This window comes from Uloborus diversus, chromosome 3 (genome assembly GCF_026930045.1).
Source record: "Uloborus diversus isolate 005 chromosome 3, Udiv.v.3.1, whole genome shotgun sequence".
NCBI lineage: Eukaryota > Metazoa > Arthropoda > Arachnida > Araneae > Uloboridae > Uloborus > Uloborus diversus.
In genome coordinates this window covers 212,467,410-212,539,498 of record NC_072733.1, presented here as the reverse complement: position 1 = coordinate 212,539,498, position 72,089 = coordinate 212,467,410, and the positions used below count along the sequence as shown (strand labels likewise).

General features: G+C 34.3%; 1 protein-coding gene across 1 annotated transcript; it reads left to right on the top strand.

Moving 5' to 3' along the window:
• The first annotated feature begins 26,953 nt into the window (after nucleotides 1-26,953).
• LOC129219161 (homeobox protein CHOX-7-like) lies at nucleotides 26,954-62,355 on the top strand. The gene is made up of 2 exons (XM_054853481.1): nucleotides 26,954-27,044; nucleotides 61,958-62,355. The coding sequence occupies exons 1-2, from the start codon at nucleotides 26,954-26,956 to the stop codon at nucleotides 62,353-62,355; spliced, it is 489 nt and encodes a 162-aa protein (XP_054709456.1).
• The last annotated feature ends 9,734 nt before the right edge of the window (nucleotides 62,356-72,089 follow it).

Genomic DNA, 72,089 nt, shown 5'->3' with positions numbered 1-72,089 from the left:
GAAATTTTGAATACAGCGAGCCTATTCCTCGCTTCAGTTAAGACTCCACTGCTCACAGCAAATGTTGAAAAAAAAAATACATTCTATTAGTTCTTTTAGCCCTTATTACAGTTCAACAATGGCAGCATACTGAGCTCACACACAAAACGATGAAAAGCCTTGATATAAGTTCTTTTAGTTCATACCACATATTTGATTCAACACCAGTTTCCATTTTAACTGCACAACTGGTATACAGTGGTAGTAAAAAGAAATGCATCACCCGCGCCGCAAAGGAGAAGAATATCATCCCGACTGCATTCAACACACAGTCAAGCATCCCGTATCCCAGATGATTTGGGGATGTATTTCTGATCAAGGAGTTGGCGGGCTTCACTTTGTGCAAGGAACAGTAAACGCTCAGGTGTATATTGGCATTTTGGAGGAGAAATTGCTTCCTAATATCCGGGATCACTTTACTTCAGTTCCAAACGGCATTTTCCAGGATGATTCTGCTCCGTGCTACAGGACAGAACTGGTAAGTAACAATAAAAACCTTTATCCTGCCATTAGACTTAAATTGACATGGGGTTAAGTAATTTTTTTCTCTAAACTCACACGCAGGTTCAGAAATGGAAAAATGAGCATGGGGTCAGCAGTTTGCCTTGGCCCGGAAACAACCCCGATCTATGTAAACAATTACCGGATTCCTGCTGTTTAATGTTTATTTCTAAAGTTTTGCAGAATTTCACATACATTCATCGTTAATCAGTCGACCAAAACTTCTCACATAATCCCATAATTGTGAAAATGCGAGGGTGCTGCATTTTTTTTTTTTTTTTAACCAGCACTGTAGAAATGCATATATATGGTTTCACATACTGATCGTATGAGAAAATGAATACAAAAAACAAAAAAAAAAAAAAAAAGAAAGAAAGAAAAGAAAAGAAAGAAGGAAAGAAAAGACAATAAATCACTAAAAATTAATTTTTTGTATCCGAAAACTTCAAAAGTAAACATTTATTTGTTTCAAAACTCACTTTCAACAGATACTTAAAGACGTGCTCGGCCGAATTACGCAACTGTATTTATTTAAACTATTTTTTAAAAAATATATTGTTAAACCATGTTACACAATGCATCAGAATTTATCTCAAAGCGAACGTTAAAAAGTAATTTCGTACAAAAGCAAACATTTTCTTCATTTAAAATGACTGAACTTCCACTTTTACTAAAACAAAAGAAAGAAATTCCTTTATAATGAAGAAACTTGTCAAGCATTGAATAGTTTGTGAGTGCTTCTGTTTCGTGGCCAATATGTACAGTGACCGGGGTAATTCTTGATCAAAATATGCAAACATTCATTTTGTGAAAAAAAAAAACTGTTCAAGGCAGAACTTTAAGCTATGGGGAAAGTTTGAACACTTATGAGGCAAGTGACATGCAACCTTTTTTTTCCTGAAAATTGAAACAGAATTTAAAATATTTGAAAAATTCATTGATCAGGAATTATCCATGAATTGTACATTTCATGACCACTTTTCGACTAATTAATGCTCACCTAGTTTTGTGATATAATGCATTTTTAACATAATTGCGTGACAGTAATGTATAAATAATACATTCCATGAGATAAATAAACCCTCAAGTCAGCAGACAAGATAATAATAATTATTATTATTTGTTTAATTTATTATTATTATTATTCGAAAAAAAAAAAGAACTGAACACACAAATATAAAACTACCTACTTCTACTGTTCTTCTTTTGCTTCTTTTTTCTATATTTCTTTATGGTTCATAGTATTTGCAGCTAATAAATGTTTACAGCCATCTAAAAGAACTAAAATTGAGTATTCGTTACCTTTTTCTGATCATAGTTACAACAAGAAATGAACATGATCAAAATTTGTATTAATTGCCATAATTATGACGGGTAATATTTACTATTTACCGCACTATAAGTAATTTTGATTATTACATTAGATGCGGAAACACTAATCAAAAACTCACGAGAGACGAATCTTCGTAAATATATTTCTTTTTCAGAACTCATTTTTAAAATAAGTTTAATGACACTTAAAAAAATTCTTAGTTAAAAAAAACATGAGGAATATATTATAATTGAGTAAATGTAGTCATCCTGGATTAAAGTACCCTAGAATGGTTACCAATGTTTCATATTTTATTTTTAAATAAAAATTAGGTCATCTATTTGAATCCCTGTAACGATTAGGATTTACCTTGGTTCACTCTATGCAACGAATTGTTTTTGAATAGGTAGAGAGTTGGACGATTTCAGCAAATTTCTATTCTCAAACATGAAATTGTTTCACAGTTCATAACCCTAGAGGAATAAGCACACAACTGAAAAAAATATAAATCAAATAGCGTTATTCATTTATTTTTATTTTAACCATCCATTAATTTTACTTATTTATTTTTTTCACATATCAATTCATTCATTTATTTTTTCATTTATTTCTTTATTAAGGGGAAAACCAGAAAGCAATTTTAGCTATATGCTGAGAATTATTTCACATCACAAGCATCACTCTCAGAAGTGATTCAATAAAAAATTATAATCGTATTCGCATCAGTCACTGACAGACATTCTTACAGCTCATGGCCTTGAAAACAAGTCGCACATTTAGCATTTACCTTACCATCAAAATAAATGCATTTAAACGATGAATAATCATAAAATTCATAACGTTAAGTAGATCGGTTGATAACAGCTATTGTTAACAGAGCCCGACTAACAAAAAGTGAGGCTCAAGGCCCACAAAATTTTGAGGCCCCCTGAAGGCTATTATTTTAAAAATGTGTGTATTTTTTGTACAGTTGTAATTCTATGCATAATTCTTTAAGTAATTTAGGGCCCCTTAGCAAGAGGGGGCCCCAGGCCCAGGCGGCCTGTGCGGTAATCAGGCCCCTGATTGTTACATCTTCCAAGAATAACAGCAAGGCACATTCAACATCCAGTGTACATTCAAAACAAATACTTCTTAATTGATGGATATGTAGTTAGCCCCTGCTCTGTGGCGGGAAAACGTTTGAATCACTGCTCTACGCTCAACCTCCCCCCCCCCCCCATTCTCTTCTTGTAAGCTTCCATCGTCGTCACTCTCATTGCAGTTAATGCCCGTTTCATTCGCATCAGATTCTCTAACCCAAAAACTTTTACTCCTAACTCTCTTTTGGTGGAGAGGACAAGAAATCATCTCGGAATAAGTTGGCTCTAATAGCACGTCAGCTTGCCCAAATGACTCTAAACTCCCATCACTTGTGCTTTAACGACGTTTGTTTAAAAAGCTTTTTTTGCCAATCTAACACCACCATTACAATTTGGCTTTAGCATCCTTAAACGATCATATTTGCATTGGAAAATTTTACCATCTCCTTCGATGTTAAAGGACAATGTCGCTTTTTATAGTGCGATATTTTTTTATTAATTTAATGTTCGAAATTAAAGATTTATCCCGATAAAGAGGGGAGATAAATAGTTAGTTTATGTATCGAAAAAAGCAAAAAACTAAACTCAATAGCTGTCCTAAGTCGAGGACACAATACGTACTGATTTTATAAGTAGAGTACAGGGCTCATAGCTTTTTGTTGAATGCTATAGAAATGTAAAAGACATTTAAACCAGCGATTCTCAACCGGTGGTCCGCAGAAAAAGTTGACCGGTCCCCAGAGATTTTCGCTCTTCCACATTAAAAAATGTTCCTCACTCAAAAAAAGAAACACTTGAATGGTAAAAACGTCTTATCTTTTACGTGAATGTTGTGATCAATTTTCGTTTTTCTATGATTTTTCAGCAATTAGGTACTTCTGTAAAAAATATCACAAAAATTACTTCTCTCATTCTTAATATTTAAATATTTTTATAACAGTTCTTTAACACCAAGTACATTTTAACTTATATATTTATTAATTCAGTAGCTACGTTACCCGGCTTTGCACGGTCTACCTCGAAAATAAAAGAAATGTCAAGTGACGCGTGTTCAATGACCAGGCTTGAACAAAGAAAAAAAAAATCTGCAAATTTCCGACAGACCGCGGAAAAATAACCAAAAAGGAGAAATTTTAGATCGAGAAAAAAATGGCATCAGATCTTTCTTCTCAATGATTTTATTCACATTAATTGAAACTGAGCTGGAGGCAGACGATTAATTTCCGATTTGATATCGATGTTCTTTGACTTAAAACTGCTTATAACTTTTCTCCTAATGATTTTACAGCCTTGTTGTTTTTAAAATTCGTGGGCTTTCGAATGAGACTGAAATGAAAAGAGAATCTGATAATTATTTCGGGTAGAAAGAGATTTTTCTTGTCCTAAAATTAAAATTCGAACGGTTTGGTTAATTTTTGGCGTTCCTACGTTCCTTTTCGGGTCCTCAATTACGTCCCTGCCAAATTTGGTCGAGGTCCGACGTAAACTGCGGATTTGTTTGGGAAACATACTTATATATACTTATATTCTCTGTTTTATTTATAAAGATTTATTATTATTTTGTTTTGTCAAAAGGTGAAAGAAAAAAGAAAGCTCTGTCGTTCACAAAAGATTCTCTCTAACTGTTCTCGAGTCGAAGCTTTTCTTTCCTTTCTTTTCTACAAAAAATAGAAGAATCAAGAGAAGAGCTTAATCGGTCCGACAACAAAATTCACATATTTTAACGGTCTGCAAATTCAAGGAGGGTTTTTTCTCGGAAAAAAGGAGAAGGAAAAGAAGAAGAATTAAAAATTACGAATTTTTTCGAAGCTCCTGTCGGTCCGCGGGTCAAAAAAGGTTGTGAAACGCAGATTCAAACAACGTATGAAATGCACAAATAATTTCAGACATGTGCTTCGGGACTATAAGTATCGCCTTTTTAAAAGTTAAAGAAGTGGTAGTCTCTCCCCCCCCTCATAAGCTCAATTACGCTGAAAAGCGGGTTTCTTGTAACCCCGAAACACGTATCTGCAGTTAACTAGTAAATGTATGCATTTCATATGTTATTCAATTATTTTTTTAACCTTTCAGCACAAAGGCATTTATTTATTTACTTGATATCAGAGAAATGTCACTAGCACACCTCAAAAACTAATAAAAAACAAAAAGTAATAGAAAGTAAAAATGCCTAGCATCTATGTGTGTGTGTCTCAATACCGGAAAACGTGGACATTGGATTTTTAAAATAAAAATTCTCTGCAAATTCCTAAATTTGTGTTGACTGATCCTGTTGAAGAGACGGTATTTTAGTTTTCTTGCAAAAAATAGTTTGCATTTCAGCTTTTACATTCTTGTTATAATTAATGAAATCAAGTTACGTTGGGGGAATGTGGGGCACACACAAAGTGAAATTGTTAAGATGACTGAGCCTTTATATAACTATTGTCATTTATGTCACTAAATAAAACTAGAATTTTGTGGAAACTTTTAAAAAAGTTTATTTTGTTATAGCAATAACATGTCTACCCGGTTTTACCCCACTAGTGGGGCAAAACCGGATAAAATGACTTTTTTTACAAAAAAATATTAATAAAAATTTTTAAAAAAGCATTAATGGTTTTGAAACTGTGGTTGCATTAATAGATAAGTAGTGCAAAATTTTGTTGGTTTATGATAAAAACTGTGATTTCTGCAAACCTTAGGGTCCCGGTTTTACCCCACTTTCCCCTACTTGACTCATTGTAAAAATTATTAAAAATACAAATAAGCGTAATATCAACTAAATTAATACTGCACCGAATATTAGGTGGTTTCAATCAATATATTCAAAGTGTCAATAAGAACTTTATCATTTTATGACAAAAATAATTTTTGACTTACAACAAAATATCAATTTTTAAAAATTGTCTGTATTATCAAATTCATTAATCTTCGGCGATATGTTTTCCTAACTAGACTACATCGCAGCCTCAGAGCAACAGTAGGATATCTTAGTGTTATTCCTGGGATTAGATTTCTTAGTGTTGCTCTGAGGCGACGACATGTGGTACTACTTAGTTAAAATACTACGAGATAGATGGCGCTAAAAGCAGAGTAAATATTTCACCATTTCACTTTGCTCCGTTATTTCACTTTGCCTCACATTCCCCTACATGAGGAACATACTCATTGAAACTTCTTTTCTGTTCCTTGGCTTTTTATAGCAAAATATGTAACCGTGTATCATTCAAACTTCATGTGCATGAGAAGGGAAAGTATAAAAAGAATGGCATTTTTTTTCTTACACTGTATTGTTTTTAACTAGTGAACAAACGACATTTAATTACTCTGAATGTCATACCCCTGCTGCAGAAAAGTGCTGTTTATATCTTTCACAAGAAAATAATTGAACTACAGCGAAACCTCGATTTTAGATTTCTCAAGGGATTGGGTTTAAAAAATGTAAAATACATGGAAAGAAAATTCAAATAGAAAAGACTAAAGGTTGTGTAAAGATAACTCTTTCAAATGGTATAATGTCTATATTTTATAAAAAGAACATTATTGTACATGATATTAACCACCTTAAGATCATTTTAATATATTTCGTTGCGAATCCTGGTGTTTAGGTTAAAAATAGTCCGTAATAGTGGATTGTATTTTAGTCATTGAGTTCAAATTGAATGCAGCGTCCTCCAGGACTGAAATACTTTGACCAGACAGAAAGGAATACAGTGAAACCTGTGTAAGTTGACCACTTGCGGTGCAGTCCTTTGGTGGTCAACTTAGACAGGTGGTCAACTTATGGAGGGGGTAATGATTTTTTTTTTTTCTCATTTCTTGCCCCATGTATTCATTTTTTGATTGATTGACCCTTACTCTTTCTGTTTAACTCACTTTCATTGTTTAGTATTACTTTGAAACAATAATTTAGAATGTTATTCAAATATTTTTAGAGATTATTTTCCCAGAATGGCGTAAAATGTGTCATGTAAATTTAAAATTTCAGTAAAATGATCAAAAAAAAAATCTTATTGTTTATGAAAAGTTCATTTGATATTAATAGTTCCTAAAAATTCATAGCTTCTCAAAAATTGCAAATTTTTCTCATGTACATTTATAACCCCAAGATGATCTACTTTTCAACAAAATAACTCCTTATTGAATTTGGCGCACTTATTAGACACTAGTTTTAGAAATTCCAATGTGTCAGCTAATTTTCTTTGGATTTCTCCCATTTCAATTAATTTTAATATTTCATACTTTTTATCAATCTCAAGTTCAACTAACTTTCTTTTTGAAGCCATTTTATGTAAAACTATAACACAAAGAGCAACAAGCTGGACTCTCATAGTTCAAAAAAGCAGTTGAGAGTGAAAATGTCGTATCTCTTAATCCCTTGCACCAGAAATACTGCAATGCAAGTAACTTTACTCTTTAGCACAATTCCATTGTTGTCACAAAATTTTATAACTAGAAAAAAATACTTTGTACTTTTCTATTGACACATGTTTTCATAAAGAAAAACAAGTTTGGGGAATAAAAGGGTTCTTAATAGTTTTCCCGTGTGGTTAAACTCAATAGGAGGTTTAGTTATGCTACTGTTTCATTTAGTTAGTAAAACGCTGGTCTGGTATCAAAAATGTTCTTGGAAAGCTATAAAAAATAAAATAAAATAAAATAATTTGCTAAAAAATTTAAAAAATAAACCAAGTGGTCAACTTACAAAGGGTTTTTTACAATGCTCCAAACCAAAATTGTTGTTCATTAGTGGTCAAGATAGACAGGTGGTCAAGAAAGAGAGGTGGTCAAGTTACAGAGGTTTTCCTTCATTATATAACATAGGACTAATTCCGTTCCTGACAAAAGCGGTCAGCATAGACAGGTGGTCAACTTACAAAGGTGGTCAACTTTACAGGTTTTACTGTATGTAGAATGCTATCATAATTAAGTATCAGGCAAAGTGGAATAACACAAAAGGAAAAATAAAAGGCACAAAAGGAAAAATATTGTGCATTTTAGAATATTATTTTCTTTTTTTTTTACTTTTCAGGGAAACCGTAAACTGCGAGATATTCCATTAATCAGTGACATCCGTGTTATATTAATATGATCACATTCGGAAACTTGGACCTGATGAAAAAAACGCAACATGCGGGGAAAACGTTGATTCGAGGGACGTAAAATCGGGGCTTCACTGTATTTGTAAAGAAAGTTCTGATTTAAAGGTAGTTTAGAAAAGTGTACTTACAGGAGTGACCTTCCCTCTCAAAAGCAAGGGCACACCCCCATCCCCAATACCAAGAAACCTACCACATTGGGACCGCACGAAAGAAAAATACCTTTTAAGGGGGTCCAGGACACATTTTGAATTTTTTTTATTATACACTTTAGAGTTTTGAAATTTTTTGCACTGATTCACCATTTATTTAATAAGCAAAATCATGACATAAATATGAAAAAAAAATTTTTTTATTTAAATTTAATTAGTTTTTTTTTTAAAAATGGGGTTGCATTAAATTGCTAAAACTCGAAATATTCTTGATCTATTTTCAATTTTTTTTAAATAAATTACGCACAAATATCTAAGCTTTAATTTTTATTCGGCGATTTTAAAAATAATGATTCAATAAAAAATAAAAAGTATTTGAAGAAAAATTTCGAAAAATTCAAAGATACTTTTTTTTAAAAAAATCATAATTTTTGCAGTAAACGTTTTTTTTTCAAATTCGCCGAATAAAATTTAAAGTAAACTGTTTGAAAAAGACATGCTCCAAGTTTCATTACTTTATCTTTATCGGTTCCTGACTTATAAGAGTTTGAATGCAAGAAATCGGGAAAAATTGCATCATGGAGAAAAACGCGTTTAAAGTTTTAAAGTTAAGTACACATTAGCTATGTGCATGAAACAAAAATAATTATATCTTTCGTTCTATTTAAGATAGAAACAAGATTCAAACGTCCTCTTAAGCAGAAAAACACGGAGTAATTTTTCACATGATAAAAAAATTGCAAAATTTGACGATTTTTGTGTCCCGGACCCCCTTAAAACTAGTTAATTACCTTGACGTAACCTTTGACGATGTAACTTTACACCAGTTATATCAGTTAAGTTACTCCAGAGTAGGCAGCTATGCTGGCACCGATTTTATGGGGGGGGGGGAGTATAATTAAACAATTTTTTTACAGTGTAGGTCCAGCAGCAAATAAACTTTTTGCCACAGCTATGACTCGAAAATCAACAGCAGTGGCTTCAGAATCATAGATTGAGAATTTTTTTTAAATGTAGGGGAATGTGGGGTAAAGGGAAACAGTTAAGATAACTTAACTTCTATTTTTTGTTTCTGTATTGTGTTTCGTCTTCCTTTCTTAAATGTAACAATTGATTCATTAAAAAAAATTGCTAACACGAAATATTTCTAACATTTTCTGAGCTTGAAGTTTTATGAAGCAAATTTTATTCTAATTTTTTTAACGTTAAGGGAATGGGGAAGGTTTAGGGATCTTCTCAAAAAGTTTTTGACATTGAGCTCTGAACTGACAAAAACGTAATTGCAGGCTGTCTTTGGTTACGTAAGGAGGTTTAGTTTGGGGATCTTCTTTGAGAGTTTTTCAAACCTCTTTGAGAGTTTTTCAAACCTCTTTGAGAGTTTTTCAGGCATCAGAGTATGTGAACTGGAAGGGAAATGTATGGATTACTATCCTTTTCTCTAACTAGTCCTAAATTTTTCTTCTTGATAATAGGTGTATTTTCATTGGGGGGAAAGTGGCACTAGAAACAATCCAGCGTTCGTGCACGAAAGTGTCAGATTTAGCGTTGGGGCAGCGATGGTGTATACTGACATCTCCACTGATGGACGTACCGATCGACATACACTGACTTGTCACCGATATAGGGATATGGAGATTGGGGGGCTGAGATCCTCAGACCTATTGTAGTCCCTTACATTGCAGCAATTGATGATGACTTTATGTTGATGGACGACAATAATTGCAGGTCACATCGTGATAACTTGATGCATGACTTCCTTTTGAAGGATGGAATCATACGAATGAAATGATCAGCGTGTTCTACGGACATGAACCCTGTAGAGCATGTTTGGGACATTCTTAGCTGACGAGTTCCTGAACCGCCCCATTATCCCCAAAATCTCTCCAAGAACTCGAAAAAGGTCTTCTGGAGAAGTTGAACAGAATAACCCGGCCCTTCATTAATAGCCTCATAGATTCGATGCCTCAAAGGTGTTCAAACGGGGCTGGCCGTACGGGGAGACTATTCCCCATCAATAAACAGTTTTCTATTGAGGATTTTTTTTTTACTTTGTTTTTTCTCCCCCTATGCACTCATAAATTTTTTTCTTTCTTGTGCCGAAATGCTCAATAAAACACGCATTTTTGTTTTTTCTGCCAAACAAATGTCATTTTTTCTCATACAGCCTACTACGTCTGCTAGTAATGTATCCATCTTCCAAACAATTATCTACGTGCAAGATCTACCGAGAAGCCACAATACCCTTTAATCGTTTTGAGCAGTGTATTAAAGTTTAAAAAATCAAATTTAAAAGATTTTAAAAAGGAAAACAAAACGTAATTTTTAAGTGTTTTCTCGTAAGTTTTCGAAACAAATACTTTTAATTTCAATCAAGGTTTTTAGACCAAAAATAAATAAATAAATAAATAAATAAATAAAAAATAAAAACGAAAAAGAGACAGAAACAAAAGTGGAAGAAATTTTTGAGATGGAAACACTCTGAATGAATAGTGAAATTAATAAATGAAGAATTAATAAATGAAATAAAAAACAATAATAATGATCAGTGTAAAACACCCGAGAAAAATTAAAGGTAGGTAAAATCTCTGTTTGCTCTCCGCTAAGGTTTAGAATCCGTTGATTTAATCTTTAGCAGCATCTGTTGTTTTTCATTCTTCTGTGAGTCAGTTCGCCAAAAGAGTAGGATAATCCTGCCTCCGAATCATGATGCTTCTATTAACAGCTGAAAAGTATTCTTAGGAAGAAACCGGAGCATAGCTTTTAACACTTCAGGGTCAAAACAGCGACCAATCAGATTAGTCTAAAAACCCTTCATTATCCAAATCAGAGCATCAGAGAAACGTCTCTCTCGAAAAGAAAGGTTTCTCCTCCGATTGAACAGAAAACGAAACTTATCGCTCTTCATCCTCCCACTTTTGGCGTACTTGGTAAAATGAAACAGAAAAGCAACCGCTATTAAAAAGCTTCATGATATATTTTTTTTAATTTTTGGGGAGAATGGTATTAAATATAATAAATTTTGCAATATTTTTTCGGAGCAATGCGTCATTTTTAAATTAATCATTAAAATACAAACCTTTTTCTTTGTTAACTCATTATAGCGGAGTATAGCTCTCTGAGGCTCTTGCTCTAAAATAACCAATATAATTAAAGTTGTTCAACACACAACTCACGCATCTATGAGTATGAGATGAAATTTTTATTTGAAAATGAATTAGCTCTGCTGAACCTACTCTCGCTGAGATGGATATCTCTATGTGGAAGGTAATCAATCCTTTTTGTTTGTGATTAGAATCAGGAATTCGTTTTTTTTTTCTTTTAATAAAACTAAAAGAATATTCAAAAGTAGAAAAAAATTAATAAAATTGACTAAAAATATAATGCGTCTATCGCTAAGCAAAACTTTTTAAAAATTCAAATTTTTTTAGCCTCTACTATCCTCAACTATAATTTGAAATAGTATTTGACAAAATAAATGAGTTAAAACTTTTCAATTTTCTAATGAAACAAAACATTTTCTTTACCGAGAAATATAAATCATCTTCGATGTTATTAAATGCTCTTCGTCTTCGAGAAGCTGCTGTGATAGTGCGGTGCGGAGTAAACGTTGGTACTATAAATAATGTACCCGTATTAGGGGTTTTTAACGTAAAATGAAAAGTAAGCCATGCAATGTTAAGTCTTCTTTCTTTATTAGATAGAAAATCATCTATTATTGCTCTTGGTTTCACTTAATTTTAAAATATGATACTGAGAAATGCAAAAGTGCACTAATACTATACAATTGTGTCTTTCTTCTTATTTTTATAGTTATTATTATTAACGATTCAAAGAATATTTTTTGTTGAAAATCTCTTATTTCTCAACCACTGCTAAACAATGCTTTAAAAGAAATGTAAAAATTAAAATAACTAACATGATTCATATATATATATATATATATATATATATATATATATATATATATATATATATATATATATATATATATATATATATATATATATGCATAAATGAATGTTTGTATGTCATCCATGAACTCAAAAACTACCCGGCGGATTTGGCTGAAACTTTCACCATTTGTTATTTTTGGTACTGGGAATGTTTATAGACCAGTTCGAAAAAAATCCGATCGATAGTTCCTTTTTTATTCCAATTTAAGTCACAATCCATTGGATAAATACGAATAAAATTATGGGCTGCAGAAATTAATTCGCGTGAAAGATCTCATTGATAAGAAGTTAGCTGTTGCCATTTTTCTTGAGTTTGAACAAATAAATTCTTTCTTTATTGTTTTATGGCTTTTCATGCAACGGGGGGATTTAAAACTTTTTCTATTTGATATTTTTAGCGATTGATTGATCTTGCAAACTGCGTGAGTACAAAATTTGAGTATAGTCACGGCTTCACTTGATACCTGGACCGGTTATTATGAAAATTGCTATATATATGTATTTTTCCACGGAGAAGGTGCATAATATGCTCATTGAAGCCACTCGCCACCAGGTGGCACTGAAGAGTAGCAACTTCTGCCCCGTTCAACCGATTGTCATGAAAATCAGTATAATGATGTATTTTTTTGTTGGCGTAGCAACGCGCGTCGGGTACAGTTAGTATATATGTATATATATGTATATATATATATATATATATATATATATGTGTGTGTATATATATATATATATATATATACATACATACATACATAGATATAGTATATATATATACACATATATATATATACATACACACACACACATATATATATATATATATATATATATAGAGAGAGAGAGAGAGAGAGAGACAGAGAGAGAGATGCATACTTCCAGTTGCAAAAATGTTCAAAATCAGACGAGCAGTTGAGATATTGAAAGTTTGAAGCAAAAAATAAAAATGAGTCAAAAAATACAAAATTTAACTTTTTATACGGGCCCTAGGTCCCCTAAACTAATGTTTAGAGAAAAAATCTCCATTAAAAACTATTACTGACACAAAAAACTTGACAATTTGTGCTATCAAAACTCAAGGAGAAATTCCAGTTCAAAGTTTTAAGAGACCATACAGAAGATGAAATTGGAACTTATCTTCCTTAGAATGACAGGTTGTAGAAGTTAAAAAAATAAGTATCTATATTTTTCATTGGTATTCAAAAATTCATGCAAATGATATGCTGAGATGCGCAAAAACACACTGCAAAACCTCGAACAATTTGAAAAATCACACTCAATGCACACACACATATATATATATATATATATATATATATATATATAGTATATATATATATATATATACTATATATATATAGCTATATATATATATATAAGAGGCGATCTTCATACGAACGGCTGGGGAGTGCAAGGAGTGATATTAAAAAGCCAGAAAAATAATATCTTTTTTTGCCGTCCAAATAATTGAACTCCAGGGTATTTCATAGCTCACTGGAAAATATTTGAGGGGCTATAGAAACCTTCTTAACAAGCGAGAATCATATGGAAGCACAATGCTGATACACACAAAGCGAGAAAAAAACAGGAGAGTGCAAACTTGGGTTAAAAATTTATTACACAAGGATCATTTGAAGCATCATTTTAGTTTCTAATTAAAGGTTTAAAACAGTTGCTGACATTTGTGACCTGCAGTTGCATCGCATAGTGTTACAATAACAAAGCGCTAACTGCCGCTACTATGAGTCAATCTGTCATGTTTCCATTTATCGCTGCGTTCTCATTGCGGCTCGTGTAATACAGCTGCAGACCGCAAGAGTGAGTTTTGATCAAAAACTAAAATATTTTATGAAATCGTCTTTATCATAATTTTGGGATCCGTTTCGCATTTATCAATTTCTGGTTTTGAGTGCGTGATACGTTATTCAACGATTCTCGTTTTTTTTTTACATATTTTCCATCACCTCTTCATTCCTTTCTCACCAGTTCTCAAATACCGTGTGTAGATAAATATTGAAAATCTGTATCGCTGTCTTTTTTGCCAAAATATTAACTAAGAAATAAAGTGCTTTGTTTTGCGATGTTAAAGACTTGTCTACTTTATTTGGCCATTCATATGATCCATGCAATAATGTTGTTTATGATAAGTAAGCGTAGCAGATACAGTTGGCTCTCTGTTTAACGACTTTCAAGGGACCACAAAAATCCGTCTTTAAGTAGAAAGCGTCCTTAAATAGAATGCTTTTAACACTATAGTGGACCATCTGGGACCATGAAAAGTCGTCTTTAAATAGAGAAAGTCACAAGACCACAAAAATCCGTCTTTAAGTAGAAAGCGTCCTTAAATAGAATGCTTTTAACACTATAGTGGACCATCTGGGACCATGAAAAGTCGTCTTTAAATAGAGAAAGTCGTTAAATTAGAGCGTCGGTTAAACAGAGAGTCTACTGTATTTGCGTTCCTATCTTGCTTTTAATCTTTTCGAGTGAAACCGTTTAAGTAACGGCTTTGAAATTCTGATCACTAACTTTTTGTGTGACGGAAGTGACGAGGTTGTTTTTGTGTAGACGAAAAGTCGTACATGCGCTCATCTCGCTTTATTTTGTTCTCGTTGTCCGTGGTTGCGTGTACGCGTGGTGATCCCCGGAGGATGCTCTGTTGTTTATCAACAGAGCATCCACGTGCATAGCCAACGCATTTCAAGTATTGTTTAGTGTTTTGTTGTTGATAATCTACTTTCTTCATTGAAATATACAATTTTCTTGTAAAATATGCAGGAATTGTAATTTCGGAACTCGATCACGGGTCTTACGGGTTCGAAGCTCAGCGTTTTGCGATTGAGCCACTGTGGTTGTCAGTCAGTGTGATGTGCGGCAATGTTAGTATGTGTACGAAAACCACGTTGAAGAAAATTGGTGACTAAACTACAGACGAATATTTTGGTTATGTTCGATTGTTTCAGTTAATAAAAGGAGATCTTTTTCGTTTGCGTTTAAAACAAGCTAGGTATGAAAATTGGTTTCTGTAACGAAAAATATTTCCCGAGAAGTTATTTATTTTATATGATAAATTAGATACCTTACTAGATTTGCTGAAAAAGTGCGTTTTATTCAACTTTTCATCAGTTATTTTTTCGGTATGAAAACCAGCGACTACAGTAAAATACTATAGTCGCTGGTATAATATAAGCACTTGAAACCAAGTCAGGATAAAAAGCGCTCTTGAAACCAAAATGGAGGATAGGTCGGCCTGTCATCTGGAATAATTCTATAACGAAATCACTGGTTCAGCGAGTTTATCAAATTGACCATTCAACACAACCCTTCCTCCAAGTTAGTGCTTCCCTGTAATACAAAGTTGTCACTTCTATCGTGTCTTTATCGACACACTGAAGTTCTTTTTAATGTTTTTTGTACTGAAAACTATGTTTATGATTTTTATTTACTTTTAGGTTAAAACAAATCGATCAGTAACATTCAATTTTGAAAGTATAATATTGAGACGACACCTTACCGTTTCCCACCTCTTCAGAGAACATATAAATTATAAGCGGTATATCATAGTTATTCATGCTACTGAAATTCATGTAAGTTGAAAAATGCGGTTGCCTAATTAGTCATCAGTTTTTTATACAAATATTATTAGCGCTTGTGTTATTAAAAATTTCTCTTTTTTAGCAAACTATACCTGTATTTCCTTTAATTTTTTTTTTCACATTTATTATCAAAATTTACAATTCTGAAATTTTTCGTGCATTAAAACTGAAAACTTGAATGGGATATTGAATGAGGATATTGAAAGCGAAAAGAATTTTAGACAAACTTTGGTGATGTTACCGGGAGGAGAGGATCGAAGGCACACCTCCGGAAATATTTCTAAATTATAGTCTTATAAAAAGGCATTACAGACTATCTTTGGTCTAGAGAATGTTAGGGGCTGAAGAGGTTCGGGGGACCACCTCCGGGAATCCTCAAAACTGAACTCTTAAAAACACATTTGTGGAAATGTTCGGAAGACAGGAAATTTTTTCGAAATAGAATCTCAAAAACGCAACTAAAACATTTCTTTAAAAAAATCGTGATCAATAAATGATTTAACGAATATCGACCAATATGTGAGTCTATATTTATAACACTCCTATTTGCGAAAATTGCAAACACCATGAAGGAAAGCATCATAGTTGAATGAAATTTAATACACAGTTGAGTGGTAATGGTACAAATAAATGATTACATTTTTCAAATCAAAACAAACAATAAAAAGAGATAGAAATTAGGTATTTTGTGTGGCCACCACACGCCGCAATAAGAGCTGCTACACGACTTGGCATGGAGTGAAACAAAGTTTGAATATCTGCCTGCGGGAAGAGTATTCCATATTGTTCGTATGCGCCACCAAAGTTCGTCTGTCGAAGCAACAGGACGAGGATCACGAGCAAGAACGCCACCCAACGAAATCCCACACATGTTCAATCGATGACATATCCGGGAAATATGCAGGCCAAGGAAGAAGCTGTACCTGCTGCGAATCAAGGTAGGATTTGACAGTCCCGGCGACATGTGGACGGGGATTATCCTGCTGGAATACAGCCGCCTGGCAATCCTTGCTAGGAAAGGAATAGCTTGGGGCTATAAAACTTCGTTAATGCATCGGATACTGTTCAAATTGCCCACCAATTCGTAGCAATTCCGATCGTTCATGATATGCTATGGCACCCCAGACCATAACTCCGGGTGTTCGTCCACTGTGGCGTTCGATAATGCATTCCGGAATGTGTCGTTGACCGGCATAGCGCCTGACACGAATTCGGTCATCATGGTGCCACAAATTGATGTGGGATTCGTCAGAAAAGACGACCTGCTCCCAATCAGCACGCAGCTCCTATGCACATCGGCCCATTGTAGCCGCAGGTGGCGATGGTTTTGCATGAGAGGAATCCTGTATAAAGGAATCCTTGCGCTGCAGCAGACGTCTCCGAATTGATGAAGCACACAATGAAACACCTGCAGCTGTTGACCACTGTGCTTCCTATTGTCTAGAAGAAGTTGTGCGGTCCGTCAGCGCCATACGCACCAGGTGTCTGTCATCGCGAGCTGACGTCACATTTCGGGGTCCACTCCGGGATTTCTGAACTGTCCGATACCCTCGTCCGTCCACTGCTTCCAAACACGCATGATTGTGATGCTGTTAAGCTGCACACGAGCGGCTACTGCACGATAAGACAATCCAACTTCACGAAGGCCGACGATTATGCCCCGTTCAAACTAAGAAGTTTGCTCAAATTTCGCTTTCTTCTCGTCGAAGAGTAAGGTTCAAGTAAAGATTCAGTTAACGTTTACTCTAGTCTATATAACCGCCGATAATCATACACGCCTCCGCTACAGCCGTCTATTTATATTCGGTTCGATCCGCCGTTCAGAGGACGCTGCTCAGCATACGCATGCACAACCGGTCTGCAATTCTAATCATTTGCATATCATGCCCTACTTAACATTTCCTGCAATTTTTAGCTCACTCGCGTAAGTCCTTCGTGGTGTTGCAATTTTCGCAAACAGGAGTGTAGTTTTACAGCCTTTGCTCAATAACTCAGTTACTTAATACAACTCCAGAAGTTTAAGTTACATAACTTCAATATTTTTACACAAGTATCATCGGTCAAATTTATAAATTTAGTTAACATTTTTAGTAGCATCCAACTTTCTCGTGAGTAATTCTAAAAATGTATTCTCAAACAAGATTTTCAGTCAAAAAACATATTTAATCATAAACATGACTTAAAAATAATTAATTCAAATATCAGATGATTTGGAATCATTGTAAAATAAAGAACACAAACTGGCAACACTTTCCTGTTATCGTGCAGAGTGATTCACGATAAAAATGGATTATTTGCGAACAATTAATCACGATTTGTCGCCCATCCAAGAATTATTGAAATTAGGCTCATTAGATCGCTGATAACTTTTTAAATTTTAAAGACAGCCATCTGGAATTTTATTATGAGTCTATTTAGACTTTGGATTATGAAGGTTATAAATTGCTATATTTCGCGCATGCGCAGTGAAAAATTAATTGCTTTAAAGGTTCATATTTCATTGCATTTTCACTCCTTTAATTTCAAATTTTATTATTATGTTTTTCTTGTATGCTGTCAAATATTCTGATGATGCATACTTCTAATTGCAAATATGTTCAAAATAAAGCGCGTGAAAAACGTTCCTTTGAGCACGAAATCCACAAGGTTTTGCAACACGCCTTCCGTCATTTTATGGTTCCAAATTTGCTTAATATCTCCTAAATCTCTTTTTCAGCCTTTGCGCTTTAAAAATTTAATTTAATTTCAAAAATACTACTTTTGGTGGCGTATTCTTGAACACAAGATAGATTTCTCAAAATTCCAATGCTTTTGACCAGTGCTGTGTACACACACTCTCTCTCTCATTGTGTATATATATATATATATATATATATATATATATATATATATATATATACTTTAGGGTGGTTCAAAAATACATGTAAAAAAATTTAAAAAATCTCCTAGATAACAGGACACCCCTCAAAATTTTTTGGACTTGTGGACAGTAACATACTGGATGAATTTTAGCTTCCTATTTCAACTTAAAGAGGGTGCTCAGCCCCTCCCCCAAACTTGATAAATATGGGGAGGGTATTAAAAAATACATTGAATTAAAAAATAAAAAATAGGCTACATATTATAATATACACAAGCAATATGCACATGAATTGCAATAAAATAATTATTTACGAAAAAAAAACAGCTATGGAAATTAAATGATTCTAAACTTTTAGCATTTTCTAATGTTGAATTAAGGGGTCATTGAGCACCTTCTTAAAATTTGAGTAAGAAGCTAAAACTTTTACAACATAATACTATTAGTAAGTCTAAAAAAAATGGGGGTGCCCTGGACTCTAGCTGAAAAAAGTTTTTTTCAACCACCCTCATGTATATACAGTTGACATTCTGTTTAACGACTTTTAAGGGACCACAAAGAATCGTCTTTAAGTAGAAAGCGTCCTTAAATAGAATGCTTTTAACACTATAGTGGACCATCTGGGACCATGAAAAGCCGTCGTTAAATAGAGAAAGCCGTTAAATAGAGCGTCGTTAAACAGAGAGCCAACTGTATATACTGGATGTTTCTGAATTCTTGGGCAAAGTTTAAGGAGGCGATAGTACAAATCAGGACAAAAAATTTACTGTCAAAAATAAGGGTCCTAAACGTCTTCCGGAGAACATAGGCACCATTACTTTAGTGTCCAAATGTTCAAATGATCATAAAATACGGAAGAAATTAGTTCATTCGTTTGCGGTTTTCGCAAAAATTTTTCTTCATTATCAGTAATTTCCTGAAAATAAATTCTGAAGATGTAGGTTTAAGAAACGCCGACAGAGGGTGCTTTAGACTTTGGAGTAACAAACAACTATTTTTTTCCACTAATTTTGAATCTCATTAAATGTTTTATAATGCTTGGACTTAAACTTAAATTTTCAGCTCAAGATCAGAATCATTGGGAGTGATTAAGTCGCGCAAACTGAACTGTGTTTAGAAGTTGAAATACACTCTGTCACAAAAGAATGCATTCACCCAGAAGGAAATGCGCAATCTTCACAAAATTTAAAATGCATTTGGCCTATGAAAAGATAAGGAAATGATTACAAATTGTGAGCAAAGGATTGTTTTCTTCAGAAGTTATGATACAATAAAAGTTACAAAACCGTAAGTAGTATGACCTCTCTAGCAACTATACAAGACAAAACACGGTGTGGTATGGAGTGAAGTAGGTTACCTATGACCACTGGGACTAAATTGGGATTCATCGTAGAAGATAAGACGCCTTCTTTCTGTCACAACCCAGCTAATCATGTGCAGCGAAAATGCAATCGACGAAAATCCAATCCATCGTAATGAACGACGGTTTGAGATACCCGAGTCTTTCAGTCTACTCCGGATTGTTTTTTCTTTTTTTTCTTGATACCATCAGTTTCTTGGAAGGTGTTAAACGGCATGGAACTTAAGTTACCGACCTTGTTGATACGATGGTGGCCGCTCTTAATGATGTGAGATCTTTGCGCTAATTTCTGTTTCTAGAATGCCTAAACCAACCGCAATGGACAGAGTCATTAATTTTCGCCTACACTAAGATACTATGATATCGGTCCGAACTAGGTGACGGCAAACAACCTGCTTCTCTGAGACCTACTGCACGTCCCTTTGAAAAGTCCAACAATTGCTCGTATACCTCTAAACGGTAGTCCTAGTCACTATAGCGTCGTAACAAATCGACAGTTTTGTTTTAAAGTGCTCTTTGACACAAGCTTTCCTATTTTCAATCGTATCTATCTGCGCATCTTGTATGCGCATAGCGCGCTCACCCTTTCCTCACTGGTGACGAAATTTAAATTATCTCTTACGAAGCTACATTCCTGCCGAGTTCGTTAGTTGCAGCTCAATTTATTCTTGATGCATACATTTATTTGTGGAAAAGTGTACTTCAACCTTTGAAATAGAGTTCAGTTTGAAAATTCAGTTTTCGCTACTTCATCACTCCCAACAATTCAGATTTTGAGTTCAAAATTTAAGTCCAAGCATTAGAAAATGTTAAATAAGTTTCTAAAATAGTTGTTCGTTACTACAAGGTTTAAAGCGGCCTCTTTCGGCATTTTTAAAACTACATGTTCAAAATTGACTTTCAAGAAAATACTGATAAAAAGGATAATTTTAGCGAAAACCGCAAACAAATCGACCAATTTTTCCGTTTTTTACGATCATTTGAAATTTTGGTCCCTCAACTTTAATGGCGTATATCTCCTTCGGAAAGACGTTTGGTACCCTTATTTTTGACTTTATCTTGTTTGTCTTGATTATGTACTATCACCCCTTAAAGTTTTTCCCAAGAATTCAGAAACACCCCGTATATCGTCACCTCAGAGCAGCAGCAGGATATCTTAGAGTTATTTTCGGGATAAGATGTCTAACTGTAGCTCTGAGGCGACAATATGTGTGTGTGTGTGTGTGTATACACAGGGTATTTCGTTTTAACCTGCAAGACCTCTATTTTCGCAACCGTTAGTCCTAGATGTATACTTTCAATTGCAAATGTTCAAAATCAGAAGCAGGGTTAAGATGTTGAAAGCTTGAAGCAAAAATAAAAATGAGTCAGAAAACGCAAAATTTAACTTTTTATACGGGCCCCAGGTCCCCTAACATATATTCAGAGAAATAACCCGCATTGAAAAATAATTCCAACACAAAAAGTTTGAAATTAGTACGACCAATATTCACCGAGATATGAAACGCAGCGTTTTGTGAGTTAGACCACTTTTCACTCGGCGTCAATAACACCTTTTTGGGGGAAATATAGCAGTTAACAAGTGTTTAAAATGATGTGTGCATAGAGCGTGGTTTCTCAAATTATTCGAGGTTTTGTAGTGTGCTTTTGCGTATTACGGCACAACATTTGCATTTATTTTTGAATAGCAATGAAAAATATGAATATCTTGTTTTTCTTACTTCGACGATCTGTCATTCTTCTGAAAGGGCTACAAGTTCCAATCTCATCTTCTGTATGGCCCCTTAAAACTTTTAAATGGAATATATCCTTGAGTTTTAATCGTACAAATGTCAACTTTTTTGTGTCAGTAGTACACTGTTAAAAATTTTCCGGAAAATTTACGGTAATTGTTACTGGCATCCATGTTGCCAGTAACCATTACCGTAAAAATCAAATGTTACACTGTTAAAAATTCAGGAAGATTTTCTGGTAATTGTTACTGTAAAATTGCATCGCTAACGCATCGCTGACTTTTACGGTAATTTATACCGGAGAAATAAGCGATCCCAGCGCCAACTGGTTGCTGTGGCCTACCGAGGAAACCGTAAAATTTTACAGTAACATTTGATTTTTACGGTAATAGTTACTGGCAACATGGATGCCAGTAACAATTACCGTAAATTTTCCGGAAAATTTTTAACAGTGTACTCTAAAATTTTACGGTTTCCTTGGTAAGCCGCAGCAACCAATTGGCGCTGGGATCGCTTATTTCTCCGGTAAAAATTACCGTAAAAATCGGGGATGCGTTAGCCCGCCATTTTACAGTAACAATTACCAGAAAATCTTCCTGAATTTTTAACAGTGTAGTTTTCAATGGAGATTATTTCTCTAAATATTAGTTAGGGAACCTGAGGTCCGTGTAAAAAGTTAAATGTTGTATTTTTTGACTTATTTTTATTTTCACTTCAAACTTTCACTATCTTAACTCTGCATCTGATTTTGAACATTTTTGCAATTGGAAGTATTATACATCCAGGACTAACGGTTGCGAAAAAAAAAGTCTTGCAGGTTAAAACGGAACACCCTGTATCACGGTCTGTGGGAGAGTTCGGGTGATAAAACTGGTTTAACTCCACAATGTTGTCTCAAATCAACATAGCCTTGCCAAATTGTGATCCCTGATATTTGCATTTTGTGAAATAAATTTTGATTTAGTCTTAATTTTAAGTATTTTGACTTTTAGTGTTAGCTTTATGTTTAGTATATATAGATATATATTGATAGCGTATTAATTATAATGTGCAAATTTCTGAACGTACACGTCTGAATCCAGTTGATTCGTTTTTTCTTAAAGTGTATATTAACGTTTTATCCCTTCAGTGGGTACATATAATGATTAACAAGTGTGCTTGGGAACTAAATCCTTTGGGTTCTGCGTTCGGCTGACCACCTAACCGGAACATCTGCCTAGCACTCTAGAGCCCCTGGCCAGGAGGACTGAGATGGGCACAGTAGGCCTTGGTCCCCATGGGCTGTCGTGCCACTGGGTTTGTTTGGTATATTAACGTAATTTTAAAGTCTATTGTGATTCAAACTTCTTGTAAAATGTATTTTTCTTTCAAATAACTAGTTTTTCGTATGAGCACACGTCTTTCTTTAACTGTAGTAAGTTTTACTACGATTTGAAAGATGGAAAACCACTTTTGGCAGAAATATGGGTAACGTTTGCCCAAATAAAAAACAATTTAAAAGGATAATAATACTTTAAAACCAAGTGATCAGAATTCAAAAATTAAAGTAAGAGAACTCTAGATACATAAAAAAGGTTTCCACAACTCGGGAATGTTAACAGTTGCAAAATTATTGTGAAAAGATGAGAAAAGTTTCAAAAATGTGGCCCAAAGTAACTCGCGTTTACTGTATATTAATCAGTGAGCTATCGATATAACCTTGTTACATTCAATGAGAGACTCAAATCTGCAGGAATTACTTTATTTCAGAATAACTTGAAATCTCTATGAGAAAAATTGATTTCATTTACTATCCTCCGTATCTAGATTTATTTGCTCTTTCTCGTGTAATGCGAAATGTAAAAGCATTATTCAAGATGGAAAATGAAAATTTGCTTGCAACAGCAACTTTTTTGTTTTATAAACTCTCTTAGATACTATCTAAGACTTTTCTGATACTATATAAAATTGTGATAATATAAATAAGAGCATTATTTTACGATACGCTTCGGTTAGTCTGGCCTAAGCTTTTCTCAGATAAAATTGTAGAACTCGAAAGCATTCTGTCTATTTTAATACAACAATCGATCATGGTCCGAATAGGAACCTCCAACGCTTTTATTTTCAAGGTGAGAAAAGTTTGTGACCTTGTCTATTTTAATACAACAATAGATCATGGTCCGAATAAGAACCTCCAACGCTTTTATTTTCAAGGTGAGAAAAGTTTGTGAACCTTGTCTATTTTAATACAACACTAGATCATGGTCCGAATAGGAACCTCCAACGCTTTTATTTTCAAGGTGAGAAAAGTTTGTGAACCTTGTCTATTTTAATACAACAATAGATCATGGTCCGAATAGGAACCTCCAACGCTTTTATTTTCAAGGTGAGAAAAGTTTGCGTACCTTGGAATTGGAATGTTTATGTGGATCATCTTTGATGGAGAGGCGTTTGCAGCTTGATTAGAAGTACTCAAATCTGGCTAATGATCGTAGTAGGGGAATGTGGGGCAAAGTGAAATGGTAAAATATTTAATCTACTTTTAGCGCCAACTATCTAGTAATATTTTAACTGCGTAGTAACTCGTGTAGCACATTCCAGTCAAGCAAAAATTGCCTCTGAAAATCAAAGAATACGATAATACAAGCAATTTTCAAAAAATGATACTCATATTGTAATATTTTGTTGTAAGTGAAATATTATGTTTGTTTTTATTGAATAAAAAAGTTCTTGTTATTAACAAGAACTTTTATTAGACCAATTAATATTCAGTACAGTTTAATTAAACCGTTTGATTAAATTAATTTAGATCAATTAATATTCAGTACAGTTTAATTAAACCGTTTAATTAAATTAATTTAGACCAATTAATATTCAGTACAGTATTGATTTGTTTCACTTTAAGCGTAGTGTTTATATTTTAAACGCTTCATACAGCTATTCAAGTGCATGCGGGCAAAGTGAAATAGTTCATATCATTAACTTATTCAATCTTTTATCACATCACTTGAGTATTCATTTGTTAATTATTTCATTAACATTCCTTCATTTAATAATTCTGTTATTTATTGATTCACTTACTTCTTTTTATTTCTTATTCATACCCTATTTTATCAACTGATTTATTTTTCCTAATTTATTAACTTATTCATTTATTTATTTATTTATATTTGTTTATTGTTTTACTTCCTTTTCATTTATTCATTCATTCTTTTATTAACTCATAATTTTGGTCAAAGATATCCTTAATAATCGAATGGAAAAAATTTCTTTGCCCCATGGAAAAAAGAAGTAAAAAATATCCACCTTTTTTTTGTGTAAGTACAAATATATTGCCAAAAGTTAAAAAATAATGTTTCAAAGTAAGTTTTATAAATAATTTTCGATACAATCTTTCTCCATCTAGTAGCAAAGTAAAAATTTCGTCCCCGAACTAAATAAGTCTATTTCACACTTATACATTGCTTTTACAACGTTTGCCCTCACTAGGCTAAGACTTCAATTGAGGCAATGAGAAGCAAAGGGAAGTAAGTGGACATTTTCAAGTTTCGAGTAAAACACGTTTAAAGATAACATCATAGGTAGGCTTTCATTGATTTTTTTTTTCTAAATCATGCTGTAGAGCAGCACCTGCCAGTGCTACTAGTACTTTCTCTTGCCTCAAGACAGAGAAGAGATTCCCCTACTTTTTTTTTCCACTGGTTATCTCCACATTTTTAATTTTGCCACTTACACCCCTTTGCTTCTCTTTACCTCAATTAATAAAATACATCTATACGTATATATATTTATGTGTATAGAAAGAAAAATATTAGCTATAATAATTTATTAAAGCTATATCGTATCTACTGGCGAAAGCTTTTAGCCTTCAGGCTAAAGTATATTCCAACAATTAAGGTTTTTTAATTAGAATTAAATAGCCAACCACAGTGCTTGAAAAAGTAAGCTTATAAATATAAATAGAGAGAGAAAGAAAATTGTGTTACACACACACACTGAAAAGTGCTACAGTAATAAAAGAAGCCGACTTTGGGAGTGCCGGAACCGAGTGTAGAATTGACGAAGCAAGCTCTTCCGCATCTTTTGGCGCGGTGGGACGGACCCCTAAACGCGGCAACCCTGTCCCCCGTCTGGAGAGAGAGAGAGAGAAGAGTCCCTGCCCACCCCTCCTCCACCCCCGAGTGAAAGGGCCGACAAGTGCCGGCGCGGCTCGAACTTCCCTCCGACCTTCTTTCAAAGTAAGCGCGCCGAACAGCCCACGGATTCCTCGTGTCTCGATGAAACCTTAACAGGAAACATTCTTCAGTCGTTACGCTGCTGCTTATTAGCCCTTAGATGGAAAGGTGACTACTATTTCGATGCTTCGAAATCGAAAAAGAGTTTTCGAATTTCCATATCCACTATTTAAAACAATGTTCGCTCCTGTCATAAACAGATTCATTGGATTCCTCACCCTGTTACGACTATATGAGCGACTATTTTTCACTCATGACGCTGATTAGTTTATTTAGCCCCCTGGAGTGGAAATTAAGCAGTTTAGCCCTTCATTGCTTCGAAAATCTTGATCATTTCCCTTGTACGAAATATGAAACAACGTTCGCTTATTTCGTCATTGCTAGTACATGTGAAGATCTATAAACTACATCCATAAAGGAAGTTATATCTGCTCATCATTTCCGACTGTAATGATTTTCGATTAATGATATTACATTTTCTGACAGTTGGCTACTAATAACGAAAGGTTTGCGTGACAGAAAATTAAGAGTTATCTAAAGATACTGTCTCAAAAAGGCGTTGGTTGTTTACAATTGTTTAATATCCCATTACTTTATCTATAAAGAAAAATTATGTTATGATGATAGTTCTTCTTTCTTTCAATAGCCTCCAAATCAGCAAACACTTGGTTTTTTGAGACACTGATTGATTCAGAAAATATGTCGCCTCATTTATGGAACAATCTGTCATTTCTGTTCCTTTTCAACCGTTTCAAAATTAAGAATCCTGACCAAAGATGATTGAGACGAGTTTTCACCACGACTCCTGGAATAGTGAATTGTACCGAAGAATGACTCCGAGGGATTATTTCGCGAGTGAACAGAGTGTTGCTCTCAGAAATTAGATCGTGGTTTTTCGAAAATGCTGCATCTCATTCACGCGGTCTCAATGGATACGCGAATGTCCAAGCTCTTGCTTTCTTAAAAAGAAGATTCTGAGCATAGTATGAAATAGAAAGAAAAATCAGTTTTCGTCGTCAAGTGCTTGCAGATTTAAGGTCGGGACTGTTAAGTCGGTTTGTGCACCCAAAAACAAAATGCAACGACTGTCGAATCAGACAAACTTCAGCATCGACTCTCTGATCTCGCCATCGCCAAGTAGTCTTCAGGCCAGTAGTCTTCAGCCAGGTCTCCCGTTGCCCTTTTTTTGCAACGGACTGTTCATATTTCCGAGGGGACCACTCTACTCGGAATCTATGGGGGCCCGTACTCCGGCCCCGGCCCTAGGGGCCCCCACATCACAGCTTTCCCAAGATGAAGCAAAGATCTGGGCCCTCGCCCAACCCACGTCCAGTAAGTCTATTTTTTTTTTTTTTTTTGTATTTTAGCATTCCGTTCACTCATGCAAGCTAACTTTCTTGTATTCTAACATTCTTTTCACTCGTGTTTACTTTCACCATCACTATTAAAAGGTCTCACATAACACTTCCGGTAAGAAATGCATTTATCCCCACATTTCTTTCACCGATATTTACACTCATCACTACTAAAGAGTTCCACCTTACTTCGCAACATTGATTTGAGGTAATAGCAGTGCTGGATGTAGGGGGAGCAAGCCGGAGCCCTTATAACACATGGGGGAGGTAAACTCACCCTATCTTTGAGTCTTTTTCGTTGAAACTCGGTGTAAATACTTGAAGATGGATAAGAGCGGCAGTTTCAAGAGTTGCATTGGATCGGAAAAATCGAAGATCCGGTGCTGGGTGATAGAAATTCTTCTCGCATTGTGTCATATGGTACAACTTGATCGCAAACTTTAAAATTATCTATTATTCTTTTTATTTTTATTTTATTTACTTATTTATTTATTTTCATTTAAAAGGTATTTACCCCTAGACATTCAATGACGTCTCAGAGACGCCGAAGTGTCTGATGTCGCATAAAATAAAGTTTCAGAGACATCAACCTATAATGTCACGTCAAATGAATCACGTTTAGATCACATCAAAGTCAAAGATAGTATGTGAAACAAATGACGCCTCCCACACAGTGATGCACGTCAAGGAGCTAAAGTTATTGTAAAGTTATCGTCACTGTGACTGCTTTTATTGACGCGTCAAGGTGTTAATAAATAGTTTCAACAGTATTGCCTTTTGCGATGCATTTTAAAAAATTGAATAAGCAATATTAATTTATTTCGAATTGAATTTATTAGCGACGACCTTGTATTGCGACGAATGGAAATTTTGTGCTACATAATCAACATTACATGAGACATTTTAAGAAATGATTCCTAACTATTTCTTTTGTCATATATTAGTTCGTAATGAAAATAGAAAACTATTAAACTTCTCTGTAACTTTTTTATGTAGGCCTACGTCACTTTCAAGAAAATAATTTAAAAAAAAATTATCATAGTCAGCTTCTAAGTTATTGGCTACATTATCCATCTCTTTCACTCAAACGCTTAAACTATACTGACAGCTGAGCTGACGAGCGTCCGCGTTTCAACCAGCTATTTTTGCAGACAAATCATTGAGCTAAATAAGTTTTACACCCGATCTCAGATCTAACAGTTTCAGTTTTAACAATTCCAAACGCATTAACCTGGGAAATATCCGTATAATAACGTATTCTACTGTTAAATTACACTTCCTTGCAACTAAAAAAAACATCTTTTTCTTTTTCTTTTCTTGTTCTTTCGTTATAATCGACTAAAAACAGTTCAAATTTTGACCTCAAACCCTTTTAATTAAATTTAATAATCTATATTGTTTAAAAAAAGTTGCAGAATAACTTTATTTGCTGCAAAGTGTACGATTGAAAGCAAATAACATGCTGCCACGAAGATCTCATTCTCAATGACTAAATATGGGCGTTTTGGAGTTCCTCAATTGAAATTTGACACAGGCTCAACTTACTTTCATTCGAAAAAGAACTGAATTTTCTTTCAACATCATTACTCAGTGCCGTATCTTGGTTTTTTTTCGAACCAGGGAAAAATCCTTTGAGTTTTTATATAGAGTTCAACAAAAAATAAAACACGGGATGAATTAGCTGCCCCCCAGAAGTTACAGCCCGTAGCAAGGGACCCGGCTTACTCCTGTCTAGATCCAGTATTGTTTATGTTCCTCCCCCCTCCTTCCTACAGTCACACACACACAAACATATTACCAAAGCGAATGTGTAGTTATTTAAACGATAAAAATATGCTTTTAACACAAATTAAAAACCTCTACAACACCAAGTTCTAAAAAAGGGATGCAAATCAATTCCATCTATAACAGTATTTTTACGAAACACTAAGTATAGAAATTTGAACTTGTTCTGTAAGATTCGAGAAATTTGATATGAAACGAAAGCATAAAATAAAAGCATCTCAAACTAAACTTTCCAATGTATACCAATTCGAAAGTAAAAAGTGGAAATTTATGCAAAACTTAACTGAAAAATTATCAGAGAAGAAGAATGTACAAGTACAAAAAAAGAAGAAACCTAAAACACAGATAAACAGGATTCTCTGGACTGCTTATTTATAAACTTAATTAAAATTTATTTTAAGCTATACGTAGCACAATTGGCATGTATCTTTATTTTTCCATCTCTAGGGTTCAAAAAGTTCATTGATCGAGTTGTAGATCAGCAGGATCATTTCAAATATGTGACTGCCTGAATCCGAACCACTAATCTGAAAAAATGCTAATTATTGTAAATAAAACTATTTTAAAAATAGCAAACAAAACCCTAAAAGCAAGAAAACTGATTTCAAAAACTATTAAGTTAAGTATAAAATATAAAAATAATAATAGGGCGTTTTAAAAACTTCTTCAATTATAAAATCGTCTCATATCACACTTTTTAATCGAAATTAACGAAAATTTGCGGGCATGTGTGATTTTTTTAGCTTTTTTCCCTTATATTAGTATATAATTTACAGGCTTATTAGGAAGTTATGTGACTGAAAGTTCCGTTCCAGAAAAGCAACTTTAAAGTTTTGCTCCCTTTTTAACACGTTTTTATTAGCTTCACTTGTATGTTTGTGAGTAACTCTCATTTGGACTATGAGCTAGTGGCTTATTACTGTTAGTACATTCCACCACTTGATGAGCATTCGTAACCGAGCGATCTAAGGCGCGGGTCTTCGCTGACGTCCTCCTCCGGGAATCATCAGCATGCGTTTAATCCCGTCCACACCGAAATTAAATTTATAATCTTGCAACTCAATTTTCGCCCCTTTTTTTGTGATCGGATTCCTTTAAAATTTGGAATGCAACCTCAGACACGATGACAATGCAATATTCTATAGTCAAATTGAGTTTATTAACGATAAGTTATTAGTTTATTCTAATTAACACGCTTTTATTAGCTTAATTTGTATGTTTGTGGGTCCAACTTTTCTTTGGACCCACCAGTGACTTATTAGAATTACGTGTAACGTACAGATCAGAGCTGCAGAGTGTAACAATGTTTGCACATGAATTTATCAGAAAGTATTCAAAATGTCTGATGCAAAAAAAAAAATAATAATAATAGTTTAAAAAACTAAAAAAAAACACGCTTTTGTAGCAAAATGAACTAAAAAGCAAAAAATCAAATAATAATAGTTTAAAAAACTAAATAAACACGCTTTAGTAGCAAAATGAACTAAAAGTTAAAAATAATCTTTGGATGACAAGTATATAAAGTAATTGACCAAACACTTAATTTTACTGTAATAGAAAAAAAGCGTGGGGGGGGGGGGCTTCTTATCAGTTGTCTTAAATTTCTTCCACTTGTTATCCATGCAAAAATGTAAATAGGCAGGCCCCCACGCTTTTTTTTTATTACAGTAAAATTAAGTGTTTGGTCAATTACTTTATATACTTGTCATCCAAAGATTATTTTTAACTTTTTAGTTCATTTTGCTACTAAAGCGAGTTTTTTCAGTTTTTGAAACTATTATTTTGTTACTTCTATTTCTCGCAATCAGAATTTACAGTACGATATTGTAAAGTTGTTACAAAGGAGTAGTGATTTTTTCTTTCTTATTGTTCTATTTTGGTCAGCGGAAGTGGTCCTTCTCAAAGATACTTCGGCAGAGTAGAGGGAAATGTAGTAACTACAAATGAAAGAGCTTAGTCGATTAATTAGTTCAATAACTTTTTTTTCAGAAACGAAGATTTTCGTGAGAATAAATATTTGTCTTCATCATATTTAAACAAGCGATATTTCTCCGTTTTCGTAGAGAAACATTTCATTTAAAATCCCAGTTAAAGAGCACAGTAGATGAACTAGTTGAGTGAAATCTTTGATGAAATGGTAATGTTTGTGCGGATAAACCAGGATTTATCTTATTTAACTGTAAATAGGCAATTATTTCCTGTTTTCGCAGAAGAGAATATTGTATCGAAAACCACAGTTGAAAAACTTAGTGGATGAACTAGCTGAACAAAATTTTTGATTAACTTGTGTCATAGATCGATGAAAAATGAACTGGAAGCGGAAACAGAACACTTGATTTTGTAGTAGGTAGAATCAACGAGAACGTGCGAGCCGTAAAGACTTCACTTCTTGCTCCGTTCTTTTGCTAATTCTAACAAAACGGAATCTTCTGTTTCCGTTTTCAGTTCATCCGTCACCTTTCCATGGCACAAGTATAGAACCGAATTTTTTTCATGAATGTTGTTCCGTTTAATTAACCGTTTTAATAAAGCTATTCTCGGTGGTTTGATAGGACTTCTAGGTATTACAAACTGAATGTTCAAGTTATTTTAATATCGTCGTGCATTTTTACGAGGAGTAGTAGAAAAAATACCAAAATCGTAATACGAAGTACTTGTAAAGATACTATACGCCATTTTCATATGAGCGAAAGTACAATCCTGTATAATGCTGGATTCTTGATACATTCCATCATTGGAGTTGTGACTGCTGAACATTCGATTGCACTGAAAGCAATAACGAAACTCGAATAATATATTTCGAATCTTCTTATTAAGGGGGTCCGGGACACAAAAATCCTCAAATTTTGCAATTTTTTTTTTTATAATTTGAAAAATTGCTCCGTTTTTTCTGCTTAAGAGGACGTTTGAATCTTGTTTCTACCTTAAATAGAACGAAAGTTATAGTTATTTTTGTTGCATGCATCTAACGAATGTGTACATAACTATAAAACTTTAAACGCGTTTTTCTCCATGATGCAATTTTTCCCGATTTCTTGCATTCAAACTCTTATAAGTCAGGAACCGATAGAGATAAAGTAATGAAACTTGGAGCATATCTTTTTCAAGCAATTTACTTTAATTTTTATTCGGCGAATTTGAAAAAAACGTTTACTGCAAAAATTATGATTTTTTTAAAAAGTATCTTCGAATTTTTCGAAATTTTTCTTCAAATATTTTTTATTTTTTATTGAATCAATATTTTTAAAATCGCCGAATAAAAATTAAAGCTTAGATATTTGTGCATACTTTTTTGAAAAAAAATTGAAAATTGACCAACAATATTTTGAGTTATAGCAATTTAAAGCAACCCCATTTTTTTGAAAAAAACTAATTAAATTTAAATAAAAAAATAATTTTTTTCATATTTATGTTATGATTTTGCTTATTAAATAAATGATGAATCAGTTCAAAAAATTTCAAAATTCAAAAGTACATAATAAAAAAATTTTCAAAATGTGTCCCGGACCCCCTTAAACGAACATTTTGAAACCAAAGTGCAATCAGTGTCTAAACTGAAAGTGACCGAAGTTTCTCAGGCATCGCAGAGCAAAAAGAGACCGAAGTTTGTGGGGCACCGCACAGGAAAAAGCGACCGACGCTTCTCAGGCACCGCACAGAAAAAAGGGGACTGAAATTTTTCAGTCACCGGACGAGAAAGCTGACCTAGGTGTCTTGAGCAGCACACAGGAAAAAAGGACTGAAATTTTTCAGTCACCGGACGAGAAAGCTGACCTAGGTGTCTTGAGCAGCACACAAGAAAAAAGACCGATGTTTCGCAGGCACCGCACAGGAAAATAGGACTGAAATTTTTCAGTTGCAGCTCAGGAAACCGAAGTTTGTCAGGCACCGCACAGAGAACAAAAGGACCGATTTTTTTCAGCAGTTGCGCAGAAAATGAAGCTTATTGAATCTTCGAAATGCGTGTACTGTTGTAAATTTGTACTTTTGTTACCGTTAATGAATGCAATTTTAGCTGCTTTATCAGTTTTATTATCAGCAGTGCGTCTTTTTGAGATCCCAAAGAGAACTATTCTTTAGTGAAATTAATTCGCGCAAGCTGAGTTTGGGTCGAGTTTGAAAGTTAACTTCACAACCCCGGTAACGGTAACAATGTTGCGGCGCGGCTGCGAGCTCCGCAAAGTGCCTACCGCCACACTACCAAATGTGTTTTTCCCGTTTACGCTGCAGTGCTCCAGATAATAAGTACAGCTGCTTGAAATTAAAAAATCAAGTTTTCTTGCTAAGGTTAAGGAGAGGCTTGCTAATACCTTGATTTAGATATGATTTCATTATTCATTAAAGAAAAAAAAAATTAATTTGAATTTTGACATCTTGAATTCAAATTATGTTTTTCGCAATCACGAGTGTGTGTATGTAGGCGTGTGTGTTTGTGTGTACGGGTTATGTGAATGTGTGTGTAGGCATATGTGTTTGTGTCTGTGTGCATGCATGAATGTGTGGGTAGTTGTGTATGTGTGTGTGTGTGTCTGTATGTATGCGTGTGTGTAAGTGTTTGTATGTGTGTATGTGTGTGTAAGTGTTTGTATGTGTGTATGTGTGTATGTGTTTGTGTGTGTGTGTATGTGCGCGTGTGTGTGTGTAGCTGCGTATGTATGCGCGTGTGTGTAGGACATGGATGCAACCTGGAGACGGCTTTCGCTATAGGAGCAGCATCGTGAGGAACCAGCCGGTCCACGGTGATGGTGCGGAGGGTGGCGGTGGGAAAAATCAGAGTAACGCCAAAAACAGTCAAATGAGAACAATAAGCAATCGTGATTGCTCAAAAAAAGCTCGAAAATTTTATAAAAACAACGTTGATTAAGTACAAAAATTGCAGTTTTCAGACATTTTCCACAATTTATGTTACGTAAATTGATTATAGCATAAACTAAAAGCGAAACAATCATACTAGCATAATAACGTGATTTTAACACTCAATAAAGTTGAAAAAACAACATTAGAGTTGAACATTCACTACAAAATATTCGGTAGCGCTTTTGTTAGTGAGGCTGCGTGTAAATAAAACAATTAACGCTATTTAGAAACAGTGAGTTTGCATAGTCACTTGTTCCGGAAATAAAATGTATATATACCTAACTTACGGAGTAAATATTAGACAATAATAGTGCTTGTAGTTTTGTTGTATAGAAAAAAAAATTATATAACTTTCACAGTAAGTATCAAACAGCGCAGTTAATATTGTTATTATTGTCAGCATATACATCTTTTGTTGCGAAATATTACGCAACGTTATTAATAATCAGTTAGTTGAGAAGCGATCAATTTTACCCAAGGGACATTTTCATTACTTACACGAAAAATATTAGACAATATATGCAGGGCTAAATACAAATTTTAAACTAGCTAAATATGCTGAAAAATACAGGGCAAGTCAAAAAGATGGACACAATTTAAAACAGTTACATTTCATGCACTATGCGTTGTACTTGAATTCTTTCAGGTATATTTGAGGAGTTGCTCTAAAGTTTTGAATATTAAACCACTAGAGTGCTCCAGAACCGTAAGGGAGAGCGTTGCACCTTAGGACGATTTTCATATTTTAATTTTTAACGTCAATTATTTGAATCAAATTTAAAATCTAAAATTCACATTAAAATACCCCTACATACTTCTATGCATTATATTTTATAAAATTCAGACAATTTGAAAATGAAATATTGCCAGCTAATTAAAGTTAAAGTTCAAAGCTGTTCCAAGGTACAACATCCTATTGTTCTTTGGGACACATCCTGTTGTACTATGGGATAGTCTTTATGAGTCAGAAACAGCCATATACTTGAACCAATTTTTCACCAGAAAAAAAAATAGTTTTTTCATGGTAGGGAATTAAATCATCAATAATGAACTATGAACAATGAATTATGAATAATTATCTGGCATTAAATGTGTGTAAAAGACTACATAAGCTTAGAACATTGCTCCATGTTCCTAAACATATCTTAATTATTAAGAACCATGCATATGTTTTACCTTGGAACGTGTCCTAAGGTGCAAAATGTTTGGCTGTCCCAAGGTACAATCACCACGTGGTTTAAGAAAAACCAAAATGATGGCCAATCTAGATGCACAGTCATTATTTTCTCATAAGCAAAATAATGAAAGTACATCTCTTTTATAACAAAACAAAATTCAGTTGATTAAATTTCCAAATACTAAGACAGAAAATAAAATAAGAATGAAGCAAATATTTACTTTGGAGTCATGAAATTTTCTTTTTCTCACAAAATCGTCAATTTTACTCATTTGATGCTGATTTTTACTATGGCACCATTTAGTGGTAAAGGTTACTATTAGAGAATCCAAAAACGTGGCTGCGAAAAATAGGTTCTTAGAAATTAGCAGTGTCCCAAGGTACAACACTCTTCCCTACTGTGCTGTTGAGGTAATTATCATTGAACTACTATCTGTATCAGTTACAAACGATATGGCTTGCACTTGACACTTTGATTCTAGCCACTGAGGCCCCCTGATCTCTTACTCTACGAATTTTGTGTAGGTTGGTGAAAGATGCTCTGTGTGTGTTTACGAATCGTTTTGTCCAGACTTGAATGACCTATGAAATCTTATCACAGCAGCGGTGAATTCAGTTGCGCAAGACATTCGTCATGAGAGCAGGCAACCGTCTATATGTTATCCGTTCAGCCGAAGGAGGGCATAATAAACATCTGCTCCTGAAAAAGACTTACTGTTTTTAAAAATTTATAACAGGAAAACCGTAAATGATAAAAAAAAAAAAATAATTCTTGCAGAAAATTCATGTGGTGGGTCGTAAGTTTTTTCCCTCTTGAGGTCCGAATTTTAGTTCAAAATTTTGCCAATAGACGGCGCTGCAGATAGTAAGCCCGCAAATAAAAAAATATATAGAAAATTACATCATAATGTGTCGAAAATAATGAACAAAAGAACAAAACAATATTTTCAAACAATCGTCGGCTGTAATCCTATGTCGCAATCGGAGGAAAAATCAGTGAATTTCAATTCTTCTTTTTTGATTTACCGGCTTACTATGTTCAGCGCCATCTATTGAAACATTTTTGAACTAAAATTTGGAACTCTAAAGGAAAACATTTAAGGCCCGCCACATGAATTTTCTGCAAGAATTTGTTTTTTATCATTAACCGTTCTCCTGTTATAAATTTTTGAAAACAGTCAGTCTTTTTCAGGACACCCAGTATGTAACTTACAGAATTCAAGTGCAGTAGAACCTTGTTTATCTGGATTTACTGGGACCAAAGGTTATCCTGGGAAGCAAAAAAGACGAACAATCCGGGTAGTATGGAAAATAAGCAAAACAAATTCGTAAATAAGCAGAAGTACCTTTTATTACAGTAAAAAATGTTTCGTAACAAAAATCACAAAAGGTCTTGTTTCGCACAATCCACACTTAATCATTTCTACTGTTAAATCAAACACTTTATCACTGATAGTTCCGCTTCAGTGGTGTCGGATTGACCCTTTAAGTGAGTCATGATGTTTGTCACATAATTTATTCCGTGATCTATTCAAGAATCAAAATCAAAAGCGAATGTTTGCGCACGTATAGTTCAGCTACCCCAATTTAAAATTATTATTTGCTTTCATGTGATTTTTTTTATGTCTTCAAAGATGATACAGATATACAGGAGGCCGGGAGCAGGATAAACGAGGTTCTGCTATGCAATGTATAATGCAGGAAATATAGCAATTCGAAAGTTTTCCCACCTTTTTGAATAACCCTGTAAGGCAAAATAACCGGTGCTTGCTTCTTTATTGATGATAACATTATTTTAATAGTGTGTGACTACTAATTCCAAAAAGATCAGAATGTCCCTTAGTTTAAAGGTACATTTGAGTATTTTAGCTTTGGTGGATCGTAGCCCGATTCAAAATAATCTGCTATGTTGGCATTTCCATGGCCGAATTTCCCAATAGGCAGAGTAGACAGCTGATTAGGGCGACAAATTTTGCTTTAAGTACACAATTTTTAGTAAAATATTAGCATTATTTTCTTTAATTAAACGTTTTAATTTAATAACGTTCACTTTCACGCATCTTATAAAAATGAAATATTTTTCAAGTTTAGTAATAGATTAGTGTAAAAGAGTAAGTGTGAAGACGAAAAGCGGGCGCCGATTGAAGAAAAGCAGGTGTCATTGCGTTTGGCCCGAAGTCGCAACAAAATAGGAGTTTGACTAAGATTTTCAATGTCATGCTAAAGTTTATTCAATTGTGATATCTTGAGCGATTGACGTATAGTTTCTTTTATACGTTATTTAAAATTTATTTTCTATTATTATAAAATCTCTGAGAGGTCATTTCATGTCAAAACGCAGAATGCCACGTGCCGTCATGGCTCATATTTTGTGCATTATTTTTTTACGAATAGATATCTATGAGATAAGCTCAAATAATTTTTCTTTAGATTTTGTTTATAAAAATTATGCTTTGGAGAAATTTTTCAAAAACTCGATTATTGATCACTTTTCCGTGTCCCTTTTTGTTATGAATCTAGAAAAAATCTCTCTAACTTCTTTCTTAACACGCTTTTATTAGCTTCACTTGTATGTTTGTAAGTAACTCTCCTTTGGACTAAGAGCTAGTGGCTTGTTACTGTTAGTACATTCCACCACTTGATGAGCGTTCGTAGCCGAGCGGTCTAAGGCGCGGGTCTTCGCTGACGTCCACCTCCGGGAATCATTGGGCGTGCGTTCTAATCCCGTCTACACCGAAATTAAATATATAATCTTACAACTCAATTTCCGCCCACTTTTTGTGATCAGATTCTTTTAAAATTTAGAATGCAACCTCAGATCCGATGACAATGCAATTATCTATAATCAAATTAATTTATTAACAATAAACTATTAGTTTATTCTAAAGCCAGTGGCTTATTAGAAATTAGTTACAACGTACAAATCAGAGCTGTGGAGTGTAACAATGTTTGCACATAAATTTACCAGAAAGCATTCAAAATGTCTGATGCAAATTTTGCTATAGAATACTAAGATACATTCCATTATAAAAATCGAACACACGCACAAAGATTTCATTTAAGAGTTACTAGTGTTAGCAATATTTAGTATCTAAATCTTATTTGAAAAAAAAAACAGTAATAAGGACTTTATATTTTTCAAAAATAAAAAATACAAACGATTAATTTTTGATTATTTGAGTACCAAAACTAGAATCGTAAATCCAATCTTGGAGGTGTCCATCCCTCTAAGAGTACCCACCCCCTCTCCCGAATTAGAATCATCCGAAAAAGACCGCTTAAAAGTACCCTCTCCCCTATAAATGTCTATAGCGTAGTCTGCGTAATACCCCCTTCATTAATGATAATTCGTACAAATTAAAAAACTAAAAAAACAGTAGCAAAATGAACTAAAAAGTTAAAAATAATCTTTGGATGACAAGTATATAAAGTAATTGACCATACACTTAATTTTACTGTAATAAAAAAAAGCGTGGGGGAGGGGCTACCTATTTACAATTTTGCATGGATAACAAGTGGAAGAAATATAAGACAACTGATAAGAAGCATCCCAAGCTTTTTCTTATTGCAATAAAATTAAGTGTTTGGTCAATTACTTTATATAATTGTCATGCAAAGATTATTTTTTACTTTTTAGTTCACAAAATTTGTCGGACTTTTGTCGGATGTCTTTTCATCCATAAGCTCATTACTTTTCGCATTGAAAAAGGCGTTCCCTGTAACGCCAAAACACGTGTCTGCTGTTATTGGCAACTTTGCGCTTTTTTTTAACGTTGTTTTTCTTACTTTACTGTTCAGCACAAAGGTATTTATTTATCTTAACTAATATCTACTTTTTTTTTTTTTGCAGTATTAATAAAACATTATCTTTCTATGTTCAGAAAATGAGAAGGGTATTTTTGATTGTTTTGAAATAATAGAATATAAAGTTTCTTTTGCTGAAAATTTACTTCAAATACATTTTAAAGCCTTTTTGAGCTTAAAAAAGGCCAAAACCTTTTCAGAACAATTAATAATAGAATACCAAAGAATAAAAATTGCTTTGTATCAATCGTAAATCCTTAAATTAGTTTTTTTTTTTTTTTCTCATTTACTCATGAGTAAAATATTTACGATGTAAATGGAAACAATCGCACAACAAAAATAAATGGGAAGGTAAAATTCCTAAATAAGCATTTTGTAACTTTCCACACGACTAGTAAAACGAGTCAAAGCCAGTTAGATCACATTTTTAGAACTGTTGGAGAGGAAATCCACTAAACTTTAAAAAGCAACTTTTCTCATAGTGTCATCATCAAACAATGATGACGCCTACACAACTGTTTCGAAACACCCAGAACTCAAAGAATCTCTTTGATATGCTATCTGATAGTCTTCACTCAACAACAATTTACAGTAGACTCCCGATTATCCGCGGGGCGGATTATCCGCGAATCAATCAACAATCACGAACATGTACTTTCGCAGTAAAAAGCGAATACCAGTGGCTGTTTTTTTTTCTTCCAAAAATTGTAAATTTACACTCAGTTGTTTTTGCTTGATTGATTGATTTGATTTAATTTTATTATTATTATTATTTTTGTGCGTTCTTCATCGTACATACACTTGTTTGTTATTGATAATAAGTTCGGTTGTGCAAAAATACAAAACATTTGTACTGTATATACAGTAAATTACCGCCCAATTAGCCGCCTCGCGTTCAATCTTCGAGTTGAACCGAACCATAGTTTCGGTCACTCGTCTGGTCTGCTAATTCTATATTAGCTACCAGTTTGTTTCGCACTCTTGGCTTCTTTAAGAGGTTTTCCATCTCCAGCTCAGTCACTTTCCTATGCCGGGCTGATGAGTGCTAATAAGCACGAAACTGCAGTCCTCGGCTGGAAATGACTGAGCTGGCGGTGTATTTCATGTATTTGTACTGTACTCTATATATATTTTCACTGTTTGCAGACAGTGCTATGCATCAATACAGTAAAGAATTTGAGATAGGACAATTTTTACCTGATTTGTCCCCGATTTTAGTCTTTTTGCAGTTATCCGCGATTTTTATTATTCGCGGCACTTGTGCCACCCAATTCCGCGGATAATCGGGAGTTTACTGTAGTCTCAAAAATTAAAACGAGTTTCATAACCAGAGTTTGTTTTCATTTACTCCATGATTAGTTTCATCCTTTCTGACCCAATTTCATATAGTTTTACCATTGTGCATAGTTCTTGCTTTAGTGAAAATTCATTTTTTGATCATTGCTTTCAAGATTATAGTTATAACTTTTAAAGTTTTCTGATATTTTAGTCTTACAGGGTGACAAGATATAACTTGGACACACATGATACATTATAAATTTAATTCTAATGAAAATATTACGACCAAACATCAAAATAAATATGAATACATTATTTCGTCTAATATATTTACAAATTTTAAAAGTAGCTACCTTTAGCCTTAATACAGAGCTTTAAACGTGTCACAAAATTTTCGGCTACGGGCCGCAACTCACTTACTGATATTTTATCCCATTCCTTGCATAAAGATTTCTTTAGGGATGCCAAAGTTTCATGAAGTTTTGCACACACTCTTGTCTCTAAGTCCCTCTTACATTGTTGAACGGTCAACGACCCCAAATCTATAATGGTTTGGGGTAAGATATGTGCTACAGTTGGTAAAAACCACTTGTTTTTGTTGATCAAGGGATAAAGATTAATCAAGATTAATCAACTGGAGCTTAAGAATAGAAACCGTATTCCCCAGATTAGAACTCATTGGATTATTCCGTTTGGTTCTTCTTGGAGACAAAGGTGTGCGCTAAACCTCATAAAATTTTTATATCCCTAAAGAAATCCTTATGGAAGGATTAGGATAAAATATCCTTAAGTGAGTTGTGGCCCGTAGCCGAAAATTTTGTGACACGTTTAAAACTCTGTATTAAGGCTAAAGGTAGCCACTTTGTAAATATGCTAGACAAAATAATGTATTCATATTTATTTTGAAGTTTGGTCGTAACATTTTCATTAGCATTGAAATTGTAATGAATCATGTGTGTCTAAGTTATTTCTTGTTAGCCTGTATTTCCATACGTTTAGTAAGACTACAAATCAGAAAAGAAAGTCTGAAATTCACACAAAACTATACATTTTAGAAACATGAAGGAATCAACAATAAAACACAGAAACTCCAGGAAGAAAAAAAACGAACGCCTCAAAATAAATGAATAAAAAAGTAGTTTTCAGAACTGCAATTTTTGATTGTAAAAATTTGAATGTGTGAGTGTGCGTGTTTTTTTTTTTTTTTTGAGCAATCACGATTGCTTATTGTTCTCATTTGACTGTTTTGAATTCCTATCACTTTATTTTTCCACCAGCACCCTCTGCCAGCACCACCGTCGCGTCGGCCGGTTTCACGATGCTGCTCCTCTTGCGAAAACCGTCTCCAGGTTGCGTCCATATCCTACACACACACGCCTACACACGCATACACACACTCATGCCTGCACACGGACACAAACACACACTACTACACACACACATACACACATTCATGCCTGCACACAGACACAAACACATATGCCTACATACACACACACACACACACACACACACACACGAACGCCTACACACACACGCGTGTACACACACAGCACTGCATACACAACACGCACACACATGCATGCACACACACACGCACCCCCCCACACATGCGCCTACACAAACACACACGCGCATTCGTACACACACACACGCTCGTGATTGCGAAAAACATAATTTGAATTCAAGATGCCAAAAATTCAAATTAATATAATTTTTTTGAGCCGTAGGAAAAGCGTGATATACAGGGTGTGAGAAAATTTCTGGACATCATTTAAAAATTCATAGAAAAGAAACAAACTGTTGTATGAATATGCGGTCTGCGCGATAATACTTCACAGATTCAAGAATTTCTAATGACATCATGAAAAAAAAATGAAAAAGGATAAAAAGAAAAAGAAAAACGAGGAAAAAGGTGTAGTTAAACGTAATTGCCGTATCGTCACAGCAAGAAAAACAAACGTCATTTGATATGATCACAGAAAGCAATACCCTTCTTTGCTAGGAGTTCAATGTGTGTAACGTTTGTGGACATGGGATGAACTCCACTACCGTTTTCGACGTGATTCGAGTACATATTGAACTAGGGTAAAGAAGGGTATTTCTTTCTGTTTGATAAAACGATTAAACACGTGACATGACGTTAGTTTTTCTAATTGGGACGATACAGCGATTACGTATCATTTCTTTTTTCCTTTTCGTCTCTTTTTTTTTCTCTCACGATGTCATAAAAAAAATCTTGAACTTATGACGCATTATGGCGTAAACCGCATATTCATACAACAAGATTACTTTTCTATGATTTTTTTTTTAAATGTGTCAAGGCCTTTTCGGATTCGGACACCCTATATATATATGTGATACGTAAGGAAAAAAGTCGATAGTTAGCATTACCAAATCAAACACTGTTAAGTACAAATTTGCTCTGAAATTTGCATGTAGTTATAGAATTTTAAGTTATTCACAGCAAGAAAGAAGTTATGCGAAAAAATAACGCTAGAAAATTAGTTCTTTCCGAAATGAAATTCTCATTGGAAGTGTACATAGCATAACGTTGACTTTAATGTAGTACATACTGGTATTGGTGTGGCGCCATTGGGGCAATATTTTGTAACTATGCAGTAAATGAAATTTACACAAAGCCCATTAATAAAAGAATTAGGGTTGAATTTCTTCTTCCATGCGACACACTCATTGAAAGAATTCTAACCCAAACTGTCTAATGTTTAAATGTTAAAAATCGCTGGAAACATGTAACACAAGGAACATTTGTGGTTAACTGATTGGTAATCGAAGAATTACTTTAGTAAAAATTAATGAGAAAATGAAAACAAAGGTTAAACACACACATAGTCCTTTTTCGAAAAGGATACCAGCAGAGATCGTTCACCTTAATTACAGATTCAATAAATTTACTAAGTTTCCGTCAATGACAAAAGGTAATGGAAGAGAGGAAATGTGGTGATAATGTTTGCGAAATCGGTAATGAGCGCTAGAAGCATGGAAATGGCTAACAGTTAAACAATTAAGCTCAAATAACGACATAATGCAATAAAATTACTCTGAAAAAAAGTAACTCGTATTAAAGATTTCTTTCCTTCCCTTACTTCTACTATTAGAGGTTACGATTAGAGATTACAAAAAGCATGGTTGCTAAAAATAGATTTTTAGAAATAAGCAGCGTCTCAAGATAAAAGCGTCTCAAGGTACAACACTCTTCTCTAATAACTCGTATTTAAAGGTTCAATTATTACCGTTTAAGTACAAATACATATATTAATGCACAATTAATAAGTATAGTAACATAATAATAATTTAACATAGAAAAAAAATAAGAAACGAATGATATAGTAAAATTAAATAAAATAGTTAACAGCTTTTCTGTAGCTAATAAGCTATGATAACTTGTTCAGTCTGCAATCATAACAGAAAACAATCTTTGACTATAAATGATACGATACTTCGCAAACGATGCATAAAAGAGGTTAGTACAAATGGTTACATACCCGCGGTTGGATATTGTTATTGTGGATATGTTTATTCATTATTTATTTTTGTGTTTATAAATTACTGCACACAGAAAATACTCATTTTAACTTAACAAGTGCAAGATTTACTTTTAGAAATGTAAATGAGTAATTGTGCCAGTTGTTTTAGAAACATTTATCCTGCTTTACACGTTTTTGGAGTAACCTAACTTGATTTGATTTGGTTGATCTGTTTGCATGATTTTCTGTGATCGTTTGCAGTAATGCTTTTTCTTCATTTACGTACATAGTACAGTTATCACTTTTAGTGTCACTAGTTTACTTGTTAGCCACTAGCATCGTTAAATGAAAACTTGAATGTATGTTAGTGTTCTTGATTTTCTTTTGCTCTTGTACGTTCTGGTATTGTTTTTTTTTTAAATCTACTGTGGAACATCAAACTAATGTCCGCGTATTCCGTTTGTCCGCGGCACCCTATTCCACGGATAAACAGGAATTTACTGTACATGCACGATATTCTAATTACCATTTTCAGCAACTACCTTTCTCTGGATTGCGAAAATGAAGGTCAGCCTTGCGTTTTAAAGTTAAATCTTCGATAATGAAAGTTCTGCACAAATTTGACGAGGCTAAACTCTCAAAGGAGAAGCTGCAGTCTCTGGCTAATGACTGCTAAAAAGCTTAAACCCAGACAGATATACTTGCGTAGGATATAATCTGTCCAATGACACATCTGCCTTGTCTGAGCAACATTGAACTGTTTTACCTCATTGGCTACTTTCTCAAATCACCGCAATGTGGCGTAATCAAGCTCCAGAGCAAAAAATTTTGAAAATTTAATTTTTTCATATCAAAGTATGAAAGATAGTTTGATTCATATTTTTTTCTTTGAAAATTTCATATTTTTATGTGTCTATTGCAAATAGACCAAATATTTTTGATGAATCATCGATGAGAGTCGACGTTCTTCCATTTCTACATTTCACGGTCACGAATATAGGGGAAGGTTGCCGTCAGTGAACCAGTTCCATGACTAGACCGCGAAGATATTTCTCGTATCAGAGTTTGTGCAGACATCTAATCAGTTTTAGTACCTTCTTTTGCCAGAAAACAGTCTACTCCAGAGTCATCAAGTAGTTAAAATTATTTCAACATATTGTTAATCGGTCAGAAAAGATTTCTACCATTATCTTACTAATTATTGAGATTTTCATTTAGTTATAACATGCTTTTAATATCACTAATCAATGAAACGTGAACGTTGACTTAAAAAAGTGCCTTTTCAAATACAATTTCCCATGCATCATGTTTCATCATGATTCGTCACAGCAGTAGCACCTATAAGAATATTCAAAATAACGCAGTTGCTATCATTGGACCGCTAAGTGTTTTCACCAGTGGACCACCTGACGAAGTGGTTCATTCATATAAAATCTCAAATATTGCTGTATCTTCGGCTCAATTACCTTTGAAAATTGCTCAATTGTTTTAAAAGAAATATGATAAAGAAAAAAAATAACTCTCAGTAATTCATTAATCTCAGTAATTCATTAAAACTCTTATACTTTATTATAATGTTAAGTCAATATTTTTTGTAAAGTTGATAAGAAGATTCAAACATATAATTATGCAGTTTCAAATACTTTTGCTGTTCCAGAAAAATGCAAAAATTAGTAAAATATGGCCAGTAGACATGTGAGAGCATGTAACGTGCTACAGCAGCTTACAAAAATGGTGGCATGGACCTTAACGAAGTTTGAAGACGGTATTAGAGTCCTGAAAGCAACTTTAAACAGTCGCATAAGAAGATAAAAACCTGTTTGTTGTTATCTTAGTCACTTATTAGAAACTTAGGAGATAAGCCCTCCGAAATAGGAATATGATTAGTGAATCATATTTTGAAACTAGAGAAGACGTTTTTGGAAAGACTTCCGAAAAATTGTGGGAACTGACCTTCCAAGAGGCTGAGAAAAAACACAAGTCCCACAGATTTAATTAAGACAAAAAGTCTGTTAGTACTATATTCTCTGGTACTTTGAGACTTACGCTTCTGGTTTCAGTAATAAAATGGTCAGTAAGTTCGTTAGCAATTTAGAGAGCAAGTACAATCTTTCGTCGAACGAAAATTTTCAAAACCGATTTAATAAAATTCTCAACAGTTAAAAAGAGGTTGAAAAGATATTAGCTAAGAACAGTGTTGCACAGGCTGGGAAAATATCAAATTGTTAACGAGGTGTGATGACAAAAGCTGTGCGTTATGTGAGTGCTGGGGTTTTTTTTATGTTTCTCTTAGCCGAAAATAAAACATTTTAGCAAACAAATCTATTTTTCTATAAATTATTTTTATTTGTAGTATTTATTGATCACCTGTTATAAATTTTTGTAAGTTATAAATAGTTTTTTTTTTTAATGTGAGATAGTGGTCCATCGATGGGAACTCGATGGTCCATCCATAGCAACCGGTAGCCATGAATGGAATACATGCTAAATTTTTTTTTTTATTCCCATTCTTTATTGTGTATATTTATCAAAAAAGTGAATATTATTATTGAAAGAGAAATATACTGAGATATTGTTCCTATAATTAACGTGAAATATGAATTGGATTTCCTTTCTAAAAAAAATCGAAAACTGTTATGTGGTTCACTGGCAGCAATCTCTCTCTCTCTCTTCCCCTATACATATAATATTTATTTAATAAGTATTTTTGTTCACTGCACTGTTGATATAGATAAATATGAGCAAGGAGTTCCTTGGGGCAACTTGTTCCTCGGAACAACTTGTCTGACAAAAATTGAACAACTAGCCCCACACGCCTTCCCCTGAAAAATTAAAATGTAGGTTAGACAACGAAACGTAAATCGTTTCGGCGTAGTATTTTAGTATGTACTATCTATATTTGCATAAAAACACCAAAGAACTAAACACAATCATTTAAAGTTCGTGAAAAAGACTAAAGAGTTCAAAAAAGGAAATTTCATTGCTATTCAAAAATAAATGCATATGTTATGCCACGGTACGTAAAAATACACTACAAAACCCTAATCAATTGGAAAAACCACACACACACACACTCTATACACATATAATTTTCCCCCAAAAGGTATTATTGACGGCGCGGCGAGTGTTAAGTTGTGTAAAACACAAAACGCTGCGTTTCATAACTCGGTGAATATTGGCCGTACTAATGTCAATTTTTTTGGGTTGGAATTATTTTTCAATGAAGATTATTTCTCTGAGCATAAGTTAGGGGACCTAGGGCCCGTATAAAAAGTTAAATTTTGTATTTTTTGACTGCTTTTAATTTTTGCTTCAAACTTTCAATAACTTAACCCTGCATCTGATTTTGAACATTTTGCAATAGGAAGTATACATCTAGGACTAACGGTTGCGAAAATAGAGGTTTTTGCAGTAAAGCGGAACACCCTGTGTATATCATAGCGTGATGTACTTAAAAGAGTTTTTTAATACATTTTTGTCTTATTAACGCGGGTGAAACCGCGGGGCACAGCTAAAAATAAATAAGTGAAAGTATTAATTTTTTCTCAGTATTATTAGTGACCCAGGAGACGCTGGGTATGTTTGCTATTTGTGGATAAAATTCAAGTCACTCGTTAACTTATTGAACAAAAGCCAAGAAATAAATTTAAATGTTTTCAGAAAACAACATATTCAGAATTTGTCAGCAGAACGAAACGCTCGTAAAACATAAAATAATTTTAATAACACTACTCATAAAAGTAATGGAAAAGAAGTTCTGTGTGTGCTAGAAATAAATGAACCTACTTTCTCGAATACTAGCTCAATTTTCTAACATTAACATTTAATAATATATCTCTCAATCAGTTTAGGATGCAAATTATTACAAACATGGCTTTCCTACATTTAAAATGCATTTATAAAAACAAAATACAGTGAGGTCCGGTTACAACGAACTTCGAAGATTTTATTCATTGAAACCGGAATTTTTATGTAGTGGAATTCAAGTAATGTAATGGCAATTAAAACCGAACTGAACATTTATTTCGTTGTAAGGGATATCTCGTTGTATTAGAATTCGCAGTAATGAAATTTCACTACATCTCTTTTGTGAAAAAAAGATAACTTTTTGTTGATATAAAATGCCAAATTCATTCTCTCTAAGCTGCTAAGCATTATTTTCAGTAAATTTCAATTATTAAAGGAACGTTTTAAAGCTAACGTTAGATTCAAAGAAAAAAAAACTTAACATTTAAAAGTGTAAGCGTAAGGGAAGCAAATTAAAGAACTTAATTACAAAAATTTGAATCTAAATACGTAAATAATCAAATGAAGTACGAGCAGATTTTATACAGCCAAATTTTGCCGTTTTTTATATGAAAATTTTAATTGAAGTCGAAGAGAGAAAAAAGGGGGGGGGAGGGAAATGTAGAATACAAAATAAAACAAGTAGACGAATGTGGGGGAAAGTGAAGTATTTAAAATAACAAAAATTTTTCAAAGTGAATAAATTGGAATTTTGTTTTAAAAATTGCAGCACATAAAAAAAGAACAATGTATTTTAAGATACAATTTATATTGAGTCATTGTTTTTTGCTTTTGTCAGTTAATTTTTACCTTAAAAAAGTGGAATGTTTTCACTTTTTTTTTTTTTTTTCATGGAGCACAGTGAAAAATGAAATATTTTTATAATGAAATATTTTCTATTCGATTATTAAAGATATTTTTGATCAAATAAATGAGCAAATAAAAGGATGAAAGGATAAATGAAAAGGAAATGAAACAATAAATGAATAAATAAATAAATAAGTTAATTAATGAGAAACAAATCTGAGTGATTAAAATAGTGAATGAATTAGAAAATGCATGAATGAACTAATAAATGAGTGATTAAATCGAGGAATGTGAATGAATTAGAAAATACATGAATGAACTAATAAATAAGTGAGTGATTAAATCGAGGAATGTGAATGAATTAATTAATAAATGAATACGTAAGTGGTTTATTATATGATCATATACTAGTAGGTCTGATTTAGTATTTCAAATGTTAAAAACAAGAACTTTATCGTTTTATTATAACAAAAATAATTTTCCACTTACAGAAAATTGCTTGTACAGTCGACTCCCGCTACAACGCGATTCGACTTACGCGAAATGGCTATAACGCGAGTTTTTCACCAGCAATGAGTTTTGGAGCTACTGCGAATTCCTCCCCCGCAACACGAAAATGTACGGAAAGAAGTCTGCTTTGCTATTAGCTACTAAATATTGATTTTGTGAATAGATTTGCATCCTTTTAGCATCCCTGACAGAGAAAGTTGCCACACCATGTTAGTCTACAAAGCGCTTTGTTAGTGTATCAAATAATCACTCAGCCTCTATCTCTCTCTCTCTCTCTTTTTCATTCTAAATACAGTACAACCTCGATATCTCAAATCGCTCGGGACAGGAAAAAAATTCGAGATATCGAGTTTTTGAGTTATCAAGGTTTTGAAAAAATTACACTAGAAATTCTCACAATTACATACACGTACGCTATATGCATTTATATATGTAATATGAGACCACTTTGAATTACGATCAATGAAGTAGTCTTCAATATTTTACTAGATTTGAAATTTTATAATTGTCGAAAGTGCACAGGAAGAGATTTTGAAATGAACAGCAACTTCAACTTGGTTTTTCACCTAAAAATTTAAAAATCCTTATCTTCAACTAGTAGCTCCCCACATTCAAAAAAGTTTTCAGTAGCCATTTTGTAGGAGTTAAAAAAACAGCTTGATGAAAATGAAGAGAGATGAAAACTGGTCCCTGGAACTGGTTTTACTACAAAAATTGTCTAAAGAAAACGACAACTGAAACTTGCTTTTGTGCAAAAATTTCGACATATCAAGGGTTTCGAAAAATAAATTTCGAGATAACTATGGAAAATACATTGCGGTTTTTATAGAAAATGCAGGGGAAAATGTTTTTTCGTGACATCAAGGGTTTCGAGATAAGGAGGTTCGAGATATCAAGGTTCGACTGTACTAAAAATGTGATCGCACTGTTTCTTCTAAAGCTTGTGAAGATGGAAAGGAAAAGAAAAAGTTTCTGATAAATTAAGAATTCGATGCGTTTGAACAATTAAAATCTGCGTTGAAGGCAGCACGACAATAAGTACTATAAGTAAAACTTCCATACCTACAGCTTAAAATCAAGAAAAAAGTTATCCGTAAGATCGTAAGAATTCAGAACTTAGTTTCAATGTTGAAACTCGCAGAATATTGTCTAAGCAATATTAATATTATGAAAATAGAAGCTGCTCTTGTATTTTGGGTCAAAGAAACCAGGAAGAGTGGTGTCGCCGTAGATGGAAACGTTATAAAAGAAATGGCAAACAACTGTATTTAAAAATTAGATAAGAATAACGATCATCGTGCATAAATCATCATCATCTTGATGTTTATTTCATAAATATTATTACTGTATCAGCGTTTTATTATTACTACATACTGTATGTTCCGTGCTGTTTTATTTTATGTCTCTCTCTCCTATTATTGATCATTCATTTTGTGCATTTTCACAGTATTTTATGTTGAACAAAGCAAATATGTTTCCCTTTTAAATACAGTAAAAGTTCGGTTCTTTGTCTAAGAAACCGTAGTGTAGAGTTGAGGAATGGTTTAAAGCAGTTTGAGCAGTGGCGTAGCCATGGGGGGGGATAGGGGGGTTAGAACCCCCTCATGAGCCCCAAAAATCATATATATATATATATATATATATATATATATATATATATATATATATATATATATATATATATATATATATATATATATATAGCTTACTTTAAACTTCAGAAAAATTAACCCCCAAGGATTTTTTCTCGCTACGCCACTGAGTTTGAGAGGGGTGTTTATAAGTATCTAAAAAAATTCGATATGTTTTTAAAAAATCGTTTACACCTTTTTCTACAACGCGAAATTTCGACTAACGTGAGAGGTCTTGGAACGCATCCCTCGCGTAAGTCGAGACTCGGCTGTATTATCATACTAACTGATGTACTATATCATACTTGTCTCACTGTTCCCACTGTACATTTATATAAAAAGAGGAGAAACTACATATTGAATTAAATTTAATTATAACTAGCCTGTTGTTGCAAATAATAACTAATGAAGTAAGCCCAGCACCAACAACATACTGAAGTTTGAATAAAAAGATGGCTATTATAGCTTAATAATAGCCATCTATAGCTATTAGCTAAATTTTTATTAAATCATATACATAAATTTCAATTTTGTACTTATTCTATTTAAATTAAATTTTATTGTTGCTTCATTATCAGGGGTGATTGTGAGTTCATCAAAAAATACCTGAAAGTTTTAAAGCGAGAACGGGGGGGGGGGGTAATCTTTGGCCCCTATTACTTAAGTGCACCTTTGCCATAGTATTAAATGTATTAAATAGGTATGAGTCAAAATATTGTGTGTACATTTGGTTAAATTTTTAATGGGTTACAAAGTTACTTTTGAGCTGGTGTTATACAAATTATCTTTACATTTGTTCATCTTAAAGGATAGGTGTCCATCTTAAGGCTCTTGCAGGTATATTTGATGAGCATTATATAATTTTAAAAGATTGCGGAGGTAGGGAGATAAAAGCATAACAAAAAAACACATAATTCCGGTATTTTCGGACATAAAAATACCGGAAATACGTCCGAAAATACCGGAAATTCGGTAAAATACCGGAACACAATCACCCCTGTTCATTGCAATTTTCTAAATGTAATAATATTTATCCACATTTCCAAAATTTAACATGCCTAGAAAAATGAAGTTAGATAAGCTTATATGAAAATTTTCTAAAACAGGCGTGTAAGGAACTGTTTTACTAGAGATAGACAAAAGCTACACTGAAAGTTTTACATCTCATCTCAAGATGACACTTTTAGACAGTTTACCAGTCAGAGGCGTAGCTAGACCCGACTTTCGGGGGGGGGGGTTACTTCTTATATATATATATATATATATATATATATATATATATTGCTAACCTCAAGAGGATAAATAATGAATCCAAAAAAAAAAAAATCAGGGACCAAAAAGCAATAAAAGACTTTTTCTTGAAAAAGATATGCTTAAAGTTTCTTTTACTGTCAAAATGATTCCTTAAACTCGCAATAAAGCACTTAATAATGTAATAGTAGAATAAATATCTAACAAAACTAATAAAGAGGAATTTTAATCAAGAGCCCATATTGTCTTTATTATCGATTTCAAATTTTCACCATCATATTTCAAATTTCTATAAAAAGTTTCTTTAAGACCCCGTATTTCAAAACCTCTTCATCTCGATTTTTTTCTTTAATGTGAAATTCGAAATATACAGATTCGACTGTATGCAATGAAATATGACTGTATTCCCACTGCGCGGCTCATAAAATTAAACATATTTAACAATTTACAGAATCTATGACAAAGAAAGGCTGCATATACGTGGATTTAACAAATCAATCTCATTTCTAAAGCGAAGTGTCAAATTTCACTCAATTATCAAAAAATTGTCGCAGCAGAGGGAGGCGTCTTATGCTTGAGGGTCACACATGGAGATTTTCAATGGCATTGGGGGGGGGGGGCAAAGTGAATTTTTGACCTTTGTTACTCAGAAAAAAGTCGTTTTGATTTTTTTCTCTTTTTTTTCTTTCTCTTCTCTCTTCTTTTTCTCTCTTTTTTTTTGAGACTAACGTTTGGGGGTCCCCAAACCCCCTACCCCCCTGTTACCAGTCCAGAATCTTCTAAATCGTAGTACCTGAGCCTCGAACAGACACGTGGCTGATGTCACAACTGTGCGTCAAGATGACATTAAATTTATATTGTCAAAGGCAGTAACTCATATCAAAACCAAATGGCACCAATCACTCGTATTTTTCCAGGTAAATTTAGATTATTTCAAAGTTCGCCATTTCTAAAATTATGTTCCTGGAACAGTGAGACAAAACAGCATTTCCTTTCCTTTCTCTTTTATTTTTCGTTTCTATGAATTCATTGTTTTTTCTTGATTCACTTTTATAATAACTATTACAACGACAATTATTGCACCACTTAAAAGAAATTGATTTCTGTCTTTTTTTAATAATAAAAAATTTGATTGATTTTCGTGTCTCACGGTAACCTACTGAGGAATAAAATCATTGAGTAAATCATAGTATATAAATCAATCAACGGCAGACTTTTTTTTGTCAACTAGGCGCTTGCAAACACTATTGTTCATTACAATCTTAATACACTACAACATCTCATTATTATTATTACTATTATTATGACTAGAAAATAACCCGCCAGGTATGACGGATGAAAATTGCTTCTTCATTAATATATGATAGAAATCATATATTTTGAGTTAAGCATTAATCATCGACCAACTTTTCAGTTTTTTCATTCCCACGAAATGACACAGTTAACTTACTGGATCAAGTTTAGCCTTCTTAAAACAAAGCATTTCTCTGATTGTTAAATTTTGCCAAAAAATATCAATTTATAAATAGCTTACTGAATTTTAGATGATTCAACAACGAAATAATGCCGTCACGCATGCGCGAGTTTCATTGTTGGTGACGTCAGAGCATTACTCGATCATGGATTCTGGCTATTATATATATGAGGATTTTTATTTTGAACTTTAAGATAAAAAGGTTAATTGCTTTTTATAATAATCAGTAACATAAAGGAAAAAATTTGCTTGTAGAAAATGGACTGTAAATAATTAATGTATTAGTAATAATGTATTAGTAATCGTGTAAGGCGTTATCCGTTTGTTTAACATTTTATCTCTGCTTTGGAAACAGAGGAGTTTTTCTTAAAATTGATGGAACAAAGTTTTTAGATTTTAGTAAGTTCATTATATTTGCCGTAAATATAGACGTGTCTCACCTGCAAATGTTTAATTAATGGGTATTAAAATACTGCGTTTAAATTGCACAACAGTTTTTGATTGAGTTTTAGGAACATCGATCCCGAGTAGAGTTTTTGATCGGTTTCCAACATCTGGCGCCCGTACGAAAGGACCATGTATATTACGATACGAGTAATTATTGAGCTAGTAAATTATCTTGCAATGGCGAAAGTAAAAGCTTCTCGAAAACAATATAGAAGACTGTTTATGATTGCCAGCAAATACTTTTATAAAACTAAAGGGAAGTTATCTATTGAAGATAATATTTCAAAAGTAAAAGTTATAGCAGGTAAAGCAAAGCTAATGTTGGCGAATGAATATGAATTTAGACAACGTTTATTTGGTTCCGAAGAGACAGAGAAAATTATTGAAGAAGAAATCGATGCATCAGAGGGCTATAAAGATAAGTGGAGAATTTTGAAAAATGAGTTAGGTGATCTCATAAATGAAAAAAATGCACATTCTGAGTTGTTTACTATTATCAGTGCTTCAGGTACTGTACATAATAGTTTTTTGCACTACCCGAAAATTGATTTACCCAATTTTGATGGGAATATCAAGAACTGGTTGTGTTTCTGGGGACAATTCCAAAAAATTGACAAGGACCCTAACCTTGATAATCATGACGAATATGCATATTTAGCTCAAGCCATGGTGAAAGGTTCAGCCGCTGATTAACTAATAAAAAGTTTTCCCCCTGCCGGCAAAAACTATGAAAAGGCGGTAAAACAGTTACAATTACATTACGGAAAAGAGGAGCTACTCATCGAAGTTCATGTGCTATCTATTGTGTTATTAAAGAATAAGTCAGAAAATATTTCATTCCAATTACTGTACGATCAGTAAGAAACCAAACTGAGGACTCAAGAGACTTTAGGAGTTACGAAAGATAAATATGCTGCAATGCTTTACCCTCTTGTGGAATGAGCTCTTCCGGATGAGGCTTTAAAAGCATTTAGAACTGCGTGAAAGGGGAGTCATCGGAAGAACTTATGATTAGAATAACTTCCACAAGTGACCTCGATTACCTTCTTGAGTTTCTTCAAGATGAATTGGAAGGAGAGGAAAGAATTTCGATTGCCAACAGAGGTTTTAGGCCGTGTAAGAGGACAAATCCTTTTAATAACCCCAAAAAAGTAATGAAACGAAATTTCAACCCAGAATGTCATGAGCAACAGAACTTTTAACATCGAATATAAATAAGAAATTATGCATATTTTGTTCTGAGGAACATTAATCTTGGAACTGCAAAAAGTCTGCTAAATTGACTTTGTAAGAAAGACAAGGCGTTGTTGAAAATAAACGTTGTTGTTTTTTATGTTTACGAGATGGAAATGGAGTGAAAACGTGCAATTCAAAAATGAAATGCCGATTGTGTGGAAAAAAACATCATTTATTTTTTGTGCAGAACTTTTTCACAGGAGCATAATTCTTCCATTCTTCTCAAAAATAATGAAGTGAAAGAACCAGTGATACAGCACGATGAGACTCTAGCCAACTTTTCAAAATCTTCCAATGTTTTTTACTCACCTTGACCGTATTGGTGAGTAACTCAAAGGTCATCTATCCTCAATACAACGGCAGAAGAAATGAAATACTGCTCCAAACGTAGAGAATATCTACAACATGCATTGTTCGGTGGATCCAATACATCAACTTGAGGACACGATGTGATCACGATATACTTGTCTAGCTGGACGGAAGACTATAATTGTCATTTTGAAGGACTTGGACAGGCAGCGATTTACAACTGCATGCAACACAATAGCGAGCAATCAAAGCAATCAGCTAGCAAGCGAGAGCTGCACTTAAAAGAACTTGGAGAGTATGGCATTCAGCTGACAGAAGATAGGGATGGTCCGATTGAAATTCTCATTGACGCATACATTGCGGGAAAGTTGATCACGGGGAATCACCTTCAACTAAAGAGTGGACTTACTGCAACAGAAACAAAATCGGGCTGGACAGTCATTGGTCGTTTAAACAATGAAAGTGTAAGTTTTTTTAATTTCTTTAATGCTGACAGATAGTTCTTATATTTCGGATTTATGGACTCTTGACTTTCTGGGCATCGCTGGATCCCGCAGAAAAGAAGACAGCAATTGAATCACAAGAGGCGGCGAAGCAACATTTCTTAGACGCAGTTAAGATTGAAAATGACAGATTTTTAGTAAGTTTATCCTGGATTGAGGGTCATCTACCACTTTCAGATAATTTTGAGCTCTCTGGGAAAAAACTGCAAAAAGTTGTGAGGAGTGTTAAATCCGAGTGACTGTTTGAGCCATACGGAAACGCGCTTAAAGAATGGTTAGCAGAAAATGTTATAGAAGAAGTACCAGAGGATGAAATCCAACGCTCAGAACATTATTTGCCTCATCGATCTGTTTTAAAAGAGAATAGCAAAAATTCCGTCCCGTTTTTTATGCTTCGGCAAAACAAAATGATGCCCCAAGCCTCAGTGATTGTTTAGAGAGTGGAGTTAATCTAATTTAGTTGATTCCAAACATTTTGTTTCGCTTTCGCTTGGAGAACATCGGAGTTATATCGGACACTCGCAAGGCTGTTCTTCAAATTTGTGTTTCCCCTTCTGATAAGGATTATTTGCGGTTTTTGTGGATTGGAGAAAACGGCCAAGTAGCTCTTTTTTGCTAGGAATTGTGATTATGCATCATTTGGAAAGCGTTTTGAACCGTGAAGAAGAGAAATATCCAGAGAATATGATTAAATTACTGATGAAAAGTTTTTTATGTGGATAACTGCGTGACAAGTGTGTCAAATGAACAAGAATTAAAACTTTTCATTGAAATTGCAACCAAGGTGATGGATGAAAGAAAATTCGACCTAAGAGTTTGGGAATACACAAATTTTACCGAAGAAATCACTCCTAGTTCAAATGTGTTGGGGATGCAGAGGGATAAAATGCAGATACGTTAGGTATCATTATGAATAGTTTGACAGAACTTTGTGTAGAAAAAGTTACGAAGAAAATTATACTTTCTGCCGCTAATCGAATTTTCGATCCCATTGGTGTCACCTGCCCTGTGCAGGCTCGGACTGGCCCGCCTGCCAACCTGCCCGAGGGCAGGTGCGCCCTTCCTACTTTTTAAGATGAAATGCAATACAAACGCCTTCGCTGAAAAAAAAAAACTTGTCTTGCAAATTCAAAACGAAGTTTTCTAATTGATTCGAAAGCTCCCATACCTTCCCCTCATTTTAAAGTTTCGAAAATTTTCCTCCTAACCCGGTTTCCCTAATGTTATGGTCTAAAATTTTCCGTCTTTTGAGTTTCAATTTCGAAAAATTGCCGGGAAAAGTTCCTTCTATCCCATCTCCCCTCCCTTTCCGTAATTTTTCCAAAGATGACCAACAAGAGTGTTTTTAAGACTCTTATTTCAAAAAAAAAAAAAAAGGGAGAGACCTTCGAATCTTCAATCAAAAAGACTGCCTATTCTGGAACTTCGATTTCGAAAACGCTCTGGAAGAAAGTTTCGAATCGCATAATTTTTCCCTAACGTCATTAAGGATGGACGGCAATAGCGTTTTAAGATTAAAATTAAAAACAATTTCTGGAGATAACGCCACTAGATCTTCCCTCTTCATCTTCTAACATCATCGAAGTTAGTCTAAAACTGCATTTTTGAATTACATGAAGAAGTTTATTATTGTTGGTAGAGTCGGTAGGGGTTGTCGTTTGAATGCAGTTGTCTAGGCGTTTGTCAGCGAGTTTTTCTACACTTAGTTTTAATGAATTTCATAGTCGAAAAGTTGAATTTCGTATAGATATGTAGCAGTGCATTTTATAACATAATGACCACTTGACATCAATGTCGCCTAGTGAAAAAAATCTCTCTCAGAAGGTGCGAAATCAAACCACTGGGCGACTTCAGAAATTCGGAATGTACTTATTCATTATTTTTTTCTAAATCGCCGTTTTTGGCACTTGATTGAAAAAACTAGTGAAACGTGCTTTCCCCTAAAAGTTTACAAAGATGGCCTACAGTCAAGATTTTACAACTTCAATGGGAAGTCCACAAAATCTCTCCTCTCCCAAATAAACAAAAATCGTCTAAAATTCTGTTAAAAAAATTCCGGGAAAAGATCACCAAACTCTCTCTCTCTCTCCACCCCCCCCCCCAACACATCACAAAAAATCGTCTGCAACTGTATTTTTATGACTTTAATTCCGAAAATTTTGCAGGGGAAAGTTCCTCAACCCCCCTCTCTCCAATGCCATCGAAGATTGTCAAAACTTTTGAATTTTTGGAGCTTCAATTTCGAAAAAATCGCCGAAATCAAAAACTTTTTCGAAAATGTCGTTAATGAGGGCTTTCAATTACGTTTTTAGAACTTCAGTTCCGAAAACATTACGGGGGAGAGCCCTCAATCTCGAGTCCTTCTCCTAACGTCAATGAAAACCCACTAACTTATGTTTTTGAAGTTTCAATATTGAAAATTTGAGGGTCTACTCCGGACTCAATCCCTTCCCTTTACGCTACCAAAGATGGCTAACCATCGTATTTCAAAGCTCCAATTTCCAGCAATTTCCGATGGAAAGTTCCAAACCCCGTTCCTTCCCCCTACGTCATAAAAATTGGCTTATAACTGCGTTTTTGAGACTTCAGTTTCAAAAAATTTTCGGAGAGGAGCCCCCATGTCTTTCTTTCCGTCTTTCTTTCCTCATCTTTCAACATCATTCAAAGATTGTCTAAAACAGCGTTTTTGGAACTCCTAACATCGAAAAGTTTCTGTTGAAAAGTTCTGAACCCCATGTCTTCTGCTACGTCATCAAAGATGGTCTACAATTGCGTTTTTAGGAGTTCAATTACAAAAAAAATTTCCGGAGGTAAGCCCCCGAACCCCCTGGTTTTTAGCAACACTAAAATTGCGTTTTGAAGCTATCATAAAACAACTGGGGAGAACTCGTCTCTCATCTTTTCCTTCAAGAACACAAAGATAGCAAATAATTGTGTTTTCGAAAATATACCCTTAAATTTAAAAAAAAATTCCGGAACGGGACCCCCCAAACCTCCGTTTTACTTGTTAACCTCCAAATAGTCTAAAAATGCGTTCCGAACAAAAATTTTCGGGAGAAAGCCTGCAAACACTCCTTCCTTTGCGCGAATATTAAACAAAACTCAATCAACAAACAAATCCAAAACTATCTTCAAATTTTATTTACAAATGCAATTTTAGTATTTCATTATGTTCGGTACGTAAACTGGTAAAAAAAGATGCCATTTTATTGCTGCAACCTTTCTTTTATAAGGAAAAAAAAAACAATTGAGGACCTGAATAACAACTGAAAAAACTTCACGAGTTTCCAAACGAATCAAAAGTTAAAAGGTTTAATTTAGATAATTAGAAACTCTTTTTTCAGTTTTTTTATTCTTGTGTGTGTGATACTCGAAACACTTATAACTTTCATTCAAACTCTTTGAGCGAAGCACAATGCACGTTATTCGGGGGAAAAAAAAAAGAAATTGTTACAAATTTTTAACTTTTCAAAAAAATTTATTTTCATTAGTCCACCCCCCTCCTTAATGAATTAAGCAATCGCCCCTCTTAACAGGATCGTCTGGATCCGCCACTGATCGCTCCTCTAAAATGATCGTCTTATATCCTTTCCACGATCCCCCCCCCCCCATTGGCATGCGCCTTCAGAAAAATTGGGATATGCGCCTTTTTGAGCACCCAGTCCGACCCTGGCCCTGTGGCAATGTTTCCAAAACTGTTATTGCAGAAAACTTGGGAAATGAAGTTGAATTGGGGCGAGGAAGTTGACCCCGGAACTAAAGCAGAGTTTTTGAAGTGAATTAGAAATATCTTTTATCTATAGAAAGTACAAATTCCTCGATATTTGAAAATTGGTGATGACTGAGAAAAGTACTCTTTACATTTTCTTTTGCGATGCAAGAATGTATACCTATGCAGCAGTGGCGTTTTTCCGTGTCGAAACAAGTGAATGTGTCAAGGTACAGTTGCTAAACGCTAAATCAAGATTATCCCCAACCGGAAAGAAAAACCAACTATCGCTAGGTTAGAATTATTAGCAGTCACAATTTCTTCTCACCTTGATTCTACAATTATGTGTGAGATTCTGCAAGAGGAAGTTTACTTTTGGACGGACTCTACTACTGTACTTTCTTGGATCAAAAGAGAAGAGGCGTGGGGAACCTTTGTTCAAAACCGTGCCTCCGAAATCAGGACTCGGACTGTCAAGGAGAATTGGCGACATGTGCCCGGGTTTTTAAATCCAGCTGATCTTCTCGAGCAGAGACTGCTCTGCTGACAGACTGATACCGTCAAGATGGTGGGAGGGACCTGACTGGTTATATTTATGTGCTGAGAAATGGCCTTATGCAGAGTTTGTTGCGAATGAGGATGAAATCTTCAAGGAAGGGAAGAAAACTGTCGTGTCATCCACAATGACCGGTTTGACAGCTCAGAACAAAAATGCAAATGCTGGCTAGTACTATCGTTACTTTTCAAAACAGGAAAAAATTGTACGTATGCTAGGCTGGATTTTGAGATTTGTGGAAAATTGCAGAAAAACAAAAGAATTAAGAAAACAAGGAAGTCTTGACGCCGAGGAATTTTCTGGAGCTGAGAAGAGAGTATTAGAGATAATTCAAAGAGAAACTTTCTTAGACAAGAAGGATGAAAAGCTGGAAACACTAAAGATGCATAAAGATGAAGCGATATCATCAGATTAAACACAAAAATCGTCTATCGAGGAGACAGCCATACCTTTACAAAACCTGTTATTCTCCCTTCGCAGCATCAGGTGGTGAAACTTTTAATATTTTCCTCTCAATAAAGGTATGAACTTGTGGAAACGCAAGTGTTGCTTAATCTTCTGGGAGAACATTTCTGGATATTAAATGGAAGAAAAATTGTGAGATCAATCGTTTCAAAATCTGTTATGCGCAAAGAGGCCCCATCACCAAAGACCGTACTCGAGATGCTGCCGTGTTTGAAGAAGTTGGGATAGACCTGGTCGGCCCATTATATTTGGAAGATGAAGAAAAGGTTTGAGTTTGTCTCTTTACCTGTACGGTTTATAGAGTCGTGTATTTTGAACTTGTGCCCGATATTTCGACTGATACCTTTTTGATGGCTCTGCGTAGATTTGTGGCTAGAAGAGGGAGATACACAGTACTCTATTGTGATTACGGCACCAATTTTGTCGGTGTACATAATTTGTTGAAAACCCTGGACTGGGATAGAATCATCCAGAACGGATCTGTCAATCGAATTCAGTGGAAATTCAATCCTCCAACCGCTTCCTGGTGGGGAGGTTGGTGGGAGCGTTTAGTTCGAGTTATGAAAAATGTGTTGAAGAGAATAATAGGCCGTACTTGCTTGACGTATGAAGAAATTAGCACGGTTCTTTGCAACTGTGTGTCCACTATCAATTCAGCAGGAGTCAGATCACATCAGCAGGAGTCAGAGTTTGTTCCTGAATCTCCATCACTATTCCTTCAAGATATAAAAGAAACTGGAACGCCAGATTGTGTTGCTGCAGATCACAAACGCCTGAATAAAAGAATAAAATATCGACCTGCACTTCAGAAAGATCTTAAGAAAAGGTACAGATCTGAATATTTAGGATCTTTAATTCAAAGACAAAACAACAGAAACGGTCAGCAATATATGTTGGATGTGTCGTTTTTATTGGAAGAGACAATCAAAAACGCATCAACTGGCCCCTGAAAAGGGTGATAGAAATTATTCCTGGAAAAGAAGGAATTACGAGACTCGTTAAATTTAAAACAGACCGTGGAGAAACATTGAGGCCGATTCAACGGTTGTTTCCACTTGAGATAACGAATGAAATACCTGGGGATATTCAAGCTAAAGTGCAAAAAAAGCCAGTATTTCGTTCTAAAGTATCCTAAAGACGAACGGTGAACCGTGCCGAATCAATTCCACGAACTGTGAAAACTCGGTACGGAAGAGACATCAAAAGACCAGAAAGACTTGATTTGTAACATGTTTTTTGAGTTGAGAAGTCTCCCAACTCAAAGTGGTAGAATGTAGAAAATGGACTAAATAATTAATGTATTAGTAATAATGCATTAGTAATCGTGTAAGGCCTTGGCCGTTTGTTTAGCTTCTGATCTCTGCATTTGGAAACAGGAGCTTTTCTTAAAATTGATGGAACAAAGTTTTTAGATTTTTGCAAGTTCATTATGTTTGTCGTAAACATAGATGTGTCTTACTGCAAATGTTTAATTAATGGGTATTTAAGTACTGCAATTAAATTGCACATGAGTTCTTGATTGAGTTTTAGGAATATCGATCCCGAGTAGAATTTTTGATCGGTTTCCAACAGTTCTTCGTTTCTTGATAACTTAAAAATCAAATTATCTTTAAGTAAGTCGCTTATGAGTTTTAATTGCATTTTCATTACAGGCCAACTGTCCCCGTGTTCCCGGACGAGTGATTCTTCCGATCCAGAAGAACCAGTGAAAGGCAGTGGTTCCGAGGTGCCTGGAAAAGCTCGTCGGAAAAGAACAGCCTTCACAAGCGAACAACTGCTCGAACTCGAGAAAGAGTTTCACTCCAAGAAGTATCTCTCTCTAACAGAGAGGTCACAAATAGCTCACGCGCTCAGGCTCAGCGAGATGCAGGTGAAAATCTGGTTCCAGAACCGGAGGGCCAAGTGGAAGCGTGTCAAGGCAGGAATCACGGCGGGACGTACCACCCACAATCCTAATGCCCCTAAGATTGTAGTGCCCATTCCCGTGCACGTTAATCGAATGGCCATTCGCAGTCAGCATCAGCAGCTCGAAAAAGCCGCCACCAGGTAAATGATTCCTTCCTCAGAGACTTCATTAATTGTTAAGAAAAGAAACGATTCGCTCCGAGTTAAGTTCTTGGCTCATTAATGTACTGAATCAAAAAGCGATCATCAGGTATACGTGTCCTTCCTTTGAAATTTCAGCGCTCATCGTAACAGTAGTTTGATTCGCATCAAATCGATGCCTTGTCTTACATCTGACAATGTGGCGGCCAGGTGGGGCAGCACCTTAGGGGCAATAGGAACCTTGAATATGTAAGTGTAACAGATATTCGATTCTCGCCAAATCCAGCTCCTGTCTCTTGTCTACAGATTTAAAAAGTGACGACCAGATCAAAGAGTCTTTCTCTGGCGGATTCATTGTTCATTGCAAGTCATTCGATTCTCTCCGAGTCGATTTGTTCCATTACATACCTACCTGTTGAAAAAGTGGTGGCCAAGTGAATACGAGCTCTTTCTCAGGTCTTTCAGTGTTCAGTGCCACATATGAGCCGTTAAGAGCAAAAGCAGTGTAATTCAATAACACAACATTTTGAGTCATTGAATGGTTTAGTAACTACTTTTGCAAAAAGCACTACTGCTGTTCAGTTTCACGATGACTGTCCACCACTTTCGAGTGAAGTAGAATGAGATTACAACTTATTTATGATGGTGTAAACAGTTATTGTTAAAAAAAGGGCCACACTATTTTTGCTCTCAACGGATCATATATTCAATTCTCGATAAATAAAGAACTTGTCCAATGTCTACAAGTTAAAAAACCTTTTACAAGGAAAACGAGTCATTTTTTAGGATTCCAATGCAGCAGACTGACGTTGCATTAGCCTCAAAGTCAATTTCTGTCTGATAAACTCTTTGTAAAAGTATCCAAAAATGAATTCCATTTTAACTTAAATTTATGACCAAAGTATCGATATCGGTAGTTCAGTAATCAGACTTAGTTTCGAATCCAAACAAGATCATCTCATAGGATACACGACTGTATTCAGATATTATTGAAGACCTAAAAGTTTTTTCTCCCCAGGCTCTCCACCCTCCTATTTCGTTCCGGTGAATATTTATTAGGAATATCTTCTCATTCGTTTACGTTAAAAGAGATATACACTGATGAGCCAAAGCATTATGACCACCCAGTCAATAACGCGTTGTGCCACCTTTTGCCTGCAAAACAGCTGCGACTCGCTTTGGCATGGATGTCACAAACTCTTGGTAGACGTCTGGAGATAGACGGTACCAATTGTTACTGCAGCGGTCACGCACAGTTGAGATATCCTGACATGGTGGTGCTTCAGCTCTGAGCTGCCTTTCCATGAAACCCCAAATAGCATTTGAATCCGGTGAGTTTGGTGGTCAGGGCACTAATTGGAATTCTTCATCATGCTGCTTGAACCACTCCAGCACATTTCTAGCCTTGTGACATGCGGCGTTTTCCTGCTGGAAGATGCCATTTCCAGTAGGGAAGACCGTGTTATGCACGGGTGCACCTGATCTACCACGATGTTCAGATAGTCCACAGCCTTCATGGTATGTTCTACCACGACTAAGGGTCCCAGAGCCTGTCAGGAAAAGTTCCCCAAACCATAATACCGCCATCACGAGCCTGTCTACGACCGATGGTATAAGACGGGAGCAACTGTTCGCCTGTTAAGACGGCGAACCCTGGTACGACCATCCACGTGATGAACAAGAAATCGCGATTCGTTGGACCAGACAACTCTAATCCAGTCATCCAAGGACCAATTTCGGTATTTTTGGACCCTCTGTACGCATAATTGGCGATGATAATTGGTCAATAGAGGTACACGAGTAGGACGTCTGCTGCTCAGTCCCATATCCAACAGTGCCCACTGAACTGTGTGTTTGGTAACACTTCCACTCGCACCTGCATTGTATTGAGCTGTCAGTTGATCAACTGTCTGTCTCCGATTTTACTTTACCAAGCGGCCTAGTCTCCGACGTCCCTTATCTTTGATGACGCGTGGCCGTCCTACACATTTACACCTACTGTTGGTTTCACCCTCATTTTTCCATTTTGCATAAGTATTATAGCTTGACCACGAAAAGAAGGCGGATGAAACTGAAGCAAAAACATCATTTGTAAAATTTGATATTATTTTGGAATAGATAGGATTAGCGAGACCGTATCTCTTACTATTCGGTACTTTTTGGCAGATACTACCTGTTACGAAAGATACAAATGATGTTTTGCTTCAAGGTCATCTGCCATCTATCCTTGATCAGTCTTTAATAACGGCACATTGCGAACAACCTACCAGTCTTACAATTTCTGAGATACTCGCTTCAAGTCTTCGGGCCATTACAATCTGCCCTCTATCAAATTTGCTAAGATCGTTACCCTTTTCCATAACTCGCAAAAGAAAGTGCTCGACTGTAAGTTGACCTTCTCCATCCCCAGTTATATACCGATTCCAATTCATCACGTGGTCTCCACGTTATTCAGACGAGTTCTTTGAAAAAGTTAGGGCTTGTCATGTTTTGGCTCTTCAGTTTATGTTACACTCAGTAAAAAAAAGTGTTCTAAACTAAATAAGAAATTTACTTTAGGAAATTTATAAAAGATTTATTCTTTTCATTCTAGGTAAGTCACTGGTTTAAATATATCAGCCACCATTTGCGAAGACTCAAAAAAATTAATTTATGGAGAAGAAATTCAAGTCGGTAATATCACAATACCTTGAGTACAATCACAATACGTTCACTGAAATCGCTGTAAATCTTTACATTTAAAAACTATTAGAAAATTTTTAACATTGATTCATATATTATTCAACTAGCTAATGACATTTTTAGTATAACGGGATCGTCAGAGATCTTATAAAATGCAATTTACCTCAGTCGTTTTTGGGCAATTAATTAAAAAATTAGAAGAGGTACGTTAACTTTATTCGCTTATATTTACCATATGTTTTAATACTTCAGATTTAAACTTCCTATATCATTTAGACGGTAAAAATTGGCGGAAAGATTTATAATTATACGAATGAATTGCGTTTCTGGTATTAACATAATTAAGGAATAATTACCTGGAAAATAATAATTAACTTCATTAAAAGTTAGTTTTCATAAAATTTTACATCTATGAGAAGATGTATTGAAAATTGATATATTTAAACTTTCTCGGTAATAAATATTTTAAAATTATGTTAAGTGTATGCTATGTTTTCTCGTTCAACGCAAAAAAGCTTTGTGCGCAGTCACGTTGTCCCTTCAAGCATCGAGGAAAGATTTAGAAGAATGAAAATAATCTGTGAATGAACAATATCGATCAAGAGTGAAAAAATTTCAAGCTCACTATGTCAAATTTCAGGAAAAGCTATAATTAACTGACTGGCTTTCCAAATTCGATAGTTACAGAACTCGTTAATTAAATGTCGCGTCGAGACTAGGCGCATAAGCGAATTGAACATAACGCCAAAAAGTCGAAAAATAACTTCTCCTCATATCGTAAGCAACCGAAGCAACACGTATATGATCCGCTCAGGTAAAGGTATGCTCGATTCTAGCACGGTTAAGGACAAGAAAAAGTATTTTTAGTTAAATTGGAATTTCAAACATAATGCAGTATTTTCAGGAGAGCTTCAAAGGAAAGAAAGAGGTCGATCCATTTCGTGTTGGCCAAGTCTAACTCACGAAAGTGTAGAGTAGCTGCAATTGCAATCCTATCCAAGGTTCAAATGAAAGAGAATTTTTACTCCAATGATCCTGTAAATTCTACTAAGTGAATAGTAATACGTATAACAAAATGCGACTGCGGCAAATGGATTCATGTGAAAATGAAATGTATTTAATAAATAAAATTATGTTCAAAATATAGTTTACTATTTTTTATTTGTACAGAATACACGATCATCGTATTTGAATAAAAAGCAAAGGAAACCGCGTTATATCGAAACCAAGTTTCATAAAAATAAAGCAAAAACTTATTAGAGTTATTATCAAGCATGAACAGAATGTATTAATCAAAAATGGAATTCCATCTAAAGATAACTTTCGTGTTTTATCAAAACCATGAAGTATTAAATTCAAGTTTCGTACCGTGTTATATCGAAACCGTGTTGTACAAGTACCGTGTTATACGAGGGACACCTGTGTATTAAGTGCCCATACTTGGGACACTACTCAAACTTGAGACATTTTGCCGAATTTAGTTTCGAGGGCTGGTACACTACTCGATATTTCACCGGTAAAAAGTAAATGGTCTTACAAAATAATTGAATGATTATCTTTTGAGGTTTTTGTGAGTTAAACTTTGATGTATCCGCTTAATGGTTTATTCAAAAAAATGCCATTTTTAAGTACAGTAGAACCTCCATTAAGGGACACCTCCGAAATAAGGGACAACTCTATTTAAGGGACATTTTTTTCCTGTCATAGTCCCTTTGAATAGGGACTTCCATGTATTTTTCTCTAATTAAGGGACACTCTGTTTAAGAGACAGTCACACAAAGCAAAAAATAATGTATAAGTATTTAAGAAATAGTGAATTTACTGAAATTCAAGATTCACGTTTCCTGTAAAAATTAATTCACGTAAGTTTGACATAAACATATGTGAAGGAAACAAGTAATGTATTGTAAAAAAACTTGCTGAAATTATCATGCATGATTTGCCCTCTCAACAATTTATTCAAGTAGATTCATGGCCGACGGAGGGTGCACAGCAACTAATTAGCTTGATTTTTAAAACTTAAACTTTGAACATTAATTGTAATTCACATAGTATTACATTGTAAATTCCATAACATAAAGCAAATACATGCAATGATTTACTTCAAAATTGTTTCTGTATGCTTTAAAACTTTGCCATTACAAAATCTTTGATCCAATTTTAATTAATAAGTTAAAAAACTTGGAAATTTGAATAATTGTGTTTTTTATTTAGCATAAATAAAACATTTTCAGTACCTAATCTTAATGTCAATTGTGATATTATACTACTAATTACACGGCATGCATCAATTCATCTACTTCCGAATAAGGGACACCTCTATTTAAGGGACAAAATGTCTGTCCCCTTAGTGTCCCTCATTGAGAGGTTCTACTGTATTTAGATAACTTCGGTTACCAACGCTAACTGTGCTGCACTAGTTTAAATTTGTATCGCACTTCATCTAGCTTATGTATCTTGAGTCATTCCACGTCAACTGACCTAATTTTTCAAATCGTCCCCGCTCGACCATCACCGAATTGGATGAAAATTTATAGAGGCGTAGGGATTCCTTTGAAACTAACGTAAATTTTCAGCGTCTGATATCCTAATCCTGAGGATCTAGTATCTCCGAAAAATGTGATCCAAAATGGCCAATCAACTCTTTGTGCCAAATTGCTAAGTTTAGACTAAGTTTACAGAAAATTTTATCACATTGTAAGCCTGAAATTTTAGGCGCTTAAAGTACGTTTGGCCGTGAAAAAATCAAGTATTTTTGTGAATTTTTTTTAGATTTCGTGTAGCATGCACGTGAACTTGTGAAAAAGCGCGATGGAGTCATTCCATGTCGAGTGACCTAGGCATAGGCGGATTTATTCCGAAATATTTGGGGGTGCAACAATAACAGGGATCTCTGGAGGGGGGTGGGGTATTCCCGGAATAACAAGGCAATGGCGAAATCAGAAAATAATTTTAGGGCGGGACACACTTTTAAGTCTAAAAAACGCGTGTAAACCATATTTAGTAAGATTAGGGTATGGGCAATTCTTAACATTTCAAACTGCAGAAAAAAGTCTTAAACGAAAGTCGATATTAGAAGCAATGGGTGAATCTAGCTTCTGGTTTGGAATTTGATTCACGCGCCAGAAAAAATTTGAAATAGTTTTGAAAAGGCAGTTTTACAGTTCTTGGTGATATTTTAGAGTCAAGAAAGGTACGTGTGGCTCCAAGGCTATTTTTAGAATTTTTAGTCTTATAATTGTGATTATAGTCCATATTTATACTTTGGGTTATGAATGAGACTTATAGACTGCCTCCAATCGATTTTTTTTAAAAGCGGATAGAAATACGTAACCCCCTCCCCTCCTCCACGCTACCTCTTTAACTTTTCATTATTATAGTTCCAAAAAATGCTACGGAGGACAATTTTTGATGCTGTTACCGGACGGGGTGTTCTACAGCTCTCCCCTGGAAATTTTTTGAAATTGAAGTCCTAAATATGAAGTTCTGCAATAATCCATGATATTGAAAAAAAAGGATTCTCCACTTAAATATTTCGAAATAGTAGTTTTCAAAACCAAAATATTAACACTCTTTGATGATAATAGAGAAAGGGGGGTCAGAGGCCTTTGTTCGAATATTTTCCAAAATTAAAGTCTTAAACACATGAGTGTAAGACCATATTTGGTAACGTTAGGGACACTGCAGTTTTTCAAAACTGAAGCTCCAAAAACGCAATTTTAAACGATTTTCGATGTATTTAGGTGATTAGAAGATCTTCCTTGGAAATTTTGCGAAAGTGAAGCCCAAGAAACGAAATTTGAGGTACTCTGTAATAACTTTAACTGGAGAAAGGGCTTTGGAGAAGAAACATTTTGATGACTAATAGAAAAAATGAAAACGAAATAGAAAAAAAAGGGAGGGGGAGATATGAAAGAAAGAGGATTGTGCGAGAAGGCACACAATTCACCGCCAATAATCTGAATCTGTTGAAAAATTTATATGTCAATATTTCTTTTTGAAAGAGAAATTAAGATTTTTTCCCAACATTCTTTTTTTTTTCGTAAAATAACTGCATTTTCCTAAAATGAGATCTTTTCTTCTCTTCAATAATAAAGAATATATTTTTTAAACATCTACCCAGCATTTTGTGGGGAGGGTCACCAGTCTTGTGCCGCTTCCCCCCTGGATGCACAACTGCAGCAAAATGTCCGGAAGTCCTCCTTCAAAATTTTTTGATTATTTACCTTAAAATTGTTGGTTTTCGGTTGATTTCTGTGTAGATTTTATTGATCAAGTTTCTTGCAATAGCCATGTTTTTTTTTTTTTTTTGGACTTTATTAGCCATTGTTGTTTTAAAATAGAAGAATTTGTATTGATATACGAATAAATACCCAATTACAGAACATGCAATTATTCTATACAATAACACAGCACTGAACAATAAATTGTTTGAGAAGTTTCTTTATTTGCATGAAATTATTCATTAGGTTTTTTTTTCCAAATGGATAAAATTACTTTAATTCTTAATATGAGCACAGTTATGTTTTTCTTGCACTAGCGACGTGTGGTGATACACTGGATTCAAGTAAATTTACTAGTATAGCAGCTATGAATTTTTTCCCCCAACTGCGTTTCTGAGTGAAATATACTAAACTAATTTTTTTTCAAAACCCAACCAAAATTTTTGGGGGTGCGGCGCACCCCCTGGCACCCCCGTAAATCCGCCTATGGACCTAGGGAAAGGGATCCCCACTCGACCATCTCTGATTTGGATGAAAAATTTTATAGAGGCGGAGATGCCTTTGAAACTAACCTATGCAAATTTTCAGCTGATCCAAATCCTGAGCATCTAGGTTCTCCGAAAAATGTGATCCAAAATGGCAAATCAGAGCTTTTTGTGCCAAATTACCATGTTCAGACTAAGTTTACAGAAAATTTTATCACACTGAAAGCCCGAAATTTTGGGCACTTAAAGTACGTTTGGCCGTTAATATATTCAAGAATTTTTGTGAATTTGAGTCCGTTAGATTTTTGTGTTGCACTTCACAAAATACTTTAAATTATTAACGGCCAATCCTATTTTTCTGCACCTAAAATTTCTAGCTTCAGTGTGGTAAATTTTCTGTAAAATTGAACTTGGCATTTAACAAAAAGCGATCCTTTCGACCACGGATCTGACCACGGAGCTCCCTGGTCCTGGGGCTTGGATCTATGAGGCTAATTGCATGGGTCATTCAAAACTATCTAAAAAAAAAAAAATCTCAGCCTCCTACATCTATAAAATTTCATCCAAATCGGTGATGGTCAGGCACGTTGACACCTAGGTGACTTGACATGGGTGTTTATCTGTACTTTATTTGGCAAAATTCATTTCCACCCAACTAATTCTGTTGAACTTATTTATTCATAAATTTGAGAAATTGCAAATACACTCCAAACTTGGGACACTGTTCCAAGTTAGGATACTATGGCATAAAAAGCTTCTATAAGGAATATTGATGATATAAAGTAGAATTGTAATTAAAATAACATATAGATGCAAAATTTTATTAATTGAGGGCTATTTTGATGACAGTTTGATGTCATAACGTAACAGGACATAACATTTGTCATCGTTAAAAAAAATTTGAATCTATTGATGAGCAAAAGACGTTTTTCCAAATAACATATATTAGTTCTACTAATGAAAATAAGTCTCAAAAGTATAGATGAGACTAATTTATTTGCAGTGAATTTCACGTTTTATGAAGGAATGAAAATGAATGTGAAAAGCTGTGAAATAAGGAACATGGTGAGCTAAAAATAAGCTGTGTTAATAATTATTTGGGCTCACCAATTGCTTTTATGCTTCCATTTATAGAGGGAAAGCAGAAATATTACATTCAAAAGAATTAAGAAGGCTGGAGACATTCAATAATCTCAAGGGCAAATGAGAACAAACGAACAAAACCATGTTTTCTCCTTCGGATACAGTTTTTCAGGAAACACAAAAAACTAATATATTTAAAAAAACTTGTATTAGACCCCAATTATCATTTTTTTAGTTGAATTACTGATTACTAGTAAGACTTGTAGACGTACTTTACCTAATAAACTTAAAATGAATTAGAAAAATGCATTTGAAATTTGGAGAAATCATGTTTTGACCGAACTCAAAGGAGGAAACGTGTTTTGAATGTTTTCAATGTGGATAAAACACTTTTTGAATGAAAAAGATAGTAACTTAAATTGCTACGATTACATTTTTTAATGGAATAAAACTAATTAATGACATAATAAAACTGATTGTTATAAAATTAAGCTAGAAATTTATACGTGAAAAAAAATTGTCCTGCATAATCCTCATCCAAACAATCGCACACTACTTCCTCCGTTTCATCATTGCGTGCAGGTAAATTATAAATAATGTCTTTGTACCAATTAAAATCAGGTTGATTTTGCCACTCTTCGCCATACATTAAGTTTAAAAGTTTGTCTACGTCTCTTTTCTTTTCAACTGATATTCCATGGCTAAGAGGAAGAGATTGTAAGACAACACTTTTCACAATGTGCATCTATTATTTCTTCCATCCCTAAATTAATAATAAAAATTTAGGTAAAAGCACACCGCTCTAAAATAAACAAACAAACCAACATAGCACTAAGCAAACAATAACATAACCTCTGAAACACTAGACACATTGGGAAATAGCTGGGTCACGTGATCAGTAAGAACAGCTCTGATTGGTTGACTGGAGGAATCACTGTTTGACTGGAAACTGGCTGAAGGAATGAAAATGAATGCGTAAATATGTGAATATAGGAACATGTAAAGCTAAAAATCAGCTGCATCAATATTTATTTGGGTTCAAAAATTGCTTTCATGCTTCCAAATATAGAGAGGAATGTGGAAATATTACATTCAAAAGAATTAAGAAGTCTGGAAAACATTCAATATTCTCAGGGGCAAGTATACATTCTGAAATCTTTGAACGTTTACAAGATTATATTATTTCTATGTAATGATTCTTTTTTCTTTATTGAGTTGTAAAATAAACTTCTTTAAACTGATAGTTTGGTGTCCCAAACTCTTAT

Bases quoted from the DNA above. Each gene is read 5' to 3' on its own strand.
- LOC129219161 (XM_054853481.1), top strand. From the start codon at position 26,954: ATGCAACGACTGTCGAATCAGACAAACTTCAGCATCGACTCTCTGATC. The intron at 27,045-61,957 runs GTCTCCCGTTGC...TTTTCATTACAG, and splicing joins GGCCAGTAGTCTTCAGCCAG to GCCAACTGTCCCCGTGTTCC.